This window comes from Manihot esculenta, chromosome 17, assembly GCF_001659605.2.
Source record: "Manihot esculenta cultivar AM560-2 chromosome 17, M.esculenta_v8, whole genome shotgun sequence".
Classification (NCBI taxonomy): domain Eukaryota; kingdom Viridiplantae; phylum Streptophyta; class Magnoliopsida; order Malpighiales; family Euphorbiaceae; genus Manihot; species Manihot esculenta.
Window position 1 is genome coordinate 15,185,015 of NC_035177.2, and position 72,089 is coordinate 15,257,103.

The following is a 72,089-nucleotide window of genomic DNA, read 5'->3' on the forward strand; positions in this document are numbered from 1 at the left end:
CCAAAGCAAAATGCAAGTGCAATAATTTTGAGGGGTGAAAAAATATTGCAAGAAATTTCACGAGGGCAAAGCTCAGTGAGAAATCCATAGAATGCACCTATAGAATTTCAGCATAAAATGTAGAAAATTTTACGCGAGTAGAGACTTGAGCAAGGCTCAATTACTGAATAACAAACAGTACTTGCTTGTAATACCCGGTTAGAATCCGGCACCGGAATTCCTATTGTCTGGTGGAATCCGGGGTGTTGGGATTCTATATAGGGTAGGAGTTATGTTGTCTAAGGGTTATGAATGTTTTAGGGTGTTACAGTTCTCTAGTTTTGAGTTGAAATGAACCAAGGCAGAGGAGCCAAGTTCGGCCGCCGAAGATAAGTTCGGCCGCCGAAGATAAGTTCGGCCGCCGAAAGTGCCCAATGATTGGCTTCCGAAGTTCAGGTTCGGCCCCCGAATGTTGCATGGTTTTGCATGCGATTCGGCAGCCGAAGCTGAGTTGGTCAGCCAGCTTTTGAGCAATCCTGAGTCAGCATTGTGGACAGGTGTTATGTCCAACTTGTTGCCAGAGGCTTGGCCACGTCTTCTATGCTTTATAGCAGCTCATGCAAGAATTTGCTCGTTGTGAAGCTTTGGAGAGTTAGTGAGGGTGAAGAAAAGTTGGTCCGTTTTCCTTCGTTCAGAGTGTTCAGCTTCTTGTTACAGGAGGTAAGTAATGCTCTTGAACCTGTTTATGTGTTTTCTGAAGGTTTTATGGAAGTTAAGGGAGAGAGATGCATGTTTAAGTGAGAAGTAGTGGTTTTGATGAGTTATGCATGTATACATGTTTCTGTGTTATGTTTGATTTGTTGTTTGGGGTTATTAGATAGTTTTGGACCCCTGTGATCATATACGTGAGTATATGTGTGTTGAGGAGTTGGAGTCTATATGGTTTGAGTGGTTGAAGGGAAGGAGAAGATGGTTTGCCATTGAAGCTGAGTTCTGGATGAACTCAGGTTCGGCAGCCGAAGGTTCATTCGGCCGCCGAACCTCTTACATGGTGGCTTAGGCTGCCACAGCTTGCCTCGCGAGTTTTGCATGTTCGGCTCTGTTTGGGGGTTTCGGCCGCCGAATGTACCGCCGAAGGTGCTTGAGTTTCGTCTCTGGAGAGGACATTCGGCCGCCGAACCTGCCGCCGAAAGTGTCCTGTCCAGCTTTCTTTTGCATGCTTTGCATGGATAGTTGAGTGAGTTTAAGGGGATTTTTGGGGAAGTTTAAGAGAGTTATTTCTACGCTTATTTGGTCCCTCATTTGAGTCCATCTGTATAGGTACAGACCAGAGGAACCAGAGAGAGCAGTAGTGAGTACTGCTCCAGAGGTTCAGAGCCTGCAGAGTCAGTCAATCCAGATAGCCAGAGGTGAGTGGAACTAAACTTATGACTTTTAATTGAACCACAAACTGCTTTTAGCATATCTCATGCATCATGTTTATGCCATAGGTTGATTGCATTAGTATTCACGAATATGTTGCATTGCATTATTATGTTGTGATGTGAGTGAATGCTGAATGATCCAATAGTCTCAGACAGGAAGTCCAGGAGCCTTTGACTACGCCCTGGCAGGTATAGTGAAGTCCAGGAGCCTTTGACTACGCCCTGGCAGGTATAGCAAAGTCCAGGAGCCTTTGACTATGCCCTGGCAATGGTAAGTACAGAGGTGTTATATACACATATACATATATGACAGGAAGACCAGGTGCTCGATTCTACGCCCTGGCACAGAGTTACTGGGACTATGTGGTGACAGGTTTACTCTTGATGTGGCTTGTCTGTGATATGGTGCATTCCATGAGATCATATTTTACTGAGATGTTTTACTGTTCTACTCACTGGGCTATAGAGCTCATCCCACTCCCTTAACCCCAGTTTTGCAGGTTCAGTATACAGTGTACAGGGACAGTCCAGTAAAGTACAGGAAAAGTAAAGAGATCTGAAATAGCTTAGAGTGGACATGTAATGTGAAAGAGATGTAATAGTTGTTGCTTGACCTAGTGATGTATGTTTTGTACATGATCTGTATATGTATATATGTTTTCCTGTATGTGAAAACCAGGCTTAACAGGTATGAATTAACCCATCTAGAGCAAGCTCTAGTCAGGGATACAGAGTACAGAGTACATGAGTACAGAGTACAGAGATAGTGCATGCACAGGTTAAGCCTTGGTTCAGAAAAGAGTTTTATTTTCACAGAAAATGTATGATCATGGATGAGGTTTACAGGTACACAGAGAGTATAGCAGGCTTGCTACGGGTTCTGGCGGCCTTAAGCCGACCTGAATCCTAGCGCCGGTGACGGTCCATTTTGGGGTCGTTACAGATTGGTATCAGAGCCCTAGGTTCACATGATCGGACCTATAGAGACAGTGTTGGGCTCAGACAGGTTAGAAGTGGTCAAGCACAATAGGAAATCATGTCCACTAGGATAGGGTCGTGAGTCCTATCTGCTAGGATATGTCATGAGTGTTGTATGTGTATGCTTGATATGTGATGTTTATGTGCTAAAGTGGTATGTTATATGTTGTGTTTCCAGAGTAAAGATGCGAGGAACTCGTCGATCAGCTCGATTGACTGGAGTCCCACCAGAGAATGAGAGACCAGCTGCTCGTCCTCCTGCATTGCCAAGGGCAAGGTCTCAGAGATCTAGCAGGGAAGGTACGTCAATAGACCCTAGAAGGTCTGTCGACGAGAGCAGAAGAGGAACAGCTAGGGGAGGAAGCTCAGAGGAAAGGAGGGAAGCTATGGAGATTGATCCGTCTAGAGATGACAGCATGGGTATAGGCAGTTTTGAGGAAGGTATGGGAGAGTCGCAGGGAGGTGCTCAGACCTCAGGTTTTGGCTATCCAGGGTATCCGATGGGAGGTATGTCGGAGTACTCGAGTTTTGTGCCATATCCTCCTTATATGCCTTATATGTCTTATCCTTATTATCCACCATATCCTATGTATCCCTCTTCCCCTACCCATCCAAGTGCAGCACACCTAGAGCCAAATGAACCAGTACTACCACCAGAACCAGTAGCCCCTGTTGTTGACAGACATGAACCTAGCTCATCTGGAGGTAAAGTCCAAATGACGGAGTACTTGAAATTGGATGCTCCTAAATACAACACGGGAGATGATCCATTTGATTACCTCAGAGCAGTTAGGATGATAACCAGTGAATTGGGAGCAGATGATAGGAGAGCCATTGAGATGGCAGGTTTCACATTAAAATGCAAGAAAGCCAGAGAATGGTTTAAGAATTATGTGGAGCCTCGAATGGACAGCATGTCATGGGGAGAGTTCGCCAATGAGTTTGCAGGGTGGGCTTTTCCTGACAGTTCGAGGGAGATGAAAGTAATTGAATTTGAACAGTTGAGACAGACAGACGAGATGAGTGTTGATGAATTCACAGATAAGTTCCTGGATCTGCTTCAGTACGTGGGTCAAGCCTATGATACTGATCAGAAGAAAGCAAGGAGATATACTATGAGACTGCATCCCAGGTATGCTTCCTTGATTCTTCCAGCAGAAAAGGAGAGTTTCCATACCATTGTAGACACAGCCAGGAAAATGGAAGCTAGTGCCAATATTCAGAAATAGTCAACGGCACAGGCTTCGGGTTCTAAAGCCCCCACACCAAGCAGTAAAAGATGGGATAGAGCAAAAGGAACAAAGAGTAAGTTCTGGAGTAAAGTCAAGTCAGGTCTGGGAATAGGTAGTGGCTCAAGCTCTGGCACAGCTCCAGTCTGCAGACGATGCGGAAAACCACATGGAGGAGTTTGTCAGTTGGGATCTACAGCTTGTTTTCGATGTGGACAGGAAGGGCATATTGCTCGGGATTGTCCGCAGATGACTTTTGCACCATCCCAGCAGATGAGTTCAGGCAGTGTGGTACAGCCAGTTGTACGGCCAGCAGCTCCAGTCATGCCTCAGACTAGTGGCAGAGGTAGAGGGAGAGGGGTAGCCTCTACTTCAGCAGCAGGTTCCCGAGGTGGAAATCCGGTAGCCCCAGCACGGATTTTCACAGTGACACAGGAGGAGGCTAACACGTCGAACACAGTGGTGTCAGGTAATCTCATCATTGGGTGTTCAGATGTGTATGCTTTGATGGACCCCGGTGCTTCTCATTCCTTTATGGCTTCGAGAGCCATAGAGCGATTGGGTTTGATCAGTTCTGAGTTAGAGTATCCTCTCTGGGTCAGTGGACCTAGATGTGACCCATCAGTGGCAGTGTCAGTCTGTCGTTTCAGTCCAGTGTTTATCGAGGGTAGATCCGTTTTCCTTCGTTCAGAGTGTTCAGCTTCTTGTTACAGGAGGTAAGTAATGCTCTTGAACCTGTTTATGTGTTTTCTGAAGGTTTTATGGAAGATAAGGGAGAGAGATGCATGTTTAAGTGAGAAGTAGTGGTTTTGATGAGTTATGCATGTATACATGTTTCTGTGTTATGTTTGATTTGTTGTTTGGGGTTATTAGATAGTTTTGGACCCCTGTGATCATATACGTGAGTATATGTGTGTTGAGGAGTTGGAGTCTATATGGTTTGAGTGGTTGAAGGGAAGGAGAAGATGGTTTGCCGTTGAAGCTGAGTTCTGGATGAACTCAGGTTCGGCAGCCGAAGGTTCATTCGGCCGCCGAACCTCTTACATGGTGGCTTAGGCTGCCACAGCTTGCCCCGCGAGTTTTGCATGTTCGGCTCTGTTTGGGGGTTTCGGCCGCCGAAGGTGCTTGAGTTTCGTCTCTGGAGAGGACATTCGGCCGCCGAACCTGCCGCCGAAAGTGTCCTGTCCAGCTTTCTTTTGCATGCTTTGCATGGATAGTTGAGTGAGTTTAAGGGGATTTTTGGGGAAGTTTAAGAGAGTTATTTCTACGCTTATTTGGTCCCTCATTTGCGTCCATCTGTATAGGTACAGACCAGAGGAACCAGAGAGAGCAGTAGTGAGTACTGCTCCAGAGGTTCAGAGCCTGCAGAGTCAGTCAGTCCAGATAGCCAGAGGTGAGTGGAACTAAACTTATGACTTTTAATTGAACCACAAACTGCTTTTAGCATATCTCATGCATCATGTTTATGCCATAGGTTGATTGCATTAGTATTCACGAATATGTTGCATTGCATTATTATGTTGTTATGTGAGTGAATGCTGAATGATCCAATAGTCTCAGACAGGAAGTCCAGGAGCCTTTGACTACGCCCTGGCAGGTATAGTGAAGTCCAGGAGCCTTTGACTACGCCCTGGCAGGTATAGCAAAGTCCAGGAGCCTTTGACTACGCCCTGGCAATGGTAAGTACAGAGGTGTTATATACACATATACATATATGACAGGAAGACCAGGTGCTCGATTCTACGCCCTAGCACAGAGTTACTGGGACTATGTGGTGACAGGTTTACTCTTGATGTGGCTTGTCTGTGATATGGTGCATTCCATGAGATCATATTTTACTGAGATGTTTTACTGTTCTACTCACTGGGCTATAGAGCTCATCCCACTCCCTTAACCCCAGTTTTGCAGGTTCAGTATACAGTGTACAGGGACAGTCCAGCAAAGTACAGGAAAAGTAAAGAGATCTGAAATAGCTTAGAGTGGACATGTAATATGAAAGAGATGTAATAGTTGTTGCTTGACCTAGTGATGTATGTTTTGTACATGATCTGTATATGTATATATGTTTTCCTGTATGTGAAAACCAGGCTTAACAGGTATGAATTAACCCATCTAGAGCAAGCTCTAGTCAGGGATACAGAGTACAGAGTACATGAGTACAGAGTACAGAGATAGTGCATGCACAGGTTAAGCCTTGGTTCAGAAAAGAGTTTTATTTTCACAGAAAATGTATGATCATGGATGAGGTTTACAGGTACACAGAGAGTATAGCAGGCTTGCTACGGGTTCTGGCGGCCTTAAGCCGACCTGAATCCTAGCGCCGGTGACGGTCCATTTTGGGGTCGTTACATTGCTGAAATTTAGCAGAAAAAGGAGAGAAAACCTACTGCAAAAATAGACCGACCAGCAAGAGGAATTTGTCATTCCACCATTTTTTTCCGAGATATTTGCTAAATCTAAGAAAAAAAAAAGAGGAAAAAGAAATTTTAGAGACCAATATGCAACTATTCTACACAAAATTTGAATGAAAAAAGAGTTATTTAAAAGTATCTTAGCGACTAAAGATTGATCATTGAGTGATCGCAAAATAGCAACAAATTACCAAATGGTAGTTAACAATGGTGGGAATAAGAAACGTGAAATACCTGTAACTAAAATAGCAACCATATGTTGACGATTTCGTGTTGGGATTGTGGTGCCATAGTTTACAACAATTTAGTGATGAACTTGCATTAATTTCGGTGACAAATCAATGACCAAATCAATGGTCGCTAAAGAGTTTATTTACTTGTATATAGATGTTTAAAGCGATTTCATATTCATTTTTGCGACCACATAACGACCATCACTTTGGTCGGTAAATTATAAAGCAAAAAAAATTAATTTTTAGTTTTTAATTAAAAATAAAAGATTGTATTGATTAAAATAAAAAAAGAGGAATGCTTCGTCATTTTGCTATTTTATGTATATATCCAAACCTACTTTCTTCCTTTCTCCGCAATCTCTCCATTCCTTCGAGATTGAGAAATCGATTTGGAGAAAAAATTCCTCCTTCCTATAGCAATTCCTCCAAATTAACCTACGCTCTTCCTTTCTATGCAATCCCTCCATTCCTTTGAGACTGAGAAACCATTTTGGAGAAGAAATTGTTGTTCAGCTTGAGAAATCGTTAATCGAGAGATTGATTTATTCAAATTCTTCACTGCAGAAAGAGGTTCGTTGCTCACCAAGTATCAGTCCATCAATTCTTCACTGTAGCAGATTTGTTATCTAACTTGTTTCTATTAGCTCTTATTAAGAGCAATTTGGGTCTATCCCCAAACTTTAGCAGGTTCGTTGCCCATTTTGCCCAAATAGTCCAAAAAATTTAGTTGTTTTATGATTGGTGTTCTTTAACTTCATAATTTCTTAACAATTAGGTTCATTACTTTGATTTCTAGGTAGGTGTAAGGTTTTTGTATCTGTTTATGTGCATCTATCGAGTTTTCATTACTACTATCATCATTGATAATTTGCTTTTTGTTAGCACCTCATGTAATTAACACAATTTAGATTTTGTAAATTTCTCTTCTTTCTCTTTGCTTTATTATTATTGATGAACTAGTTGAGTTTAGTAATATAATATTCTTTTTTTCATTCGGTTCTATTTTGGGGCAATTTACATCAATTAAATTTCCACCTTATATTGAGTTGTACTAGAGCGAATACTAAAACTTAGTACTTAATCTATTATGAATGACCTTTAAGAAAATATTATTGAAGAAAGTTGCACCTATAATATAATGTGGATTTGCATTTTGACAATTTCAGTGTTCTTTACTATGATTATACTATTTAGCATTCTAATAAAAATGTACATCAAACTACTATTTAGGCTGGCCTTTGAGTTGTTGCATCAATTGATTGGTTTGCAGAGGCTATACCAACTAGGTGGAAGAAAAAAGTAGTTTTCCATGGATTTAGCCCCCTGGGCTGCATTCCTTCTCAAATAGTGAAATCTAAGAAAGGTATATTCTTGAAGTAAGTGAATGAATGCACATTGAAATTCAACTCCAGAGTAAAGAAGCCCTTAACTGTTCTTTGACATGTGATTTTCAGTCTTTTGTTTATATATTATAATCATCTTTTCCTGACCTTATATTGTATTTGATCACAAGGAGAAATTCTAACCTGATCATTTACTAAATTTAATCTTTGTTCATTGAACGACATTAGTGGTAATTGGCTTTAGTTAAATATATAATAGTGTTGGAATGTCTTCAGTATGGCTACACCGCATATTTCTTTGAGCTGGTTGACCCCTTATCCATTGATTGGTAGATCAAGCGGTTGGTTGCTGCTATGAAACTTACAAACTGTGCCAGAATTACTTTAATTAAGAACAAAAACATTATTTGGTAATTCCCTCAAACTATTTTGCTTTCATGACTGCTGGTGCTAGATTGGATAAATTGTGAGATGTATTGGTTATTTGCACTTTTTTTATACTTGCTATGTGTGCCTACTTAAATAAAAGTGTACATAGTTGATATTAATTTATTTGAAAAGAGACAAAACCAAACTAATTTATTATAATTGTGGAAGTTTTCAAATCTATTTGGACTCTGTGGTTCACTTTTGTTCATGAATTTTTTAGGATATTCACAATTTTGATTGGTTGATTAACTTAGATTTTTTAAGGTTTGCAAACTAGTCCCATATTTTAACTTAGATTTTTTAAGGTTTGCAAACTAGTCCCATATTAGGCTATAGTAGTAAACCTGGGTTATTTATACTTTGAACTTAACTAAGGTTGAAGACTAGTGTGTTAATTTTCAGAATCAACTCAGGATTTTTCCTTAAACTTGTGTGATAAAGTATAACTAACCCCATTTTGTGTAGATAATGTGACATCATCGCAATCACCAGAATAGAAAAAAAGTATAATAGTTTGCACAAATTTGTGGAGGACCAAAATTTCATGCTAGCTGAAATACGTGAAGAACTAAAGGCGGTGAAGATGGGACAATATACTTCCTCATTAATGTTGCCATCATCTGATGTCCGTCTAGCCATGGGTCCCCTGGTAATTCATATATAGATTAAGATGAGACCTGCTTCTAGCTAGCTTAATATATTTCATGAAATGAATATGTTATTTAACTATTTTACTTTTTAAATACTATTTAAACCTTGAACTTCTTGACATTGTTTGAATTGATTATATATTTTTAGTATTTATTCTTTTTAATGTTAGATTATATTAGTATTTTTTAGTATTTTAGATTGCAAAATTGTGGATTGAAATATATGTATATATGTTATTATAATAGGTTATGAATATATTAGAAAAAGAAAGAGAAATTAGCATCAGATGGAGCCATTAGTGACCAATCATCAACAATTTAGTGATGAGTTTAGTGACCAATCATCCACATCAGCGACCACATTGTAAATGGCAATTGAAACCTTCTTCTATTTTACTACCAATTCGCGACGACATAGCGACCAAATTAAGCGTTTATCTTTCATATAGCTTATATATTACAATCAAATAGCGACCAATTTGCGATCACTAATCAATTGCCCATTTGCGACTAATTTAGCAATCAAAATTTATAATGTCAAATTTATTTAAGCATTCGATTAGCTATCAATACTTAGTTACAAATTGGTTGCTAATTAGCAATCAAAAGCCATTTGGTTGCTAAATATTTAGCAACTAACTAAACACCAACCATATTATTGTATTCGCCAAACAGTCACTATTTACGAATAGCGACTAATTTATGCCATTTAGTGAACAAAATTTTGGTTGCTATTTTGCTATTTTTTGTAGTGACTTCTATTATTTTGTACTTTTTAATATTATATAATGGTCCAATCAAATAAATATTCAAATTCATATATTTCACAAGCAAACATATCTCGAAATAGGCACTTCAAGTATCCATAATTAGGTCGTTGATCAAATATAAGTGAATAATAGTATCAAATATAAGTGGATAATAGTAATGTAGGTATGAAACAAACTCCACTGGATGAGATTTGCATAGAACCTCAATATACATTGATAATTTTTTTACTCTATTTTCTTATGCTCTTTGTATACTAAAATAAAGTAGGTTGTTTTTTCACAAGTGAACAAACCAATGATAAATAAATGAAAAACAATCAATGAGATTTTCAAAATAATTCATCTGAGGTAAATTATGCTTTCTTTTTTGTAAATCAATCACCAAAACCTAGAAATTACTTGTTGATTAGAAAAGTGAATGTGAAATGAATCAACGTAAATTAGCAAGCCTCATTTTTAAAACTTGCAAGCATTTTTATATCATCCTATTCCTTCACATAGAAGCTTGTTATAGAGAACTTTTATTATGAAGTATACTTCTTGAAAATGAGCAACTATTAGGTTGATTGTGCTACTCCTCTTTCTCCTTCAGTCGAATACCTTAAAAATTAAAATCATACTCTCACTCTCTCCCTATCCCTTATGGACTTAAACTCTTTGATGATGAGATTATTATTGAAGATGACCCATGGAGTTGGCTAATCTTGAGTCCTGAGTGACCCAAGTTTTTGTAATGCAATTTTTGTCGAAGAAGGGATAGATGGACAATTTTATAAACTATTTATTGTACATACAATAAATTATGATTTCTTTCAATTGTTTTAGGCTTTTTCCCAATGCGTGTAGAGCACATGCTATACTCTGAAATTTTCTAAACTAATTTGGATAGATTTTTAAAATTGAACTTATTTGACCCTTGCATAAAAGTAAAAGGAGTGATTTGGACTTATTTCCTCATAAAATTAGCCACCAATATCAGTTCATTTACTTGATGATTCTGTTAATCAAGTTTTTGAAATTAAAAAATTTATTTTGTACCTATTGTAACTCCAAAATGCACTTTATCTACTAAACTTTAAAACTATTTTTTTTTTTTCGCGAGAAAATTACTTAAACTAAAAACTCTTAAACTTTTCTTTTTTCCTTTTTATTACCTATTCAGTAATAGCCTGATTAATTATATAATAATTGTGGTAAGAGAGGCAAATGGACTAAACAAAATAGACAAACTTAGTTTTTCACTTTCCACTATCAATTCTTACTTGATTGACCTTTAAAAACTGTGTTCTTTTATCATATTATGTGAATACCATTCTCTCTAGTAAATGCAATTCTTTGCCTACTTTTGAACGGGATATAGTCTTTGATGTTGATATTCCTATTTTTTATGCTAGGTCATGTCATATTTTTATGGTGTTTATTATTTGGAGAAAATTTGGTTTATCATTTTAATATAGCTGAAAGTTGATAAGCTCTCAAATTAACTAATTTATTTTTTTTAGTAAACTCTTTAAAAAAGACAATTAATAACTTATAGTTGCTCTATTAACCATATTTCAATTATTATGCTTTTAGAACTTTTTTCCTTATTTTATTTATTTTAATAATATTATCTCTTTAATATGTATTCATTATAAAATTTTTGTCTTCAAATTAATTTTTTATATCCATAAATTATTTATAATTATAATATAAATAATATAAAAGTATTAAAAAATAATTAAATTAGTTTTATGGTTAATTCTTATAGATATATATGTATGTGTATATATTTAAAAAAAAACTTATATTTTTATTAAAATTCATATTTATAAATCATATATGTATGTATATATGTACATGTACACTCTTATTTATAATTTTACATTGTCAACAATTATACCCAAATGTCAATAGCAAGAATCGGGTTAGTCTTCTTTCACCATTAAGATGTAAGAGGTGGGTAAAGTCTCAAGTTGGAGCCATTCCATCTACTCATTATAAGATATTCACCTAAGAGTGATAAAATATTGACTATTTATAACTTGCACTCAATAATTAAACTAAATAAACTTTTAGCTAATAATTTTGAAATGAATGTAGTGCTTGTTATTTAGTTAATATTTATGTATAATTTAACATATTTATTTAAATATTTTTTATTTTTAAAAAATTTAAATTTTTTTAAAATTTTATTTTTATTACAATTAACTCCGATCGGATTTAAATTTGAGAATTCTCAACTTTAAAAACAATACTAGTATAAATGAGATAAATCACATTGATTGCTTGAATGTAATTTAACAACTATCAAGTCTCAAACAATCCCATCGTAAATTGCTCATATATATTTTAGTATAACCTATATAATATTATCACAAATATTCACTCCAACATCCTAATTAGAGCATATAAGTTGTTCGAGAACTCATAACATTGCACAATCGGATTATGACAACATAATACAAGCACAATATAGTCACAACCAAATTTAAAGTAATTAATTAATTAATGTTCTTTAAATTATTTTGATTTGTCAATTTACAAGTAATAACCATCGAATTGTCCTTAAAATAACAAAGTTTAAAATAATAATAATAATAATAATAATGTTGTAAATGAATATTAATATATAATATTTCAATAATAACCTTTTATAGATTACAAATAAACTAAATGAATCATATAACATATTAATAGATACTACTGATGCCAAGTCGTATATAATTATATTTGTAATTGAGAATTTAGATAAATATTATTATAGATTATTAATAAATTATAGATTTCAAAGTACACCATTTTAGTTGTTATGAGCTTTTTAGAGTGAATTGGAAATAAAAATATTTTACAAATTATTTTAAATCTACAATTAAAAAATTCTTTCCCTGTTTATTAGAATAAAATATATTCATAATTCTAATCAATTGAATAAAACATATATCTTTATCAAATTCATATCTCATATTTCAAATTTCTCTATATATTTATATATATTTTAAAATATAATCGCACAAATGACTACACTAGAATCCATCAAAGAAATACACTAATTAAACTCTTGATACCTCTTCTCCTTTCATAACTTTACCTTCATCTTTCATATTACCTAGAATATATATTACTTCTTCTTTCTGGTTATTATCCCCAACCTTTGACCATATGCCCAACTGCATAATACAAAATACATCAAATTCACAAAACTCATAGTTGTAAGAAGCCCATAGTACTTATTACAATGACCTTCGTAAATATTATCTGGAACCCATCCATTGTTGCCTCCTTTTGATGTAATTTGATCAACAGTATTCAAAATTACAGTTGCCAATAAGTTTGCCACTGTCGTTCCTAATCTAGATAGAGCTCCAACAATACTTGAGAGGTTCTTGGGAAACTGAGTAAAAGAACTCTTATTAGCCTATGCAGTTGAATGCTTCTGCTAAGCCATTCAAACAAAACTGTGATACGAGCCACAATGCAGATATCTCTAACACAGCTTGAGGATTGTTTAAATGATCTTCCATGATTTCTTTTCTTTGTGGAATATTCTCAACAATTTCTGCAACTACAATGGCCAAGAAAAGAATAAACGAATTCCTATCCTCAGTTTAACACCAAGTCTCACTGGCTCACCCTTGATTTTTGATGCCAAGGGATGGATTACTCTATCATACAGGACAATCTATGCTATTATAGAGATCACTAAGAACATAGCAAAAGGGCCTGTTGGAATTTCGAAATTGGAGGTCAAGTGTCTGTCTATGCTTGAAGCACTTACAATGAGTCTTGGCTAACGTTTATCGAGATCATAATCCCTAAAGGGATAACTCTAATGAAAACTTTGAGTTTTTCTACTCTCTCTACTGTGCAAAGTCTCCATGGGTTTGATGCTGCCATCTAAAGTTAAACATTATTTTGGGTTTCTGATGATGCATGACAATAATTTTTTTTTTATTAATATTAATGTATTGGTTTCTTTAGTTACCACTTTAATAATATAATAATACCCTAGATTCTCAATCGGTACAATGGATTCTGAATTCTTCTCGTAGTAATACTTTCTATCTGAATCTCTTGGAGAGAATGAAACTTTTCTATTCTTGCAAGTAGCCACGAGAACTTGTGCAAAGCCGGTAAGCAAATTGTGCATTCTTTTTGCTTGAAGTAAAGTGAAGAAGCAACAAAGAATAAGAAAATGGACAAGAACATAAGAATTGCAGGAACACCATTTCCCACTTTCCAACAATGATGTTCTTGAATATAAACAACTGTTGTCATAGATATGAGGACAACAATTGTTGTACAGGCATAGCACCATCCAAAGTAGCTCTCCGAAACCCTTTTGTTTTTTGAGTCAAATCTTTTGTCCAACAAATGCTAAGGAACATGACCTAATGTCACCAGCTCCAATGGAGATTAAGGTCATAGAAATAACAAGTATAGCCATTTGGAGTGTTGTTGGAGTTTCACAGATTGATTGTCATTTGGTCATAAGGGGAGGTCTCAAATACGAAATCATGAGCGTTAACCACATGAGGATCATTTTAGACATAAATAGAAAGCTTTTTACGTACTAAACATTGACAGCTGATAAATAAAAAATTATTTTTTTCAAAATAATAGAGCAACAATTAAATCTTGATGTTTTACGATGTAGTTTGTTTTCCTTCCCTTTGGAATATTCATTTATGCCAAACCATGCATATATAAAATATTTTCAGCAGAATAAACCTAGAATGCGTTAAAAGAAAAACAGAACGTAAGATTTAGATTGTTTAAATAATTTGGATAGTGTTTTTTTTTTTTTTTTGTCTGAGTTAATTCCAGAGGTTGGAATTTTTGAGAGACCGAAATTCCAACATTTCTAGGTTCTTTGAAAATATTATCTAAAATGTCAACAACATAATTCATGGGAAGGCTTCTCCATTTCCTTGGAAATGTTTCAAGCTTGCAATTTCTTGATTCCACAATGGTTTTATAATATTAATTAGCAACATTCCAATATCTCGATCTGAGTGAAAGTGAGCAATGTGCTTATATGTTTCTTGAATTCCTTCATTTATATGATAACGGCCTGCGGGATGAAATACTAAAGATATTGATGAATAATTCTTTAAATGGTGAAATCTTTTGCAACTCATCTAGTTGCATCCAGAGTAGTTTAAAGAAAATACATCTTTCTTATAATAATTTATTTCAGATATAGTCGTCCAAATAAATTGAGACAATTTGAGCACCAACAATATCTACATCTTTGTCATAACTGTTTTCTGGGTCCAATTCCACAATCAATGCTATACTTGTCTCCTTTCCTCATGTTTCTTTGGGTCTTACTTTCTTAGTTAATTTCCAGACTATTGTTAATTATACAAAAAATCAATTGATAGAAAATCAAGCTTGAAAGAATTATAGTAATTTTATCCAAAAATAGTTAAATTTTGGTAACTTTTTCACTTTAATTAACTCAAGTTATTTAATAATTTTGAATTAAATATTATATTCTATATATAATTAATGTTGTGGTATATTATTATTGTTGGGAAACTCTTGGAATTGTGGATTTGGAATAGCATACTTCAATTCTAGATTGGTTTACTGTGCGCGTGGAGAGGTTAAATTCCTCACAGCTGCAACACGCTTTTATGTTAATGTGGAAAATATGGAGAAGCCGAAATCTGGTGGGTTGGCAAGATAAATGGATAATGATAGCGCAAGTGATTCAAGTGGCAAATTGTGAATTATCAGCATGGTCTCAAGCACAGCAACAGCTTCCGCAACATGTTGCTCGTTCCTCTGTTTCTCACCCATCTGAGCCCATGCTTAAATGTAATAATATTGATCCATCCTTGCTTAACAATGAGGAAAGGATTGGGTTAGGATGGGTTCTTAGAGACACCACAGGAAAATTCTTGGGTGGTGGTCAACAGTCTGGATTTTGGCTTTTGGATGTGGATTTAGCTGAAGCTCTGGTTCTGTGTGCAGCTCTATATTGGCTTAGACAATATAATTTTTGCAATGTTTTTTTTGGAAATGCATTCTCTCAAAATTTGTTTCATGCTGATCGGTTTTTCTTCTTTTGGATCTTATTTTACTTTAATTTGTGAATAAATGTGAAACTCTAATAAACGAACTTACAAGGTGCTATTGTACTTTTGTTACACGATCAATGAATCAAACTGCTCATTCTATGGCATACAGCGACGAATCCACGGAGGAGTCAAGGGCCATGGCTTTTGAAATTTTTTAAATTATTAAATAATTTTTCTGAGAAAAATTATTATTAAATTTTTAAATTTTTAAAAAATTTATTAATTCTTTTATATTTAAAAATTATACTATTAATTTATATTTTTAATCTATACAATTTTAAATATACATATTATTTAGTATCCATTTACGTGCCTTTAAAATTTTTTTAAATTATTTAGATGTGTTTAACTAATTTTTCTTTAAATTTAAATAAATAAGAGAAAAATTATTATTAAATTCTTATATTTTTAAAAATTTATTAATTTATTCCTATTTAAAAATTATACCATTAATTTATATTAAATATTTATATTTTTATTCATATAATTATATATATATATATATATATATATATATATATATTATTTAGTACTTATAAATTTAAATATTCATACTATTTATTTATTTTATTAAAGTCTAAATAAACTCACTAATAATTTTTTAATAAATTATTAAATAATTTAATTTTATAAAATATAAAAATATTTCTGTAATTTTAATATAAAATTATAAAAATATTTCTACTTATGTAATTTTGATATAAAAACCAACTAATAAATTTGTAAAAACTCAGAAATTTAATAGCCATTCTCTCATAAATAAAATTGCAACTCTAAATATTATTTTTATAGCAATAAATTATTTTGTTCTATTTTAATTTAAAAATTTATTTTTAATTTTTAATATTTCAACTTCTACGTATATTACTATTTTTCCTTTTCAAAAATATTTATAAGCTAAGTTATTTATATTTATTTTTTATAATTACATTTTAATAATAATTAATAATAGTTATTTTTATTTATGTGATTGAAATTATATATTAAATTATTTAAATTTATAAAAAATAAATTTTGAATTTTTAGGAGAAAAAGGAACACTATGAGTAATGGTTTAAATTGTTTAATATTTTTATAAATTAATCAGATATAAAAAATAAATTTAATAAATTATAAATTGGATTAACTTTATTTAAAAAATAAATCATAAATATAGATAAAATTAAATAGTATTTATGTGAGTAATAAATTAAACTATTCAAACTAACAAAAGTTAGATGAAAAAATTCATTCAACTTACAAAATTTTATCTGTGTAAATTTTCTCAGATTACTTTAATTTTCTACTCTTTCACTCTTACGTATGAAAAAAAAAATGTACAGACGTGCCCGCAGCTACAAATTGTACATTCACATACTTTATTAATTATTATATACCATATAAATGATAAGAAAAAAAAAACTCTCTCCTTTATAATTAACTTAATTAAACTTCAATTTTTTCAAAAAAAAATCAAAATTAAAAATATTTAATAGATGAGAAGAGAAATTTAGAAAGAGAACAGAGATGAAATATCTAGAGAGAAAATTCCGAATGAGCGAGTGTTTTCCACAATACGGTTTAGTTGTATATTAAATAGTTTTTTATCAATCAAAATAATTTTTTATTATTTTATTATAAAATGTATGTAAATTTATTAATTAAATAAAACAATGAAAAATATGCCATGTATCCCTAGCAAAACAATACAATGGTTTTGGTAAATTTATAAATAAATTAGTTGTTTATCCGCAGCTTTTTATATTGCTATTATATAAAACAATATAAAATTATTTTATAAAATAATATATTTTTTATATGAATTCATCGTTAAGAGTAGCAAAATATTTTCTTCTATCTAAATTTTAAATTTAAAATTATTGGTTGATGAAAAATAGATTATAATATATTATTTTATTTTTTAAAATTTAAAATAATATAAAAAATTATTGATTAAATATGCATCCTATTTATTGCCATAAAACAAAAAAGATAACAATAAAAAATAATTAGAAATTTAATTAATATGCATGATTTTTAATTTTAGAGTAAAAAATTTAAAAATCTCAAATATTATTAATAAGTATAAGTCATATATCACTAAATTTCATTACATTAAATAAATTAAAAATTTTAGTATTTATTATCATATATTATTAATATTTTAAAAAAACAAAATTTTAATAATGGTGGATAGCCATCGTCATAGTAGTGGTGACTATGGAAAAAGAGAAGTATTTGAATCAAAGAATCCCAACATTTGAATAAAAGAATTCTCAACCAACTTTTATCTATTCAAAAGGATTAAATTGACATTATAGCAATACATTTCATACTTAAATATCAAGAGAATAATAAAAAAAGTCATTTAAAATTGGAAAAAATAAAATTGTATGAAGAAATTGTGCTATACCACAGTTATATTTTTGTAAAGAGTAAAGAGATTAAAAATTATCATAATTATTAATATGATAAATTATAATAATTTAAATTTAATAACTTGATTGTTTAAAATGTGTAATTCTTATTATATTAATTTTTTTTATTATATTTTAATTATTTATATCTATTTATTTTTTATAAATTATTTTTTTTTATTTTTTATTTGATAATATTTTATACAATTAGTTCTATTAATTTTTTAATAGTTTTATGTTTTATCACAATTAATATTTTTTATAATAATTTTAATAAATTATATATATATATTTATTCTATATAATTATTCATATTAAATGAATAAAAATATATAATATTTATATAATATTTATTAATTAGATTATATTAGACATAATTTTAAAAAATTGTCAAATTAATAAACTAACAGTGTTGTAAAATAGTAAAAAAAATTTATAAAATATTTTGTTATGAATTTATATATATATTTATATACTTTTTACAGTAATTTATTTTATTGCCTAAATATTTTTTATATAATAGTTACTCAATTTTTATAAATATATTTTTAACATTTCATTTATTATTAAAATAAAAAATATAATATTTTTTAATAATAAAATACAATAAAACTTTTTTATAATATAATAATGTATTATATTAAAATATAGTAGGAAATCAAAAAATTAATAACAATCAATGTACTTATTATACAACGAGATTAATAGTGATAATAAAAATAATAAATTTTATTTGATATATATAAATATTAATTATTATTTTATATAAAAATAAAATTAAAAATATATAAAAATTATAATAGTAATGATAAAAAATTAAAAAGTCTTAGTAATGTTAGAAAATTAAAAAATTATATATAAATTATAATACTAAACATAATATATTACATTTATTATGAACATATTAATTAGTAACATTATTAAATATAAAAATATAATTTAAAATAAAAATAAAATCTATTAAGTGTGCCACTTACTATAAATAAATAATTTAAAAAGTGTCACTTGGACATAACTACATAAATTTAAGAATATCACTTCTCAATTAACTTATTTTAGACCAACTATATATATATATATATATATATATATATATATATATAAATTGTTCAAATTTAATATTGTATATGCATTTTTTTTAAAACTCATTTTTCAAAGTTTAAAAAATAATAATAAATTATAATATAATTTTTAAAGTTATTAATAAAATAAAAATATTTTATATTTATTACATATAATAATATATTATTAAAAATTTACATTAATTCACATTTGTATCTAAAATTTTAAATATTGGCTAATAAAATTATTTTTTTTAATTTATTATAATTATGATAAAAAACTAAATTAAATTTAAAAAATTAATAATAAATTATAATATAGTAGTCTCTTAATTTAAATTATTTATTCAAAGTAAAAATATTTTATATTTATTATATATAATAAATATTTATTACAAATGAATTTCTATTGCATAAAAATATCACATATAAATATTGTATAGTAAAATATTTCGTTAAATATTTATACAACATTGTGAATTAGGTGCATACTTTTCATATATAGAAAATTTTATTTCATATTAATAATATTAAATAAATTAAAATATTATATATTTTAGTCTATAAAATTTCTTCTAATATTAAACTTTTATTACTTAAATATAAAAGTGAGAATGAAAAGGTAAATAATGGAATTGATGAAAAATAAGATTGTTAAAACAAAAATAAGAGAAAAATAAGATTGTTAAAACAAAAATATGTATATTAAAGATTATTTTATTAATTTAATAAAATTTTAAGAATTATAATATAATTTATTATTAACTTGTAAAAATTTAATTTAACACTGTGATTATAATAGTGATAAAAAAAAATTAATTTTATTATTCAAAATTTAAAATTTTGATTGCATAGCATGTTTTATCTAATAAACTTGAAAATAAAGATTTTTTTAATTAATCAACAAAGAATATTTTGATTTTTTTTGGTTAAAGATAAACATTCAAGAGTGTATAATATAAGAGGTCTCAAGCCTTAAAATAAAAAACATTAAAATACAATTCTAAATCCATAAAAATAACTTTAGCCCAATATAAAAAAATCCTAACTAACAGAATTCGATCCGATTCGACGACTTCAAAGCATCCTTAATTACTGAGAGTACCGATGTCAATATGATGAGAACCACCTAGAAATGATGAAAATAGTGAGCAATCTATGTCAGAAATCACCGGCCAAACTCAAAATCATCAAAGAAAAAATATTAAAAACCAAAATACACCATGGCAACTGAATAGCTCCCATAGATCAAATGCACAACCATCATCAGCACAAAAACTTCAAGCCACCGAAAGGCGAAATGGAACGGAGTTGAACAAGAGCATAGTGAGAGGGAGAGACAATGCTCCTAGTCTTTTCATTAGATCGAATACCAAATTTGTGGCATAATGAGCAAATTTGTGGCATAATAAGCATCTCTAGATGTATCAAACTCAATCCACAGAAGACTCAATCACTTAAATTTATGTCAGGACCATAACAATAACAATAACAACCACATGCATTGGCTTCACGACTTACACTCTCTTACTTAAATCTTAAATTTTCTCACCGATAAACCTCATCTGAAAAAGCAACTAAAGAAATCAAATAAAAAAATAAACGAAATAAATAAATCCACTCAAAAGTGGTGAGGAAGGGATTCACTCTCCAACAACTGACTTGAATAATAGAGAAAAAAGAGAGATTTTCAAGAAAGAAAAATATAAAAAAAACTCTTTCTCAAAAAACGAGAAAAAGAAGATAATGAAATAGGTACAACCGAAAATTTGAATATTTTAATTAAATCGCAAAACAATTTTTGATTAAGTCGCAAAGTAATTTACGACTTAAATTTATATGCATGACAATCATGTGTTTAAAGACTAAAACACCACATTTTTTAGTTTTATACATGTAATTCCTTTAAATATATTATTATTAGTTTAAATATTTAAAATATATTAAATTCTAATTGAAAAATAAAATTATTTAAGATATAAAGAGATAAAAATAATATTTTAATTGAATTAACTTAAAACCTGCATTAGAAGGGTAGATGGAGTTTAAATGATATTTGAAATAAAGAAAAAGAGTTTTAAGACTTAAACTAGATTCAAAATTTCTCTCTGGGCAACAAGCACCAGTTAGCTAGTGGTAGAATAGTACCATGCCACAGTACAGACCCCCGGGTTCGATTCCTGGCTTCATTTGAAATTTCAAGATTTTGAATATCTAGCGCAGCTGAGCTCTAATATGTTTATTTTTTTTAAAAAAAAAAACCCTTATTCCTTTCTTAGATTTAATTTAATTAGATGTCAAATCTATTATTTAATTTTTATATTAAAGAAAAATTTAGTAGTTAGTTTTCAAATTTTAAAATATACGTTAAAATATCTCTTAAATTTTTAAAATATCACTAATTAGTTTTTTCATAAATTTAATTAATAAAATAAATTAAATATTTTATTATTAGTTCTTATAATATAAAAAATTTATTAATAAATTTTTCAATTTTATAAAAATATCTATTAATTAGTTTTTTTATGTATTGATAATTTTTTTAATTTTTTTAATTTTTTTATAATATTTAATAATTAAAATTAATAAAAATATTAATTAATAAATTTTTAAAATTTTAATAATATTTTAATATATTTTATAATACTAAGAAGTTAGCTAATGAGTTTTTTTATGATATAAGCATGGAATAAAAATTATTCAATTCTATTTTGATTCTTCACTACAATTTACTTATTGAGAATATGATTATTTATTATTTACTTATTATAATCAATAGTATAATTGATTATAAGAATTAAGTATTTATTTAGAATATAGTTATGAAAGAAAATAATAGTTATATTTTAAATATTTATTTGATAATAATAGTTTTTTTAATTATTCATAATTATATTTAAATATAAAAGTAGAGAATATTTTTATTTGTTAAATTAATTTTAAGAGTTAATTAGTAATTATTAAAATACATAACTGTATTAATATTTAAAATTTAAAATTGAATAGATGATTATTTATTTTTATTCAAAATCTATTATATTATAAAAAAAATAACATATATATATATATTAATTATTACTTGTCAAAAGGAATTTCAGAGATTGAAATTTTATTTTAATAAATTTTATAAATATAAAATAAGTTATTTATTTTAAAATTTTAAATAAATTGATTAATAAATTATTTGCATTATTAATTATATATACATGTATTTAAAAAATTTTAATAAATGCATGAGAAAATTTTAAATAATTATTTTTTATAAACTAACATTTAATTGTTTAAATTTAAAAATATTTAGAGAGGAAATTGAAATTTAATATGATAATAAATAATTAGTGGCTAATAAAATTATAATTTAAGTGTAATAGAAAAATTCTCATTTTATTTCCTACTTTGTTCATTCGTTTAACTTTTTCTAGAAACTTTTGAAAAAAAAAAAAAAGAAAAAATATTTTATTAGAAACTAACTAACGATGAAGAGACAATTTGCTAACATGTGTTACTGGTTGTCTCAATTGCATTTTTCTCTCAATATATAGGTCCATGGTTGAAAGGCTATGATGAAGATAAATTTTATGTTTTTGCACTTTCACCTATTCTTGAAAAATTTTCTAATTTGATTCCCTATATTATATTGCTGCTTAGTTGATATTTAAGCTAATGAAAATTGTTTAAAAACTTTTTTGGTAGCCTTATCCATTATTTTTTTTAAAAAAAAAAATTATTGTAGTTATAAATAAGTATCCATATCTAAATATTCTAATTATTGTCATTGCATTTATTTTATACTTTTAGTGAAATTTATGAGTAATTTTCTCAATTATTCTATTGAATTTATAGTAAAAATTAATGAATAATTTTCATATGTAAATTTAAATAATATAAGCAGTAATATTAATATAGTTATAAATTAATAATTCTCATAAGCTTTTGTAGATTCTAATACTATCTTTTAATTGTTTACAATTATATTTAAATTTTTAAAAATTAATATAACTAAATTAAAAAATTTTAAATTTATTTTTCTTTATCTCTATTTGGTTGATGCAAAAAAATAACAACTTTAACTTTTTTTAATTTATCATTAATACCAATAAAAATTATAACGGATTTTATATTTATTCCTTTCTTACTTTTTATTTTGTTAAGAATTTATTATAATAAATTTTATTATATTTAAACCATATCAATATAATAAAAAATAGAAATTATAATTTTATTATCTATACTATTAATTTTCTATTATTATTTAATAATATAAGCTGGGACTTGAAGATATAAAGTATATAGCTTACACTAAGAGCATACATAATTAAAACTTAAAAAAATTTAGAGTCAGAATTAAAAATTAAGAAGAAATCTTATTATAATTTTTTGCACTGAGAGTGAAATAAAATAATAAAGTTTTAAAAATAATTTTAAATAAATTTACTAATTTTTAAAATTTTAAATTAAATTATAAAATAGCAAAAATTTTGAATTTTTGATATAAATAGTACAATATATTTCAATATGCGAAAACTTCTATAATCACGTTAATTTCTTTAATAAAGAATGAAAATCAAAGAGAAAAAACACTAAAAAACTATTTTTTTATCATTTAATAATTACATTATTTTATTTTATTTATTTTTCTAATATCAATATTTAGCAAATATTTTTTTATTAGAAAATATTTAAACTATGTTTAATAATGATTGCTTATAATAATTATAATATGGAAATAATAATAATAATATTTAAAAAAACACAATTAAAATTAAAATTAATAATATTTATAGGAATACTTCAAAAAATGATATTATAATTTAGTTATTATTTTTAGTGTAAATATTTAAAATCTATTAAATTGTAATCAGAAAAGGTAAATTTATTTGAAATGTAAGGAGTAAAAAAATACTTTAATTGAATTAAAATCAATCGTTTAATGAATATTTAAATTGAAGTCAGAAGAGTTTCAGAAAAAATTAAAATAGATATAATTTAATGACACCCTAGCACCAGTGGTCTAGTGGTAGAATAGTACCCTGCCACGGTACAGACCCGGGTTCGATTCCCGGCTGGTGCAAAATTTTTGAGCGGTGGCGATGTTTTGGCGCTGGTCCTCCATCAGGCTTCATCTGAATTTTTGAAGATTGATATAAGCGCAGCTGAGCTTTAAATTTTTCTTTTTTCCAAAAACCCTTTATTCCTTTTTCAAATTTAATTTAATTACATAAAAAATTTATTATTTAATATTTATATTAAAGAAAAATTAATTAATTATTTTTTAATTTTATAAAATATATTAATTAATTTTTTTACTAATTTAAGCAATTAAATATTTTTTATTTAGTTTTTATAATATAAAAAACTTATTAGTTAACTTTTTAATTTTATAAAAATCTATATTAATTATTCTCTTTATATTAATAATATTTTAAATTTTTATAATATTAAATAATTAAAATTAATGAAAATACTATTAAATTTTTAAAATATGAATAACATTTTAATTCTTCACCACTGACAGAAAGGGATGTGTATATATACAATTATATGCAATCTAATATTATATATTATTAACTTTATACAAAGTGGGTGCACGTTTTTAATTATATTCATTATAATATGGGTGACTTATTCTCCCCCAATCCCCAATTCCATTTCAAAAAAATATATTTTTTCTATTTTAAATATACTAATTTTTAATAATCAAGTATGTTTATATAATAATTTTTTAAAATATTTTTTATATTAATACGAATATATATATTATTAGTTACCAAAAACAAATTGAAATTTTATTTTAATAAATTGCTTAAATATAAAAATAAGTTATTTATCTTAAAATTTTACATAAATTGATTAATAAATTATTTTACATTATTAATTATATATATGTACTTAAAAATTTTAATAAATGTATAAAAAAATTTAAATAATTATTTTTTATAAACTAAGATTTAATTGTTTAAATTTGAAAATATTTAGATAGGAAATTTAAATTTAAATTTAAATTTTAAAATAGATAATTGTTTTATTATTTAAATAATTTTTTAAAATAACTTTAAATATTTATCACTTAAAATTAATGTATGTTTAAATTTTTTATTTATGAGTTTAATTAATTTTATTTAATTATTATGTAAGATAATTATTAAAAATTAATAATTTTAGTAATATTTAAATTAATTTTTTCTAGATAAGATTATTAAAATAAAGAGTTTAAATATTAATTAAAAATATAAAAAATAATTATCATATAACATATTATTAGATTTACATTTAAATATTAAATAATTATGAAAAATAATATAAAATAAAAGTTTTATTAATATTAAATTATTCGATAATAAATGGTTTTCTAATTATTAATAATTATATCAAAATTAAAATTAAATATTAATTAATTATAAAAAAGAATATAATAGTTTATTAGATAATGTGTTAGGTCTTTTAATTATAACAATTAGATTCTATTTTTAAAGTAAAAAATTATCAAAATTAATTTAAAATTAATAAACAAGTATGTAAATTTTAGGATATATATAAATAATAAAAAAATTTAAATTTTGATGTTAGAAATTATAGGATAATAAATAATGATATAATTCGGATAATAACAAATTATATAATTAATTTTTTATTAATTTTAATATTCTTAATTAAAAAATAATTTATTATTATCTGAGTTATATTATTATTTATTATCTTATAATTTTTAATATTAAAATTTAAATTTTTTTACTATTTATGTATAATCTAAAATTTATATACTTATTTATCAATTTTAAATTAATTTTAATAATAATTATTATTTTTACTTTAAAAATAAAATAAAATTATTATAATTAAAAGATCAACCCATTATTTAATAATTTTATATTATCAAAACTATTATTTTTATGTTCTTTTTTATAATTAATTAATATTTAATTTTAATTTTTATATAATTATTAATAATTAGAATAACTATTTATTATCGAATAATAATATTAATAAAATTTTCGTTTCATAATATTTTTCATAATTATTTAATATTTAAATATAAATCTAATAATACGTTATATGATAGTTATTTTATATTTTTAATTAATATTTAAATTCATTATTTTAATAATCTTATCTAAAAAAATTATTTTAAATATTATTAATTTTTAATAATTATCTTACATAATGATCAAATAAAATTACTTAAACTCATAAGTAAGAAATTTAAACATACATTAATTTTAAATGATAAATATCTAAAATCATTTTAAAAAATTATTTAAATAATAAAATAAATATTATTTCAAAATTTAAAATCAATTATAAATAATTAAATAATATAAGAGTAAAATTGATAATCCTATTATTTTTTCTCTTTTCACTATATATATATATATATATATATAGTATAGATTTGTAGATGATATTATTAGTATGAAAAATTATAATAATAATTAATGCGCAAATTATTTTTATTGATAATTTGTAATTTTGACTTAAAAAATAAAATTATTTAAATTTATTGTTGGTTCGGTTATATAATTAAAAATAAATTCAGTTAATTAAAAAATTAATATTAATTAATTTTAAAATAAATATTATATTTTTTATAAATTTTATTTTCATATATTTTATATTTATTTTATCATTATAAATTTTATACGATTTATTTTTTATAAAAATAAAAACTATTATATTTAAATATTTATTTGTTGAGAACAATCTTACTGTTTATTAAAAAAGTTTGAATTAATTAAAATTTTACATTATTTTATATTAATTTTTATATTTTATCAATTTTTTTATTATTTTTTATAATACTAATAATTATTTAAAAATTATTTTATATAAAAAATATAAATATATAAAAAAAAAATTATGAATACAGTATTAACAGTTGCACGTTAACTAATACTATTTAGTATTAAAAATAGCAGTAAAATGTTTCAAATTATTAGTATAAACCTTTCAATAGACTTTAACTATTGAGATGTTTTAATATATTTTAAAAAATAAATAAATAAATTAGTTAATTTTTTATAATAAAAATATTAAATAATAATTTTTAAAATATTTATTAATTAATAATAATCAATGATGATTGGCTCTGCCACTTTTTTTTATAATACAGATTATAGGTTTATAACTGAAATTTTAAAATTTTAAAATTTATTCGAAATTTAATAAATTATTAATACAATAAATTATTTAAAAATGCAGAAATTAACTTGATGATAATAATAATAATATTTAAAAATTAAATAGTAAATATTTTTAAATATTATAAAAAAAGAACGAATAATAAAATAGATCACGAAATTGCCTGTTTAATAATTTATTGGTAATCTTATCACACTGAAATTTAGACTTTATGATTAAGAGGACAAAAATTTCTACTTTTAGGACTTTAATGTAGAATGACCTTTGGTTAAGCCCGTTTGGATTTTAGTTTAGAATGAGACCCATCCAAGATTTTGAGCATTTTTCTCTCAATATTCCTGTATTAGTATCAACTGTAATAAAAAAAATAATTATTAAAAATATTAAATTAATTAATTTTATAATTATTAAATATCATATATTGTAAAATAAAATTTACAAAAAGCTTACGTGAATTATAATTTGTAACTATATTTGATGATCGCTGGATTTCTTCACCCCGGTCTAAAGGCCAGGCCCATGAAAACAGTTCATGACCCGAAGGCTTCAATATTCCCCTCGAGAGTCAGGTCCAGCCCGATCGGTCACAGGGTCGGACTCCGCCTAAACTCCTCAATCAAGCCGGCCCAAACCTCTCGGCCCAGTAATCAGGCCCTCACCAGGCTCAACTTCAGCCCTACCATTCAACCCAGCCCAGAAAGGGGAAAATGACCAAGATGCCCCGCTGGTAGGTCCTTTCGGATGCGTATCAGAGGAGAATCAATTGCCGTTACGCATGGAGCAGGCGCCTGACACATCCGTACATACGGAGCTAGCTAGACGGCAGAAGACAGCTAGCATTGTGGCAGAGAAACAGATATATATATCACAGTAGAGGCCACGTAGAGGGGGTCTCTCTCTCTTCTTCTTCCTTCTCCTTCCTGGACACCATTTTTATTCTTTCTGCAACTCTTGCCTAAATATACTACTCTGAGCCATAAAATCTGACTTGAGCGTCGGAGGGCCTCCACCGGGGCACCCCCGGTAGGCCCCTGACCATTCTTTCTTATTTTACAGGTCCCTTCACCAAGTAGAACATGGAGAGACCCATCAGAGAGCCCAGCGAGAAGGGACCCAGAAGAAAACCAGATCTATCATGGACCAGGAAGAGAAAAATATTTATCAAATGGCGCCGTCTGTGGGAAACGAAGGAGATCTTTTCATCACCGGAGTTTTCACTTTCAAAACCCACTGAGATCCACAATGGCAAACCACCAAGAAAATAACCTTAACGTCATTCCAAATAATCTGAGCTCTGCCCAAGAGGGGCAGCGGTTCTTATTTTCCAGTCCTACAACTCCAAACAACCAACCACCCATTCCTTTTAACCCCTCGCCGAGCTTGGCCGGGAATGTGCCCTCCACGAAAGAGATTTTACTATCTCAAAAGTTTTCAGATCCACCCTTTGAGATCCACATAAGGTACGAAAGTTTGAGCAGATAACCCAGCTGAAAAGAAAGGTTCATTGTGCTAAAGAATATTTTGATGGTCTTTCAGATAATTTATTTTAATATTTATTAGATTTTATTACGGCTGATTTTTTCTTTGAAGTCTGGTGAATATTTTCTGTAAAAAAAAAAAAAGGGTGAGGAATATATGTATTGTTGAAATTCTGAGGTCCGCTGTATATATATATAAAAAAAAAGAGAGAGAAGAGGAAGGTGAGAGAAAGAGAAGAGGCGTCCGTGAGAAAAAAGGAGGTCGGAGCCGTGTTTAGCAAGACAGAAAGGAACTCAGCAAATCCGACGACCACAGCGATAGATTGCTCGTTCAGGTCGGATCCGTGCTCGAGCTCAGAATTGTGATCGAGCTCAGAGCCGTGTTTGTGGAAAGCTGGCGAAGCACAAAGGTGGCTCTGTCATCGGCAAATTCGACGACCACACTCATTCAGGACCCGTGCGCGAGCTTGGATGTGATCGAGGTCGGAGCGGTGTTTGAGATCGGGTTCACATTTCAGGTCGGACAAAAATGATAGTCGCGTCCAGTTGCCGCTCTCGGCTGTGGTTTGCGTAATACAGGAGGTCAATGGTTTCGCTGGTCGGAGTAGCAGAACTGAAAGGAGCTCGAGCTGCCAAAGACGCGCCGACCTGAGGAGGAAGTCACGGGTCTAGTCGAGCTCCAACCAGTGAGGTCGGTGCGACCATGCAGCAACGCGACCATGTAGGTCAGCGCGAAACTGAACGATGTCGGTGTTGCCGATGTCGTCGCCATCGATCTTGAAAGTGGCCAGCGTCACCAGCGCTCCATGGGGCCAAGTCCTTCGAATTTGACCTATTCGGTGTTTGGTACCTCAAGGCTGAGAAGTTCGCCATTATTCAGTTCAACGTCTGTCCTGTGATGATCACCGCCACTCTTTCATTGCTCATCCGCACATTTTCTTCATATTTCCTTGCCAAGAACTAGCAGGTGGCCCCTCCAATGAGCTTCTGTGCCAGACGACGTCCAGGGATTTCTTAGCTAAGCTAAGGTCCACTTGTAAAGGCATTGGTTTCTGGTTTGGGCTTTGAGCGGACACGTCTTCTGGGATGATCACGTGGCCTAAGATTTGCGTTATTGATTTGGGTTTCTATTTGATTGTACAGTTGCCTTACGGTTATGGGAATACGAGAAAGGTCAACTGATTAAAATTTGGCCTCCCAGGAATTGTTTTGCGAATCACGATGTGGGATTACAAAAGTTGATTGTGGGTCACAATTGCTTTTTGAATATTCCAATAACACGCGCCTCCCAAGGATGAAGAAATCAAGCTCGGCGATGGCACAGAGCTCGGCGATGGCATCGTCATGCACTGCTGGGTTCCCAAAACTCACGTCCGCTCCAAGCCTACACGGCTTCGGAGCCAATGCAATGTTGCGATTCAATTATTTCGTCCCTCAATTGAAGTCCAAGTTCAATGTCTATGTCCCAGACCTCCAATTTTTCGGCAATTCCTACATGACCCGACCTGAGAGGACCAACGCGTTTCAGGCCCAGTGCGTCAGGGCTCTTATGGATGCGCTTAATGTTACCAATATGGATCTTATGAGGATAAGTTACGATGGTTTCGTGGCCTACGGCATGGCGGCACAGTTCAAGGAACGCGTGGGGCGAGTGGTGATGGGATGCGCAGGAGTGTGCTTGGGGAAGAAGGACACAGAGAAAGGGTTGTTTCAGCTGAGTGTGGATGATGCCATTAATATTTTAATGCCTCAGAATCCCGAGAAAGTGAAAGAGTTGGTGGGACCGCCGTTCCACAAACCTCCACCGACCTGCCCGAATTGTTTCCTAAATGATTTTATTAAGGGCAATTGCTTGCTTTATAAGTATGTGATTGGCCAGAAGAAGAAGAAGAAATAACAAGGAATGTGGAGGTTCAAGTGAGTCAGACAAGTCTCCTTCTTCCCCGTTCCGTTTATCCCGTCTGCCCCTTCATTAAATGAGTTGGAGAGAAAGGGTCGGCCGGCCGGTAGGAGTAGCAAGACTGAAAGGAGCTCGGCCCTGTTGGCCAGCTTGAAGATGGGTGCAAATCTCGAATTTGGATTTAGTGGAGCACAACAACCGATCGAGCAGGTCGGCCAAATACCAAAAATATCAATCTTTCAAGATTGAGTTTGATGGGATTGGAGCAAAGTGACGCGCCCACACAACCCATGCCAAAGTGGTCGACTTAGCTCTTGATCATTGAGAGGTAAGTACCCAAATCCTTTACAAATATTACAACGATGCCATCATAAATGATTTATTAGCTTATGCATGATCCACAACTACTGCAAGCAATTGATTATTAATCATCATTACCACCAGACAAACCTCAAGATCAAGAGTCTTTTATACAACTTTCATTTATCATTTTGCAGTTATTATTGATCACAGAATTATAAAGTGCAAGTAATACTTACACTGTTCACAATATTTTACATGTTCGAGAATAGTATTTTATAAATTGAAAACGGAAATATAGAGTTAAAATGTCTTGGGCAACATACTATTTATTGATGAATATTATTGAATTAACAACGAAGTATTCTCGTTATATACGCTCTGTGTAAGCTCTTACTTTGCAGGAAAATAATTCAGAAAAATGAACAAGACCTCAGTTAGGCATAAAACCAGCTGAGATGACGAAGCGACAGTAAGGCCAATGAGCCTGAACCTTGCGCAAGACCTCCTAAGGGAGCAAAGACAGCCGGCGGGGCCCCGAGGTCACCCCGGAACAAAAATGGCCAGGATCCCGTAAGATTTCCTGGTGCACAAACAGCCGACGAGGCCCCGAGGTCATCCCGGAAATACAAAAATAGCCAGGATCCCGTAAGATCTCCTGAGGCACAAACAGCCGGCGGGGCCCCGAGGTCACCCCGGAACAAAAATGGCCAGGATCCCGTAAGATCTCCTGGTGCACAAACAGCCGGCGAGGCCCCGAGGTCATCCCGGAAATACAAAAATAGCCAGGATCCCGTAAGATCTCCTGAGGCACAAACAGCTGGCGGGGCCCCGATGTCACCCTGGAACAAAAATGGCCAGGATCCCGTAAGATCTCCTGGTGCACAAACAGCCGGCGAGGCCCCGAGGTCATCCCGGAAATACAAAAATAGCCAGGATCCCGTAAGATCTCCTGAGGCACAAACAGTCGGCGGGGCCCCGAGGTCACCCCGGAACAAAAATGGCCAGGATCCCGTAAGATCTCCTGGTGCACAAACAGCCGGCGAAGCCCCGAGGTCATCCCGGAAATACAAAAATAGCCAGGATCCCGTAAGATCTCCTGAGGCACAAACAGCCGGCGGGGCCCCGAGGTCACCCCGGAACAAAAATGGCCAGGATCCCGTAAGATCTCCTGGTGCACAAACAGCCGGCGAGGCCCCGAGGTCATCTCGGAGCATGAAGACCGGGATCCCCTAGAACTCCCGGGAAAACAAAACAAAAAGCAACAGCCGGCGGGGCCCCGAGGTCACCCCGGAACGGCCGGTGAGGATCTTAAAAGATCTCCCGGAGCATGAAGACCGGGATCCCCTAGAACTCCCGGGAAAACAAAACAAAAAACAGCTGGAGGGGCCCCGAGGTCACCCCGGAACAAAAATAGCCAAGATCCCGTAAGATCTCTTGGGAACAAGAACGGCCGGCGAAGATCTCCAAGATCTCCCGGAGCAACAAAGACCAGGATCTCCAAGATCTCATGGCAAAAGAAGACCTCAAGGAGGTCCTGATAAAAGAAGACCTCAATGAGGTCCTAGCAAAAGAAGACCTCAATGAGGCCGAAGACCTCAATGAGGCAGAAGACCTCAATAAGGCAGAAGACCTCAGAAGACCTCAGAAGACCTCAATGGGGCAGAAGACCTCACTAAGGTAGAAGACCTCACTGAGGTAGAAGACCGGCGAAGATCTCAAAGATCTCCCGGAGCAAAAATGGCCGGAATCCCCAAGATCATCCGGTGCTACGAGCAAAAACAACTTATAAGAACATAGTTCTGATCTCACATAAAAGATTGGGGCACGAGACCATAATTGAATAGCTAAACTCTGACCTCCCGAAGGAGCTCGAGTCATCAGATAGAGAGATTTTGATCTCATACAACAGCCAAAAGTGCCAAAAGCATCATGCCGATCTCAAGAAAATGAGCTCAGTACTGATAAACCCAATAGGCAGACTGAATTAAGGCAAGGCGAATCTTAAAAAAACTGCATAACAAAATACAAAGCCAAACAGAGAATCAGGGGCAATCATAAGAGGCACCGACCTCGAGAATGGACCGCTCACACTAAACCGACTCAGCTGGCCTAGAGAAAAGTCCAGGCAACAAAGAGCTCGCAAAACGCTCGAGAGAAGACAGCCCATAAATACTCAGGGGCAAAAAAACATACACGAGAGTCCAACGCTCAGACAAAAATAATAAAAAGGCAAGAAAGGGATACTTTCGACAAGAGCAGTTCTCAGACCACACGGTCATGAACAGAATTTAAAAATTTATCCCCTCACCAGTCATGGAATAACTGCTGAGGAGATAAAGGGGCAATTGATGATCGCTGGATTTCTTCACCCCGGTCTAAAGGCCAGGCCCATGAAAACAGTCCATGACCCGAAGGCTTCAATATTCCCCTCGAGAGTCAGGTCCAGCCCGCTCGGTCACAGGGCCGGACTCCGCCTAGACTCCTCAATCAAGCCGGCCCAAACCTCTCGGCCCAGTAATCAGGCCCTCACCAGGCTCAACTTCAGCCCTACCATTCAACCCAGCCCAGAAAGGGGAAAATGACCAAGATGCCCCGCTGGTAGGTCCTTCCGCATGCGTATCAGAGGAGAATCAATTGCCGTTACGCATGGAGCAGGCGCCTGACACATCCGTACATACGGAGCTAGCTAGACGGCAGAAGACAGCTAGCATTGTGGCAGAGAGACAGATATATATATCACAGTAGAGGCCACGCAGAGGGGGTCTCTCTCTCTTCTTCTTCCTTCTCCTTCCTGGACACCATTTTTATTCTTTCTGCAACTCTTGCCTAAATATACTACTCTGAGCCATAAAATCTGACTTGAGCGTCGGAGAGCCTCCACCGGGGCACCCCCGGTAGGCCCCTGACCATTCTTTCTTATTTTACAGGTCCCTTCACCAGGTAGAACATGGAGAGACCCATCAGAGAGCCCAGCGAGAAGGGACCCAGAAGAAAACCAGATCTATCATGGACCAGGAAGAGAAAAATATTTATCAAATGGCGCCGTCTGTGGGAAACGAAGGAGATCTTTTCATCACCGGAGTTTTCACTTTCAAAACCCACTGAGATCCACAATGGCAAACCACCAAGAAAATAACCTTAACGTCATTCCAAATAATCTGAGCTCTGCCCAAGAGGGGCAGCGGTTCTTATTTTCCAGTCCTACAACTCCAAACAACCAACCACCCATTCCTTTTAACCCCTCGCCGAGCTTGGCCGGGAATGTGCCCTCCACGAAAGAGATTTTACTATCTCAAAAGTTTTCAGATCCACCCATTGAGATCCACATATGGTACGAAAGTTTGAGCAGATAACCCAGCTGAAAAGAAAGGTTCATTGTGCTAAAGAATATTTTGATGGTCTTTCAGATAATTTATTTTAATATTTATTAGATTTTATTACGACTGTTTTTTTCTTTGAAGTATGGTGAATATTTTCTTTAAAAAAAAAAAAGGGTGAGGAATATATGTATTGTTGAAATTCTGAGGTCCGCTGTATATATATATAAAAAAAAAAGAGAGAGAAGAGGAAGGTGAGAGAAAGAGAAGAGGCGTCCGTGAGAAAAAAGGAGGTCGGAGTCGTGTTTAGCAAGACAGAAAGGAACTCAGCAAATCCGACGACCACAGCGATAGATTGCTCGTTCAGGTCGGATCCGTGCTCGAGCTCAGAATTGTGATCGAGCTCAGAGCCATGTTTGTGGAAAGCTGGCGAAGCACAAAGGTGGCTCTGTCATCGGCAAATTCGACGACCACACTCGTTCAGGACCCGTGCGCGAGCTTGGATGTGATCGAGGTCGGAGCGGTGTTTGAGATCGGGTTCACATTTCAGGTCGGACAAAAATGATAGTCGCGTCCAGTTGCCGCTCTCGGCTGTGGTTCGCGTAATACAGGAGGTCAATGGTTTCGCTGGTCGGAGTAGCAGAACTGAAAGGAGCTCGAGCTGCCAAAGACGCGCCGACCTGAGGAGGAAGTCACGGGTCTGGTCGAGCTCCAACCAGTGAGGTCGGTGCGACCATGCAGCAACGCGACCATGTAGGTCGGCGCGAAACTGAACGATGTCGGTGTTGCCGATGTCGTCGCCATCGATCTTGAAAGTGGCCAGCGTCACCAGCGCTCCATGGGGCCAAGTCCTTCGAATTTGACCTATTCGGTGTTTGGTACCTCAAGGCCGAGAAGTTCGCCATTATTCAGTTCAACGTCTGTCCTGTGATGATCACCGCCACTCTTTCATTGCTCATCCGCACATTTTCTTCATATTTCCTTGCCAAGAACTAGCAGGTGGCCCCTCCAATGAGCTTCTGTGCCAGACGACGTCCAGGGATTTCTTAGCTAAGCTAAGGTCCACTTGTAAAGGCATTGGTTTCTGGTTTGGGCTTTGAGCGGACACGTCTTCTGGGATGATCACGTGGCCTAAGATTTGCGTTATTGATTTGGGTTTCTATTTGATTGTACAGTTGCCTTACGGTTATGGGAATACGAGAAAGGTCAACTGATTAAAATTTGGCCTCCCAGGAATTGTTTTGCGAATCACGATGTGGGATTACAAAAGTTGATTGTGGGTCACAATTGCTTTTTGAATATTCCAATAACACGCGCCTCCCAAGGATGAAGAAATCAAGCTCGGCGATGGCACAGAGCTCGGCGATGGCATCGTCATGCACTGCTGGGTTCCCAAAACTCATGCCGCTCCAAGCCTACACTGCTTTTAATACACGGCTTCGGAGCCAATGCAATGTTGCGATTCAATTATTTCGTCCCTCAATTGAAGTCCAAGTTCAATGTCTATGTAATACCCGGCTCGAGTCCGGCATCGGAATTCCTGTAGTCCGGTGGAATCGGAACCCTCGAGAAGGGTAATACATATGTTTTCCAAGGTCTTTTCACTTGTTTTCATGTTTTGAAGTGTTAAAAGACTTCAGTTTTGAAAGAAAAGCAACAAGGGAGAAATGCAAAGGTTCGGCCGCCGAAGGTCACTTTCGGCCGCCGAACATTGCATGGTTGCGGCTTCACGTTCGGCTGCCGAAGGTGGTCTGGCCAGCCACCTATAAAAGGGCCAAGGGTCGGTGGAAGGAGGTTATTTCTCCTCCACTTGCAGCCAGAGGTGAGTTTCAGCCTCTCCTACGTTGACTTTCATGTTTTCCATGATTTTCATCAAATCTTTCAAGAGTTTTAAGAGTTTTGGTGACTTTTGAAGGTTTTGAGCAAAAGAACCAAAGTTTGAAGCTTGGAGCTTTGGAAGAGCTTTTCTTCATATCTCCACGTTAGGATCCTTCATCCTCAAGTTGTGTAAGAGGTAAGTGAAGATCCTGAGCTTCTTTGATGCTTTTGAAAGGTTTTATGAAGTTTGTATGGGTAGTATGCATGTTTAGGTTTAGGTGAGGTTTTTGGTGATTTGTGGTGTTCAACATGTTTAAGTGTTATGTGCTATGTTTGTTTGGGGTTTTAGGGTAGTTTTAGACCCCTTTGTGCATATATATGTGTATATGCTAGTTGGGAGTAGTTGATATGCATGTTTGTAGGTTTTTGGGCAAAGTTTGCATGAAACAGAGCAGGGTTCTGTCCTTCGGGCAAAACCAGGTTCGGCCGCCGAAGGAAGGTTCGGCCGCCGAAGGAAGGTTCGGCCGCCGAACCCCTTGTGGAGGCAGTTTCGGCTGCCAAAGGTTGCCCCCGAAAGCTAGGCTTTCGGTTTAGACAGAGACTTTCGGCCGCCGAAAGTGGGAGTTTGGCCGCCGAAAGTGTGTGAGTTTCGTCTCTGGACGAGACCTTCGGCCGCCGAAGGTGCCGCCGAACATGCATGAGTTTCGTCTCTGGAGTGGGGTTTCGGCCGCCGAACCTGCCGCCGAAAGTGCCCTGTCCAGCTTTCTTTTGCATGTTTTCTGTGTTGGTTTTAGGATTGGTTAGAGGGGTTTTGGGGAGTTTCTTAGAGATGTTCTTGAGTGAGTTTAGTCCCTCATTTGAGTCCACCTGTGTAGGTACGGACCAGAGGAATCAGGGAAGTCAGCAGTGAGTCCAGTGTCAGAACCTGCAGAGTCAGTTCAGAGATAACTAAAGGTGAGTGGAATTTAACTTAATGTTTTAATATGAGAACTGATATTTTATCATGCTTCATGCATCATGAATATGCTATAGGGTGAGTGCATTAGTGTACACAAAGATGATGCATTGCATTTATCCTTGTACTTGGCATGGCTCCTTGTACATTGCTTATGTGAGACGGCACGGACTTCGTGAGGATTCATTAGCCCTCAGAGGAAAGACCTGGAACAGCCCTACGGGGACCAGGCACACAAAGACCTGGAACAGCCCTACGGGGACCAGGCAAATGGTACTCAGGTACCCCAGATGAGATAGAGGGAGTTTTGATCCGTCCGGCCGAGGTGATGTGATTATGTGTTGCATTCCATGAGAGCATGTTTTATCACCTGATATTTTATTACTATTCTACTCACTGGGCTATCGTAGCTCATCCCTCTCCCCTAATTCCAGTTGTGCAGGTTCAGAGGTCAGAGAGAACTCAGCAGGGTACAGGAAGAGTACAGAGTGATGTAATAGCTAGTGTGGACATGTAAATGTATAGAGATAGTAGATGTACAGTGTATAGAATGGTGCTTGACTTATAATACTTGTAATCCCTTTGTGGAGTCACATGATCAGTTTATGTATGTTTTTGTATTATTGTATGTTTATGAGCAAAACCAGGCTTAACATGATGAGTTTGATCCGCCTAGAGCCATGAGGAGCTCTAGTAGGGATTGGTAGAGAACAGAGAGAGTGCATGCACAGGTTAAGCCTTGGAATGAAGAAAAGTTTTATGTGTTTTTACAGAACATGTATGATCATGTATGGGATTTCACAGGTATACAGACAGGATAGCAGGCTTACTACGGGTCCCGGCGACCTTAAGTCGATCTGGATCCTAGTGCCGGTGGCAGTTCGGTTTCCGGGCTGTTACAGTCTATGTCCCAGACCTCCAATTTTTCGGCAATTCCTACATGACCCGACCTGAGAGGACCAACGCGTTTCAGGCCCAGTGCGTCAGGGCTCTTATGGATGCGCTTAATGTTACCAATATGGATCTTATGAGGATAAGTTACGATGGTTTCGTGGCCTACGGCATGGCGGCACAGTTCAAGGAACGCGTGGGGCGAGTGGTGATGGGATGCGCAGGAGTGTGCTTGGGGAAGAAGGACACAGAGAAAGGGTTGTTTCAGCTGAGTGTGGATGATGCCATTAATATTTTAATGCCTCAGAATCCCGAGAAAGTGAAAGAGTTGGTGGGACCGCCGTTCCACAAACCTCCACCGACCTGCCCGAATTGTTTCCTAAATGATTTTATTAAGGGCAATTGCTTGCTTTATAAGTATGTGATTGGCCAGAAGAAGAAGAAGAAATAACAAGGAATGTGGAGGTTCAAGTGAGTCAGACAAGTCTCCTTCTTCCCCGTTCCGTTTATCCCGTCTGTCCCTTCATTAAATGAGTTGGAGAGAAAGGGTCGGCCGGCCGGTAGGAGTAGCAAGACTGAAAGGAGCTCGGCCCTGTTGGCCAGCTTGAAGACGGGTGCAAATCTCGAATTTGGATTTAGTGGAGCACAACAACCGATCGAGCAGGTCGGCCAAATACCAAAAATATCAATCTTTCAAGATTGAGTTTGATGGGATTGGAGCAAAGTGACGCGCCCACACAACCCATGCCAAAGTGGTCGACTTAGCTCTTGATCATTGAGAGGTAAGTACCCAAATCCTTTACAAATATTACAACGATGCCATCATAAATGATTTATTAGCTTATGCATGATCCACAACTACTGCAAGCAATTGATTATTAATCATCATTACCACCAGACAAACCTCAAGATCAAGAGTCTTTTATACAACTTTCATTTATCATTTTGCAGTTATTATTGATCAGAGAATTATAAAGTGCAAGTAATACTTACACTGTTCACAATATTTTACATGTTCGAGAATACTATTTTATAAATTGAAAACGGAAATATAGAGTTAAAATGTCTTGGGCAACATACTATTTATTGATGAATATTATTGAATTAACAACGAAGTATTCTCGTTATATACGCTCTGTGTAAGCTCTTACTTTGCAGGAAAATAATTCAGAAAAATGAACAAGACCTCAGTTAGGCATAAAACCAGCTGAGATGACGAAGCGACAGTAAGGCCAATGAGCCTGAACCTTGCGCAAGACCTCCTAAGGGAGCAAAGACAGCCGGCGGGGCCCCGAGGTCACCCCGGAACAAAAATGGCCAGGATCCTGTAAGATTTCCTGGTGCACAAACAGCCGGCGAGGCCCCGAGGTCATCTCGGAAATACAAAAATAGCCAGGATCCCGTAAGATCTCCTGAGGCACAAACAGCCGGCGGGGCCCCGAGGTCACCCCGGAACAAAAATGGCCAGGATCCCGTAAGATCTCCTGGTGCACAAACAGCCGGCGAGGCCCCGAGGTCATCCCGGAAATACAAAAATAGCCAGGATCCCGTAAGATCTCCTGAGGCACAAACAGCCGGCGGGGCCCCGAGGTCACCCCGGAACAAAAATGGCCAGGATCCCGTAAGATCTCCTGGTGCACAAACAGCCGGCGAGGCCCCGAGGTCATCCCGGAAATACAAAAATAGCCAAGATCCCGTAAGATCTCCTGAGGCACAAACAGCTGGCGGGGCCCCGAGGTCACCCCGAAACAAAAATGGCCAGGATCCCGTAAGATCTCCTGGTGCACAAACTGCCGGCGAGGCCCCGAGGTCATCCCGGAAATACAAAAATAGCCAGGATCCCGTAAGATCTCCTGAGGTACAAACAGCCGGCGGGGCCCCGAGGTCACCCCGGAACAAAAATGGCCAGGATCCCGTAAGATCTCCTGGTGCACAAACAGCCGGCGAGGCCCCGAGGTCATCTCGGAGCATGAAGACCGGGATCCCCTAGAACTCCCGGGAAAACAAAACAAAAAGAAACAGCCGGCGGGGCCCCGAGGTCACCCCGGAATGGCCGGTGAGGATCTTAAAAGACCTCCCGGAGCATGAAGACCGGGATCCGCTAGAACTCCCGGGAAAACAAAACAAAAAACAGCTGGAGGGGCCCCAAGGTCACCCCGGAACAAAAATAGCCAAGATCCTGTAAGATCTCTTGGGAACAAGAACGGCCGGCGAAGATCTCCAAGATCTCCCGGAGCAACAAAGACCAGGATCTCCAAGATCTCATGGCAAAAGAAGACCTCAAGGAGGTCCTGATAAAAGAAGACCTCAATGAGGTCCTAGCAAAAGAAGACCTCAATGAGGCCGAAAACCTCAATGAGGCAGAAGACCTCAATAAGGCAGAAGACCTCACTGAGGCAGAAGACCTCAGAAGACCTCAATGGGGCAGAAGACCTCACTAAGGTAGAAGACCTCACTGAGGTAGAAGACCGGCGAAGATCTCAAAGATCTCCCGGAGCAAAAATGGCCGGAATCCCCAAGATCATCCGGTGCTACGAGCAAAAACAACTTATAAGAACATAGTTCTGATCTCACATAAAAGATTGGGGCACGAGACCATAATTGAATAGCTAAACTCTGACCTCCCGAAGGAGCTCGAGTCATCAGATAGAGAGATTTTGATCTCATACAACAGCCAAAAGTGCCAAAAGCATCATGCCGATCTCAAGAAAATGAGCTCAGTACTGATAAACCCAATAGGCAGACTGAATTAAGGCAAGGCGAATCTTAAAAAAATTGCATAACAAAATACAAAGCCAAACAGAGAATCAGGGGCAATCATAAGAGGCACCGACCTCGAGAATGGACCGCTCACACTAAACCGACTCAGCTGGCCTAGAGAAAAGTCCAGGCAACAAAGAGCTCGCAAAACGCTCGAGAGAAGACAACCCATAAATACTCAGGGGCAAAAAAACATACACGAGAGTCCAACGCTCAGACAAAAATAATAAAAAGGCAAAAAAGGGATACTTTCGACAAGAGCAGTTCTCAGACCACACGGTCATGAACAGAATTTAAAAATTTATTCCCTCACCAGTCATGGAATAACTGCTGAGGAGATAAAGGGGCAATTGATGATCGCTGGATTTCTTCACCCCGGTCTAAAGGCCAGGCCCATAAAAACAGTCCATGACCCGAAGGCTTCAATATTCCCCTCGAGAGTCAGGTCCAGCCCGCTCGGTCACAGGGCCGGACTCCGCCTAGACTCCTCAATCAAGCCGGCCCAAACCTCTCGGCCCAGTAATCAGGCCCTCACCAGGCTCAACTTCAGCCCTACCATTCAACCCAGCCCAGAAAGGGGAAAATGACCAAGATGCCCCGCTGGTAGGTCCTTCCGCATGCGTATCAGAGGAGAATCAATTGCCGTTACGCATGGAGCAGGCGCCTGACACATCCGTACATACGGAGCTAGCTAGACGGCAGAAGACAGCTAGCATTGTGGCAGAGAGACAGATATATATATCACAGTAGAGGCCACGCAGAGGGGGTCTCTCTCTCTTCTTCTTCCTTCTCCTTCCTGGACACCATTTTTATTCTTTCTGCAACTCTTGCCTAAATATACTACTCTGAGCCATAAAATCTGACTTGAGCGTCGGAGGGCCTCCACCGGGGCACCCCCGGTAGGCCCCTGACCATTCTTTCTTATTTTACAGGTCCCTTCACCAGGTAGAACATGGAGAGACCCATCAGAGAGCCCAGCGAGAAGGGACCCAGAAGAAAACCAGATCTATCATGGATCAGGAAGAGAAAAATATTTATCAATATTAATACTACTACTTATATTTTTTAAATATACTTATAAAAATTATTTATTAACTTTTTACTGTAAATTCAATAGAATAATAAAGAAAATTACTCTAACATCTATAATCTGGAAAGAGGAGGAAAATAATGAGATTATCAGTTTTACCCTTATATTATTTAATTATTTATAATTGGTTTTAAATTTTAAAATAAATAATTATTTTATTATTTAAATAATTTTAAATTAATAAATTATTTATATATCACCTAAAATAGTTTTAAATATTTATTATTTAAAATTTAATGTATTTTTAAAGTTTTTATTTATGATAATTATAATAATATTTAAATATTAGATAATAAATTTAAATTTAAAAGGTAAAAATTATAAGATATATGAAATGATTATCACAGGTTAATGATTAAAAAAAATAGTAAAGTGATTACCTTAATTTTAAATATTAGTAATTTTATTATTATCTAAATATTTAAAAAATACTTAAAAAATAATCTTTTTTCAAACTATGTTTTTAATCACAAGTAGGAGAAATTTAATAGGACGTTAATCTCGTATATTTTAAAATTTTTAATAAATATATTAAATAATATTTTTCTATAAAAAATATTTGATATTTTAAATTTAAAAATATTTAAATAAAATATTAAAATTTATTATAGTATTGTCTGGCAGCAGTAAATTGGACAAACCGACTCTATTTTTATAGTTACACTTATTTTAATTTTTTATAGTTTTATATTTTTATTATTAAAAAAATATATATTATCGACTGTGTATATATAAATACAATATTTTTATTTAAAATGCGTTTCACTTTATTTTATAATTTTGTTAAAATTTATATGAAAATTTAATTTTTTTCGAGTATAAAAGGAAACTTTTATTTAAAAAAACAGTAATATATTATGTAAATATAATAATTAATCAGTTGTGATTAATTTGAAAGAGATAGTATTTTTAATATTTATTTAAATTTTTTATATTATGTTCATTATAAAGTATTTTTTATAAGTAAATTAAAAATAATATAAAATATTAATGTAGCTATAATTAATAATTACAGTAAATTTTATACATTTTATTTTATAATATATGATATTTGATAATTATAAAATTAATTTACTTAATATTTATAGTAATTTTTATTATAATCTTTATTTAGAGTAAAAAATATTGATAATATTACATAAGTGAATTTAATTTTTAATTTTATTAATTTTAAATTTAGAAAAATTAAATTACTTATTATACTAAAAATAATTTATTAAATTTAATAAATGTTAACATTTAAAGATCTTTTTATATATATTGTAATCTACATTTATCTAATTAGTTATAAATATATAATTTAAATTTAAATAGATAATGATTTTATCATTTAAATTAATTGAAAATTATTAAAATTTAAAATTTATAAGTGAATGGTAATTTTATAATTGAAATTAACTTTTAAAATAGATAATAATTTCATTATTTAAATTAATTTATCATTAATAAAAATCTGAATTTTAAATTATATATAAATAATAAAAAGTTAAATTTATAGCATAAATTATTAAAATAATAAATTTAAATATTAAATAATATTAAAAAATAAAAAGTGATTATAAAATTATTAGATAATTATAATTATATATATATAATTCGCAATATTATAATGAGGAAGGCATGTTGAATAATGCTAATATATATATAAAGGAGTGAATGAGGTGAAAAATTTTTAAATAAATTAAAATATTTTCATAATTTTTAATATATATAAATATTAAATAATAATGCAAAATTTTAATTTAACTTTAGAATTATTTTATATATATTTAATGTAACCCCAATAAATGTAGAATTATTATATTAATAATTCTTAATTAATTAACCATTCCTCATTTAATAAAATGTTAAAAAATTATCCTTAAATCAATGACTAATTTATAAATATTAACTATTTTCAATATAGTTTCATTTTATTTATACTTTTATAGTTAATTTGTAGATGACATTATTAATATGGAAAAATAATAATAATTTATGCATAAATTATTTTTATCAATAATTTATAAATTTGATAAAAAAAAGAAAAATTATTAAATTTTATTATTGGTTTACATAATTTTAAAATTGATTCAGCCAATCAAAAAATTAATATTAGCTAATTTTAAAATAAATATTATATTTTGTTAAATTATATTTTCATATATTTTATATTTATTTCATTATTATAAATTTTATTTTAATTTATTTTTTATAAAAAATAAAAATTGAAAGTATTATATTTAAAGTTGATATATTTAAATATTTATTTGAAAGGAGTAATTCTATTATTTATTTTAATATTCATAAAAGGTTTGAATCAATTAAGATTTTATATTAATACCTATATTTTATCAATTATGTTTTTCTATTATATATAATATCAAAAACTATTTAAAAATTATTTTATATAAAAAATATAATAAATATAGATATATAAAAAATTAGGAGTACCGAATATTAACAACGTGTTTTACTGTTAATTAATATAAGTATATATAAAGGTGTGAATGAGGGAAACACTTTTAAATAAATTAAATATTTTTATATATTTTTAGTATCTATAAATATTAAGTAATAATACAAAATTTAAATTTAAATTTAAAATTATAATATATATATATATATATTTAATAATCCTAATGAAAATAAAATTATTATTTTACATATGAATTCCATAATATTAATAATTCTTACTTAATTAATAAATTAAGCTAATTAAAATGAATTATAAAATTTATTAACCATCAAACAAATTGATATTGAATACCGTTGATTGAAATTTTGTAAGACTATAGTTATAAATATAATCTCATTAAAAATAATTATTTTTTTTGTTGGTTCATATAATATAATATATATAATTATAAAAATATTATCAAATAATAATAATAATAATAACTCTGAGATAAAAAAAATTATAGTATTTAATAATTCTAATTCTATTTTAATATATTTAATAAAATATTAAAAAATTATCCTTAAATCAATAATTTATACTAAAATAATTGAGTATAGTTAATGGATTTTTTTGCTGTAAATAATAATAATTTTATTTAATTTAATTAGAGTGTCCATATTAAGAATATTGAATAGAAGATCTTCTTTATTTATTACTTACAATAGTATCGGCGAACAATATATAATATTTTTCAATTTTTTATAAAAAAAATTAAATTGCTTATATTATTTGTTATTTAAAATTGAAAAGCAAAATAAATTCATATTAATTATTCTATTTTATTGGAAAATATATATTCTTATGTAATGAGATATTTTTAATTAACATTATTCGAAAATAATTATTTTTTTATCTTATTTAAAATAAATTATCAGTCATTAATATAATAGAATTATTTCAAGTTACTCAAAAAAATTGGAGTATTCAAGCAATGGTATGTCAAGAAATTAGCATAAAAGTATATACTAATTTGGATAAAAAAAATAATTTTAACTGGTAATATAGTAAAAAAAATAAAAACTATATAATTTATTATGTGAAGATTATAATCATATATTTATAATGTAAAAGTTTGTTTTTCTTTTTAAAAAGTTTATTAATATTTATTTTATTTTTGAAAAAAAATATTAACAGTAATATTTATTTATTGCAGTAAAAAATTTATATATATATTTTTAAGAAAATCTATGATGTAGTAAAATTATTTAATACTAAATATATTAATATTTATGAAAAATTTAAGTTGATATTAACATGATATATTATTATCAAAGAAAATGAATTTTTTTATATTTAAAAAAATTTATATTATAATTTTATATTGTTTAAATATGTAAATATATTTATTAATAAATAATAAAATAATAGATATGTATAGTTTAAACTTTTTATATTTTATTTTATTTTGAGTGAATTTATGATAATTAATTTTAACGTCAATAAATTCACTTTAAAGATATTTTGTTCATAGTTATTTATGTGAAATCAATATAGATAATAAAAGTATAAAATAATATACCATAATTATAGATGCAAAATAAATATAATTACTAAATTATTTTTATTAAATATATGTTATTATTTAAGAGAAAAATTATTATGAGATTTTTAAATTTTAATGAAATTAATTAATTAGTCTTTATAATTTTTATAACTAATTAAAATATCTCTCATTATTTTAAAATACAATCATATGGTTCTTCCATTAATAATTAATAACAAATTCTGTTAATTTTAAATAAAAAATATTTTTAAGTGAGAAAATTAACTATAGTCTGGCAGTATTTTAATTAAATAAAAAATCAAGCGGATTAAACTGAATTAGGATAAATCTAGCCGATACTATATATATATAATTTTAAAGGAACTTAACTCTTTTTTGCAACTTCTTATCTCTCGCCTTTTCGCGACTTCTTGACTCTCTTTCTTTTTAAATCTTAATCGGTTAATCAATTTTTTTTTTGTTGTCTATTTTTAGTGATCTAAAATAAAGAGATTTATTTATCTAATAGTATGAATTTACAATGGATTTATGAATTTTTTTATTTATGAGGAGTTTGTATAAATGAATTATTATTCGAATGAAATCTGACTAGATTATTATTTGTACTGATATCTGATATTTGATATTGTGGAATGAAATCTGACTATGAATTTTCTGAGTTTTGTTGTTCATCCATGAGATTAATTTTGATGAACCGATTTATCTTTTTGTATAAAATCAAGCCAATTCACCATATAAACTATAGAGTTATGCTGTGGGTTATTTTTGAAATTTATAATTATTCTTCTAATGAAATTTTTTTTTCTTTAACTAAAGAAATTTTTAATAAAAAAATTTAATAGTTGTATTTAAAAATAACGAGAGACATTTTAATTGACTCTAAAAATTATAAAAATTAAATATTTAATTTCATTGAAATTTAAAAATTATATAATAATTTTTTTTATTTAATAATTTTAATATTTTTTATTTTTTAACATAAATTAATAAAATACAAATAATTTTTTATAATTTTTTATATATTATATATTATAAACCTAATTACTCCTATTTTTATACACTAACATTATAATACTTACAAATATTATAATTGTGGATAATTTGCGTACTATTTTTTTATTCATCTATCTTTTCCTTTCTTAATTTATAAATTATCAATTATCAAATCAATTTATCATTCTTAATTATAAACTTATTATAATATTTATGATATATTAAATCATTAATTATATATCTATCAAATAATTAAATATTATATAAAAAGTAAGAGTATTATCTATTGAGAATAAGACTAAACTGTAACTGTATTAGCTGTCTTATCTATATTTTACCATTTGTATTCTGCTAATACCTATCTTTAGTCATTCTATTGTAGGACTCTTAGTTATATAACTCTTGTAAACTGATCGTTCATTAATCAACAAATCTATTCTTCATATGGTATCAGAGCTCTAAAAACACTCTCACGAGTTTTAAATTGATTTATTCTTCCTATCTTCGTTCTTTTGATATGGCTGCTTCTGCTTCGACTGCAGTAGTCCAAATCAATGCACCTACGCATTTTCCTATTCGATTGACGCAAGATAATTTCTCTGTTTGGAGGAAGTAGGTTCAATCCACTCTGCTTGGACTTGATTTGATGGGATTCCTTGATGGTTCGCAACCGGCACCATCGCGATTTCTCAATGACAAAGAGAAAACTCCAAATCCGGCCTATGCAACTTGGTTTCGACAATACCATATGCTTGTTAGTGCCCTTTTAGGTAGTTGTTCAGAAGCTATTCAACCATTAATCTCGTCTGTTGGTTCAGCGAAAGAAGCATGGGATCGCTTGAATCAAAGTTATGCTAATGCATCACGTTCCAGAATTCTTTCTCTTAAAACGAGATTGGCGAAAAACTCTAAAGGCAACAAGGCTGTTGCGACTTATCTCAATGAGATGTGAGCTATTGCTGATGAGTTGGCTCTTACACAAAATCCAATTTGTGATGAAGATTTAATTGTCCATATTATTGCCCAGTTAGGTGATGAATATAAACCTATTGTTGCTGCTATAAAGGTACGAGAATCTGCGATTTCTTTTAATGACTTATTTGAAAAGCTGACTGATTTTGAGAGAGAATTCAAAGAAAAAGAATAGGCAGCTATTCCTGCGATTGCTACTGTGAATCTGCTGATTTTGTCTCCTGATTTCATTCCGGCTGCTCCTATTTTTTCTCAATCTGAATCTGCTCACCAATCTATGCATGAGCAAGTTGGCACACCAACAGACACTGTACCAGCAGAACGGGCTGTTGTATCTACTTCAGCTGATATTGTCCCAGATACTGCTCTAATTGTTTCCGATTCTCAACCAGCTGCTGCACAAAGAACGCAACGGGTTCGCAAGCTGACTACCAAGTATTACAATGATGCTTTCGTTAATATTGTTACTAAATATCCACTGCAAGAAGCAATTGAACCACATACAGTTAAGCAAGCTTTGAAAGATCAGAAGTGGAGACAAGCAATGGACTTAGAATACAGTGCTTTGCTTCGTAATGGTACTTGGAAATTGGTTCCTAAATCTACCCACATGCCCATTGCATGTAAATGGGTTTTTCGAGTCAAGAGAAAGCCAGATGGGTCTATCGATAAGTATAAGGCCCGATTGGTTGCGAAGGGATTTTTGCAGGAACCAGGAAGAGACTATTTTGAAACTTTCAGTCCAGTGACTAAACCTGTAACAATTCGGGTTGTTTTGAGCATTGCAATTACTCATGGTTGGTCTCTAAGGCAGTTGGATGTCAACAATACCTTTTTACATGGCACACTTTATGAAGATGTCTATATGGTTCAACCACCAGAATATGTTCATAACGAATTTCCAGATTATGTTTGCAAGTTGAAGAAGTCACTCTATGGACTCAAACAAGCGCCACGGGCATGGTATAATGAGCTCTCCTCCTTTTTACTTTCTCTTGGTTTTCGAAAATCAATGGCAGATGCATCCTTATTTGTTTACAATTCCAAGGGAATTATTGCTTACTTTCTTATTTATGTTGATGACATTGTCTTGACGGGTAACCATACAGAATTTTTGAATCATTGTGTGCAGCGGTTGTCCATTCGGTTTTCAATCACAGACTTGGGGCAGCTTCATCATTTTTTGGGTGTTGAAGTTATTTTCACACCACATGGTCTCTTTTTATCTCAGCATCGTCATATCTCTGATTTATTAGTCAAATTTAATATGACAGGAGCTAAAGAAGTTCATACACCTATGTCTACTAGTGAGAAATTAATTTTAGATGATGGGTCTTCTTCTGTTGATGTTACTTCCTATTGTCAACTTGTAGGTTCTCTACAATACTTGGCCATTACTAGACCAGATGTTTCTTTTGTAGTAAACCGATTATCTCAATTCATGCATGCTCCAACTCAGCTGCATCTTCAAGCATTGAAGCGAGTATTGCGATATCTAAAAGGTACCATTCATTATGGTCTTTATCTTAATCGGCAATCCAAGCATGTTTTGTCTGCTTTCTCTGATTCTGATTGGGGAGGAGTTTTGGATAAGGGACGATCCACAACAGCTTATGTATTGTATCTTGGTTCGAACATTATTTCTTGGAAGTCTGCTCGACAGAAAACAGTGTCACGATCGTCGACAGAAGCAGAATATAAAGCTTTGGCAAATGTGGCAGCTGAAGTAATTTGGGTGCAAAATTTGTTATCTGATCTTGGTATGCCTATTTCTTCTGTGCCAACACTATATTGTGATAATATAGGTGCTACATATTTCTGTTCGAATCCACTCTATCATATAAAAATGAAGCAATTGGCTTTAGATTATCATTTTGTACGAGAGCGACAAGCCGCTGGTCAGCTACGTGTGTTACACATCAGTAACAAAGATCAGATTGCAGACATGTTGACTAAGCCTCTTGGCAGACCTGCATTTGTTAAGTTTCGATCCAAGATTGGAGTCTCAAATGGATCCTCCATCTTGCGGGGGCGTATTGAGGATAAGACTAAACTGTAACTGTATTAGCTGTCTTATCTATATTTTACCATTTGTATTCTGCTAATACTTATCTTTAGTCATGCTATTGTAGGACTCTTAGTTATATAACTCTTGTAAACTGATCGTTCATTAATCAACAAATCTATTCTTCATATTATCGAATTGAATTAAATTTTAAAGAGTTTAAATTCGTTTAATAAAATTATTTAAAAGCTCAAATTCGAGTTAAATCTCGAATTCAACTCGAGTTTTAAATATCAACTCGAACTCGACTCATAAAAAAATTATTAAGTTTGAACTTAATTTCTACAAAATTTGTTAAAATTCAATTCAGCTTAATTTATAAAAACTTATTTATCACATGAGCTAAATTGAATTCAACTAAAAAAAATTCTAGTTAAAATTTAAATAAATAAATAAATTCAATTTTCTTAAAATTATAGTAAAAATTCACTTGAACTTAATTTATTTAAATTTTAAACAATTAATAAATTAATAAATTTTAAATAACTTTTTTATATTAAAAATTTATTTAAATCTCTTGATATGAAACTCTGAAACGAATCTGTACTTTTTTATAGAAAAGTTAAACTCAACTTTTCTATAAATTTTCTATGTGAGATTGGAGAACAACAGTCAGCACTCACGTTTATCATTTATTTATTATTACGTGAACCTTGGTTCATGAATAAGCTTTTGGTGTAGCGGTGTAGCAATCCATATAATGGCCTTTTGACCTGACTTCAATTTTCAGCTCTATAAAAGTTTTTAAAACTTTTTTCTTTTCAATTTTTTCCTTTTTAATTTTCTTATTAATTAACTAAAAAATTACATAATAATAAATTAAATATTTATATATTTTAAGATTTCATTATTATTTTTTGTTATTATTATTTATAACTTTAACTATTAGTATTTATTGACTCTAATACTCATTATAAAATTTTTAATCAATTATATAAATGTATATAAAATAAGTTTAACATCCTATAATAATGAATTTAATAATCATTTCTAATTAAATTATATAAAATGAAATTTAAATTTATATATAAATATCCAATCTAAGTGAGGAAGTGTTATATTTAAATTTATATTTTATATTTTAATATTTCTTTTTATAAATATATATTATCTAAAATTAAATTATAATTATAAAACTTTTATAAATATAATACACATTGTCTACCTAATTAATCTTTATTAATATACTTTTATAATCATTATTAATATATTTTTATAATTATTCTCATCTTCATCTTGTGTGCTTGGTTATCAATAATTATATAATTTTTTTTTATAATTATACTTTAATTTTAAAAAATATATAATTTTCACCATCTAATTTATTATATAATACTATTTTTATTATAATAATTAATATTAATTATTTGTAATTTTCAATAATGTGATTTTAATACATAGTTTATATTTTATAATTTATAGTTAGTTTTTTTTTAATAATATATGAACTCGTTTATGAGTTTACTTAATAAATTAGTTTACGAGTTTACTTAAACGAGACTATTCACGAGTCTACTGATGAGCCTATTGAACGAGTCTGCTTAATGAAGCAGCTCGCTAGACTTTTTAACGAGCCAGCTCGCGAGCTTGTCAAGAAATCTAAAAACGAGTCAGCTCACGAGTCAGCTCGTAAACTTGCTCATAAACCTGAAAACAAGCTAGTGCGCGATTTTTAACGAGTCGAAAACTATTGAACTCAAATTTCGCTCGTTTAAATGACAAGCCTGAAAATTGAATTCGAACTCAGCTTGTTTAAAAAACGAGTCGAGTCTCGAGTAGTTCACGAATAGTTTGATTCATTTACACCCCAATAAAAAATAAAAAATAATTAAAATGTATAGTAATATATTTATATTATTATTTTAATATATTTATATTATTATTTTAATGGTTAATTTTTATATATATAAACTTTATATAAATTAAAGTATATATAATATAATTTTAAAACTTAAATGATAATTTAAGTATGATTTTTTATGAAAAAATTACATAAATTTACGTTAAGAATAGAATCATATCTAGATTTAATGGTATCAAATCGAATTGAACTGAAATTAAAGAATAAAAAATTATATTAAACCAAATCAAAATAATAAAAAGTTAAATTAAAACTCTACTAAATTTCAATCTAGTTCTGATTCCAATGTAAATCTTAAATTGAAACCATATACCCTTAATTGGAAGATGGTATAGTTAAAAAATAGAAAGAAAACATCAATCCCATTATTTCCACTCTTATATAATATAAAAAGAGAGTGAAAATTTTCTTTTAAAATTATTCTTTCAAAGTTGCTTTTAACACAAATGTGATGATATTTGAAATAGTTCACACTTTTTCACGGCGAAATTGACGAACGAAACATTTAATAAACATTTTAATATATTTTTAAAAATTAAAAGACTAATTAATTAATTTATCTATATTATAAAAATTAAATAATAATTTTTCTATAATTTTAACATATATTATTTTAATGTTTTAATAATTGAATATAATAAATTAATTTAAAATATGTTTGATATTTAAGAATAATTTTACTATCAATATATATGAAGCAAATCTATAATTAATTTTCGCAATATATAAAAATATAAAGACTAAATAACAAAAAAAAAATTAAACTTTGATTTAAAAGAATATTATTTTTTGAAAATAAAAAATTATTTTTTAAATTTTACTGATAATTATTAGTCTAATTTATTAATATTGATACACATACAATTCTAAGCCATTTAATGAATGGAAATAAAAATATACATATAAGTATATATCAATTAACAAAGAAAAAAAGGTTACCTTTTTAACTTATTTGACTGTTAATTATAATGATAAATTTCTTGTAAAAATTATTTTTTTTAATGATTAGAAAAAATAAAAGACATTAATTTTTTATAAAGAAAAAAATGGAAAACGTAATTTTAACAATTGCAAAATACTAAAATATATATATATTTTTTCTCCTTTTTATATGTATATTATAATAAATTAGTAAATGTTTTAAAATTGTTATAATATTAATAATTTGATTAAAATTGTTAAAATTTGAAAAAATAATAAAACTGGAAAACATATAAAGTTAAAACCTTTTTTTTGGGGGGTTACTAAGCCAAATATTTAAAAAATAATTTAATTAGTTTAGCTTGTCCATGGATTATGCGGATGGAAATTCAAAGGCCTTTCCGAAGAAAAAGAGTCGGCAGAAATTACAAAGCTGAAGATTTCTTCACAAGAGTTCATCATTTACTACACGCTTCTTTCGTCTTCTCCTTCTTTCACTGTACACAGGAGGAGAGCGTGCATTCTCCTACTTCCCTTTTTTTTTTTTTTTTCTTTTTTTACTAACCTTCTTGCCATAACTTCTGAAAAAAAAAAAAAAAAAGAAAAAAAAAAAACCTTAACCACAACCATAAATCCAACCGTAACCAAACATCCCATCTAACGGCTTCCCCTCACCACTTTCCATCTGTTGCTCCTGCCAAAACAATACATGTCACACAATTAGCATGTAGGTCCCATTTGTTTCTTTGAAATAAAATTACCAATTACTCCTTATACTTTAACTATTTAATTAACATTTAAACAATATAATTAATTACTCCTTATATTTTTATCTCCAATTAGTTTCATATAATTTGAAAATATAATTATTTAGATCTCTATCATTCCGAAATCATTTGAAAAAAAAATGAATTAGTTATTTTATTTTAAAAAGAACAACAATTTACTTATAACAAATATCCATCAACAATAATTTTATTTTTTAAAAAAATAGATAAAAAAATATCTGCTCGTTTTCCTTATCCATTAGTCTCGCAAACTGTCTATTCACTGCTCGGTAATTCGGTAGGGTTTATCGCAACACAGAATTTTTTTTCTTTACTGAGAAGTTAGCTATCACTTGGAAAACGTTTTTGAGGGAGAATCGGAGAAGATAATGAGGGAACCAATAGAGAACGAGATTGATAAGAATTTCCCGAATTTTATATATTTCGATGGAGTAGTACGATAACAATTCCTTCAAAGGAAATTTTAGGAAAAACTCGTTTATTTTTTGTACTTTGCCTCAATTTCCCTCGGTTTTCTCAGCAACCAAACAAAAAAAAATTGACACGAAAGAAAAAAAGACAAAAAATAGAAGAAAAATTTTCAAGAACTCTACAGTAAGGGGGCCAGAAAAATTTAAACAAGCAAAGAAAGCGAACCTTATCACGGCACGGCTTTGACGGTTGTTTTCCCGCTGAGAGGCGAGCAAGGCAAGATCGGCTTCGAAAAGAAAACAACATCCACCGTCGAAGCCACGCGTCGAAGCTGCGTATTCTGACCAAAACCTGCATTGATAACCTTATCTTTGGTGCTTAATCCTTCAGCGATATCTTCACCGATATGTGAATCCTCCTCTCTAATTCTCAACACCTGGCTATGCACAAACGCTACGTTGCTTATATTCCTTCCCCACTTGCCAACAGATTTCGGTGACTCCTCATTCTCCTCCGATGATCCTGCACTCTCCCTATCCATCTCGACCTCGGTACACTCCTTCACTTCCATTTTCCTGGAGAGATAAGCAGATTCAGTAGCGATGATCTCCGACAAAGAGAAATCCTTGGATTTCTGCTGAATACCAAGATCGGAGACTCGATCTTGAGTCTCATGGAATGAGTTGACAGTCATGTTTATACAAAATATTGGAGAAGCAAATAGTAAAAATATATATCAGAGAAAGGAGCCTGTGGATCAGCTGAGTCTCGTGCAACTGAGTTTGAAATTATGAGATGTGGAAGCGTATTTATACAGGGGGAAGGCCAAAACTGTGCGTTTTACTAGGAGTGGGGCCCTAGGCAGGTGGTTAAGAGAGCGCGTGGATGGATCACAGGTGGAAGAAGAGTGAGGAAAATGAGGGGCATCACGTGTTGAATGAAAGGACATGTGGTGAATATAGAACTGAAGGTTCAGGAGACTAGTCCAAGGCAGAAAACCGTTGCCGTTTAGTTAGCATCAAAATTAGAGTTCATAATTGAATGACACGTCACCAAGGATCTCAACGGAGATTTTTTATAGGGTTATATAAAATTTTTACAGTATTAATAAATTGATATTTATCTTTTAGAAAAATTAACAAAATGCGTTTAAATTTTGATTTTATTAATAGATGTATGTAAACCTTCACATTATTAAATCTATTTATTTTTAAAAAAAATCAATTCACGATAAAAAGTATTTTTATGCTTTTTCACTTTCATAATTTTTATCTATCTTTTTATTTATAATTATTTTTAAATATTATTTGTTTTTTTATATTATAATTAATATATAAATGAATTAATATAATTCTATTTAATTTAATTTAATTTTTAATTTAATCTCATTAATATTTATTTTTACCAAATGAAAATTTAAACCATCTTGTACAATTTAATTTAATATATATGCTTTTAATAATAATTTTTTAACAAAACTTAGTATACTCAATTTATATTAAATATAGGTATAATTACACCATTAATAGAAAAAATTATACTTTAATTTCATCTAAACATTTATATTAATTTATATTTATATTTAAAATTTTAAATTTCACATAATAAAATTAAATATTTTTAATTTATCATAATTGTAGTGAAGAGAATTAAATTCAAGTAATAAAAGTTAATAATAAATTAAAATATAATTCTTAAAGTTTCAAATCTTTTAATTTAAATTTTATATTGAAAATAAATATATTTTATTTTTATTATATATAACATTAAATATATCATATTTATTTAATATTTATTACAAATAAATTTCTATTATATAAAATATCACATATCAATATTATATATTAAAATATTTTATTAAATATTTATACTCAATATTAAAAATTATGTATAGATTTTTATATATAAAAAAATTTATTTCATATCAATAATATTAAATAAAACAAAATATTATATATTTTAGATTTTAATTTTTCTTTTATATTTTAAGTTTTTATCAATTAAGAGTTTGAGGTTGATAAAAATGGATATTTTATTAAAATAAAAATATGTATTTTAAGAACGATTTTACTAGTTAAATAAAATTTTGGTGATTATATTTTAATTTTTTAATTTTTTAAAATTCAATGTAGTATTTTAATTATAGATATGATAAATTAAAAAAAAATAATTTTGTTATATAAAATTTAAAATTTTATATTTTAAATATCAATATAAATTATTGCAACGTCTGAATTTTTTTATTATATAGACTTTAAAATATCTATTATATATATAAAAATAAAATGTATAAAAATTATAACATTGAGAATATTTTATTTACATTAAAAATTAAAATGTTTTTAATAAAATAAAAATTTTGAAATTTTTTTAATGATTTTTTAAAAATATAAGATTAATTTATTAATATTCTGAATTCACGCTTCTTTTACTTGGAATGATGAATCAAGTAATAGAGCAATGTGGAGAGCAAGTATTGGGTAGGAGTCAATTTCAAAAAAATCTGCATGCATGATAAATTATGAGTAATTGAGTATGATATGATTGGGATGGTGGGCCTATTTAATCGGTGAGTGCCACCCACGTGGCAAGATGTGGGGATGAGAGGGATGGGAGTTGTGGGTGTAGATGGATTTTGGGAAACAAGTGGCAACAGCCAAATGGGTGTGATGTTAGATGTTTTTGAGTCAAATTTGTTTGGTTTTGTAAAGGTTAGAAGAGTGGCTTGGCAAGACATCTAATTATTTATTTTTTATACAAGTAAGGAAAGTGGCTAAGAGTCAGATATGGATTGTGGAAACATCAACGTGGTGGACAAACATTTGTTAAGTCGGCGAAACTATGTTACACGTGGCCTCTATCAATCACAATGGAATTAATTTTTCTAGTTTAATTATTATAAATTTTATATGATACTGAGTTTTACAAATCATAAAATTATTATTATTACTATATATATTCATAAATTTAATAATGCTTGATTTTTGACCAAATGCAGCTGATACAGACTAAATATATAATACAACAACCGCCACATTATTTAAGAACTTCTGAATAGGGTCCCTCTAAGTAAATATGAGAGATTTTCGATTTCTTTTCCATAACAAAGTCGAACATGGATTGATTTTATTACTATTATACAGACTCCAAGTGAATCATTCCGAGAACTACACTCCCCAACTGCTGCTCGTATAACTGCTATAGATGTTGCGGCTGTAAGAAAGCATATAGTAGTGTTTGATAAGTTGGGATCGACAAAGGTAAGCTCATGGTGGTTACAGATTCGGATGTACCTAAGAGCAAAAATATCTCCTTAAGATATCCGCATTTGAACAAAGAAAAGAGTTTATTTACTGTTATAGATGAGACTTTTGAATATGGGTTGATTTTTATAGACAGCAGCGATATGAGTTGGTTGAATTTAACGACCAATGAGAAAGATATGAAGTTTTGATTATTGGATGAGTGTGTGCTTTCATAGGCTCTTTGTTGCCTATCTATACAGTAATGAGCTCCTTTAATCTATCTTTGATTACTGAATTGTCTTTTTTTGGAATATTCAGGGGATTAGCAGTAAACACAGTTTGCAATCTATAAAAGATTTTATTTTTAAAAATAAAATACAGTTTTGTGCTATTATGGAACCAAAAGTGAGTGATGAAAGGGTTGATTGGATTTTTTTACAGCTTGGGTTTAGTTGTTGGGTCCGAGTTAAGGCGGTTGGATCCAGTGGTGGTATTTGGCTCTTCTAGTGTAACTTGGATTTCTCTGTCGAGATCTTACATACACATTCTCAATTCATACATTGTAGAGTCTCAACAAATAACAATTGAAACTGGTTTATTATTGTGGTTTATAGTAGTCTAAAAGAATATTTACATAATAGGTTTTTTTTTTTTAGTTATTAGTAGTCTGAATGTCCCATTCTCTATTCCTTGGGTGTTGGGAGGTGATTTTAATTACTTTCTAGAACCTTCAGAAACTACCAGTGTTAGTGCTCAGGCTTCTGCATAGTGTCTGCATTTTAGAAATTGGATCTCAAATATGGGGTTAATTGATTTGGATTTTCTCGGGCCTGCTTTCACCTAGTGGTGAGGGGAATCTGATAATACTGTGAGGGCTGTCCGATTGGATAGAATTTTGTGCAATTCATCTTGGAGACTTCTATATCCAACGGTTGGAGTATGCCACCTCCCACAGATTTGCTCTGACTATTGTCCGCTATTGCTATTACTAGAAACTTCAGTGAATAGTGGGCAAACAACACCATTCCGTTTCCAGGTTGCGTGGCAAAAATATCCTGATTATGATGCTTTTATATTGAATTGTTGGCATGCGGATGTTCCTTTGGTTACTGCTTTAGAATGTATGTAAAATAACTTTAGAAAGTGAAAAACAGAGGTTTTTGGATCTATACATAAATGCAGACGTCGCCTCCTAGCATGCATAAGAGGTGTCCAAAGGGCACTTTGCAATTCACTGTAGTTTGGACTAGTTAGACTAGAGCGGAAGTTAAATGCTGAGTATTAATCACTTTTGGACCACGAAGAACTAATTTGATTTCAGAAAGCTCATGAGAAATGGATTATAGAGGGTAATAGGAATGCATCGTATTATCATACTAGTGCAATCATTAAAGATGCGAAAAAGACAATATTTGCTTTAAGGAATGATTCAGGCAACTGGTATACAGATCCACAAGAGTTGAGTTTGCTTACCTTTAGATTCTATAAAGAGTTGTATACGACTGAGAAATACACTACTTATCTGCCCATTATGGACCATCAGTTTTCAGACCTATCTGACAGTCTATGTTTTAGCTTGGTGTAATACCCGGCTGGACCCCGGCATCGGAATTCCTACCTTCCGGCGGAATCTCCATTGGAATCCGGAATTTCTCGGATGTCGGAGCCTTCTAGAAGGGTAAAATAAAGGTTTTCTAAAATGTTTCTATATGTTTTTATGGTTTTAATGAAGAAAGAAATTGAGTTTTGAAAGAAAAGACCAAGGAGGGAAAAGCTAGGTTCGGCCGCCGAATCTCATGTTCAGCCGCCGAACATTGGGCTCTTGTGGAAGCACCTTTGGCCCCCGAAGGTGGTCTGGCCAGCCACCTATAAAAGGCCCCTTGTCCGAAAATGGGCGAGTTTTCTCTCTCTATTTTCGGGCATAGGTGAGATTTCGCCCTCCCATGGTTGATTTTGTGTTTTCCTTCAATCCCTTCAAGTTTTTGATGAGTTTTACTTTGTTTTGAAGATTTTTGAGCTAAGATCAAAGTTTTTAAGCTTGGAGACCCCCGAAGCTCGATTTCTTCCAATCTCCAAGTTTGGATCACCTCTCCTCTCGATCTTCAAGAGGTAAGCGTAGATCCTCACATTCTTTTATGTTTTAAGTAAGTTTTGAGGGGTTTTAAGGGTTTTAATGCATGTTTAGAGTAGATGTAAAATGTTAGGGTTTATGTTAGTTAAATGATAAATGTATGTTTATGTGATGCTATGTTGATATTTGTTGGGATTTAGGCTAGTTTTATCCCCCTATATGCTTGAATAAGTGTTTATGCATGTTTTAGAATAGTTGAATGCATGTTGGAAAGTTGGGATGGCTGAATGTGAGATGGCAGAATCGGGTTCTGCCACCCAGGAGGATCCAGGTTCGGTCACGGAAGCAAGGTTCGACCGCCGAACCTGCCAGAGGAGGCAGTTTTGGCCGCCTAAGCTCGCCCCCGAAGGTTTGGACTTTCGGCTCTAGAGGGGAGTTTCGGCCGCCGAACCTGCCCCCGAAGGTTTGGACTTTCGGATCTGTGGAGGACTTTCGGTCGCCGAACCTGCCGCCGAAAGTCCCCTGTCCAGCCTTCCTTTGCATGTTTTCTATGCATGTTTTATGGTGTTTTAGGGGGGTTTTTGGGGAGATGTTTAGAGTCATATTAGAGTATGTTTGGTCCCTCATTTGAGTCCACCTGTGTAGGATCAGACCCGAGGAACCGAGGAGGCCAATAGTGCTAGCTGTTTCAGAGTCAGCCAGAGGTGAGTAGAACAAAACTACTTTTTATTTTTAAAAGTAACTAAACTTTTAAGCTTGTCATGCATCACGATTGCCATGTTTATAGGTTGTTGCATTAGAATTCACGAATATGATGCATTGCATAATTTGCTGTTGATGTGGATGGATATTAGATGACCCACTAGCCCTCGATATGATATGCTATGTTATGATGTGGAAGTCCAGGTACGCCCCTAGCAATATGTAAGAGAAAGTCCGGGTGTGGCCTGCACTATGCTCCCGGCACGGTTGGATATGTTATGACATGTATATGTAAGAGAAAGACCAGGTATGGCCTGCACTACGCCCCTGGCACAATTGGACTATGTAGAGGGTTACTGGTGACAAGTCCATCCGTGATGTGAATTGTTTGTGTTGTGATGCATTTCATGAAAGCATATATTTATTAACTGTTTTTATTGTTTTGCTCACTGGGCTTTTGTAACTCACCCCTTTCCCCTAACCCCCAGGGTTGCAGGAGCACAGGTAGCTATGAGAGAGTCATAAGAGTTCTGGTATAGCATGATGTAATAGAGTTTTAGTGGACATGTAATGTAATGTAATGTAATGTAAAGTAATGTAATGAGGATTAGTATTGTGCTTGGCCCTAATGTTTATTGTAAATCCCTGTTGTACATGATCTTTATGTAAATGTTTTAATGATGAGATATGTTGAACCAGGCTTGACATATGAGATGTTGACCCAACTGGAGCATTTGATGAGGGCTTCAGTAAGGGGTTTTATGTATACAGTTTTAGTGCATGCACAGGTCAAGCTTGGTATATGAAAAGTTTAAGTTTTTATGGAAATGTATGATCATGTATAGGATTTTATCATGTGTACAGGATGTTTAGTAGGCTTGCTACGGGTCCCAGCGACTTTAAGTCGATCTGGATCCTAGCGCCGGTAGCGGTCCGGTTTCTGGGTCGTTATAGAGTGGTATCAGAGCCCTAGGTTCATATGGTCGGACCTAGAGTGTGTCAGGCTCATAGATGTTATAGAAGGGCAAGCACAATAGGAAAAATCATGTCCACTAGGATAGGATGTAGAGTCCTGTCTTGATGATGATGTGTAATGCCATGACTATATGCATGTGCATTAATGATATACTATGTGTAATGCGGGTTCATGTGTTTCCACATAAACCATATGATGCTAATGTTTATGTGTTATATGCCGTTTTTCAGAAGCAGGATGAGAGGCTCACGTCGATCCGCTAGATTGACAGGAGCTCCATCGGAAAATGAGGGCATGGATGCCCGTCCCCCTGCTTTGCCAAGGGCAATGTCTTGTAGATCAAGTAGAGAGGGAACGTCAAGGGACCCTATAAGGTCTTTTGATGTAAGCAGGAGGGGAACAGTTTAGGGTGGAATGTCAGCTGATGTGAGGAGATCAAAGGAGGATGAACAGAGAAGAGATGGTAGCTTGGGCATGAGTATGTCAGAAGAGGGCATGAGTATGTCAGAAGAGGGCATGGGAGAGTTGCAAGGAGGCGCTCAGGCCTCGGGGTTGGGTTACCCACCCCAATATCAACCCTTTCCACAGGGCCTAGGGTATCCGATGGGGGGTACATCGGATTACTCCAGCTTTAACCCATATCCCTCTTTCATGCCTTATCCTCCTTTTTATCCACCATACCCACAGTACCCTATGTATCCACCCTCACCCTTCTACCCAAATACAGCAAACCCTAACCCAGGGAATGTTGCACCTCCTCCTCCACCAGCAGAACCTATAGTCCCTGATGTCCAAACACCTAAACCTAGCTCATCTGTGGGGAGTAAGGTAAAGATGACAGATTACCTGAAGCTGGATGCTCCCAAGTTCAAGACAGGTGATGATCCGTTTGAGTACCTCAAAACGGTAAAAATGATAACAGATGAGCTAGGGGCAAATGACAGTAGAGCCATTCAGATGGCGGGGTTCACATTGAAATGCAAGAAAGCATGAGAATGGTTTAAAAATTATGTGGACCCAAAGTTGGACAGCTTATCCTAGGAGGAGTTTGCAAATGAGTTTGCTGGATGGGCGTTTCCAAACAGTTCTAGAGAGCTAAAAGTTGTTGAGTTTGAGTAGCTAAGGCAGACAGAGGATATGAGTGTCGACAAGTACACCGACAAGTTTCTAGAGTTGCTGCAGTATGTGGGTCAGGCATATGACACAGATCAGAAGAAAGCTAGGAGGTATACCATGAGGCTCCACCCTAGGTATTCCTCCCTGATCCTTGCAGCAGAGAGGGAGAGCTTCCACACCATTGTGGATGCAGCACGGAAGATGGAGGCTAGTGCCATCATTGAGGAGTCGGTTAAGCAATCAGTGGCACAGTCTTCGGATTCCAAGACCCCAGGCAGGGGAAAGTTAGATCCCTCTTCTCTGAGTGCAGCAGCTTCAGGCAGTAAAAAGTGGGATAGAGACCTCAGAAAGCCCAAGAAGAACAAGTTCTGGAACCGGTTGAAGTCCGGTCTGAGATTAGGTGGTGGCTCGAGCTTAGGTTCAGATGGTTCAGAATGCTTGAGGTGGTAAGCCACACAAGGGAGTATGTCGGTTTGGGACAACAGCCTGCTTCCGGTGTGGGCAGGAGGGACACATGGCACGGGAGTGTCCTAGGGCAGCTTTTATGGCACCGTCCCAGCAGACGGCTTCAGATAGTGTGGCTCAGCCAGTAGCTCCAGCCATGGCTTAGGGCAGTGGTAGAGGTAGAGGGAGAGAGGCAGCCTCTTCTTCAGTAGGTTCCCAGGGTGAAGGTCCATCAGCTCCAGCTCAGATCTTCACTATGACATAGCAGGAGACAAACACGTCAAACACCATGGTGTCAGGTAATCTCATCATTGGTTGTTTAGATATGTATGCTTTAATGGACCCTGGTGCTTCTCATTCTTTTGTTGCTCCGAGAGCCGTAGAGAGGTTGGGTTTGATAGTCTCTGGGTTAGAGTGTCCCCTCTGGGTTAGTGGACCCAAGTGTGATCCATCAGTGGCAGAGTCAGTCTGCCGGTATAGTCCAGTGTTTGTTGAGGATAGATGCCTTCCAGCCGACCTTGTGGTTCTAGACTTGACGGATTTTGATGTCATTCTAGGGATGGATTGGCTATCTACTCATGGTGCTACATTGGATTGCAGAGACAAGGTAGTCAGGTTCAGAGATCAAGATGGGTCAGAGGTTGTCTTCAGGGGAGATAGGAGGGATATGCCTAGAGGTCTGATATCAGCCCTGCAGGCTCGTAGGTTGCTCAAGAGGGGTTGTCAGGGGTTTCTAGCTCATGTGAGAGAGCTTGATAGCCAGGTCAGGGAGCCCGCATCAGTGCCCGTAGTCAGAGAGTTTCCAGATGTCTTCCCAGACGAGCTTCCAGGACTACCACCTGCTAGGGATATAGAGTTTGAAATAGAAGTGATGCCTGGAACCAGACCAATCTCTATCCCTCCCTACAGGATGGCACCAACAGAGTTGAAGGAGCTAAAGGAGCAGTTGCAAGAGTTGGTAGATAAAGGTTTCATTCGACCAAGTACCTCACCTTGGGGTGCTCCAGTGCTGTTTGTAAAGAAGAAGGATGGATCCTTGAGACTTTGTATCGACTATAGGCAGTTGAACAAAGTCACTACCAAGAACAAGTATCCGTTACCTAGGATCGACGATCTATTTGACCAGCTAGCAGGAGCAGGTTGTTTTTCCAAGATAGATCTGAGATCCGGGTACCACCAGCTGAGAATCAGGGAAGAAGATGTGCCGAAGACGGCGCTCAGGACCAGATATGGGCATTATGATTTCCTAGTGATGCCGTTTGGGCTAACCAATGCCCCCGCAGCATTCATGGACCTCATGAACAGAGTTTTCAACCAATATCTGGATCACTTTGTTATCGTTTTCATTGACGATATCTTAGTGTATTTCAGAAATGCAGAGGAGCATGCCCATCATCTTAGGATAGTTTTGCAGACCCTGAGGAAGCATGGCCTGTATGCCAAGTTCTCCAAGTGTGAATTCTGGTTGAGGAGCATCTCATTCTTGGGGCATGTTGTGTCAGAAAAAGGAATTGAAGTGGACCCCAAGAAGGTGAAAGCTGTAGCTAACTGGCCCAGACCCACTACAGTTACAGAGATTAAAAGTTTTCTGGGTTTGGCAGGTTACTACAAAAGGTTCATCTAGGACTTCTCCAAAATTACCACTCCTATGACCAGATTGACCAAGAAGAACCAAAGGTTTGTGTGGTCTGATAAGTGTGAAGAGAGTTTTGAAGAGCTGAAGAAAAGGTTAACGTCAGCACCAGTGTTAGCTCTGCCTATCAGTAATGAAGGCTTCACAGTGTTTTGTGATGCATCCTGTGTGGGACTAGGTTGTGTGTTGATGCAAAATGAGAGGGTAATTGCTTATACTTCTAGACAGCTGAATAAACATGAGTTGAATTATCCTACACATGATCTAGAGATGGCAGCTGTGATCTTTGCACTCAAGATGTGGAGGCAATACCTGTATGGGGTTAAATGTGAGATATTTACAGATCATAAGAGTTTGCAGTACATCTTGAGTCAGAGAGAGTTGAATTTGAGGCAGAGAAGATGGGTAGAACTGCTTAGTGACTATGATTGCAAAATTCAGTACCATCCAGGTAAGGCAAATGTTGTGGCAGATGCTCTTAGTCGGAAATCACTTGGCAGTCTATCCCATATTATAGTAGAGAGAAGACCGGTGGTGAAAGAATTCTATAAGCTCATTAATGAAGGGCTGCAGTTGGAGTTGTCTGGTACAGGTGCTTTGATAGCCCATATGAGAGTGGCACCCGTGTTTCTGGAGCAGGTGGCCTAGAAACAGTATGAGGACCCTGAGTTGGTGAAGATAGCAAGAGCAGTCCAAGCAGGTAAGAATGAAGAGTTCATATTTAACAATAAAGGGATCCTCCGATATGGGAATAGGTTATGTGTACCAGATGACGTGAGTCTGAAGGGAGACATTATGAGGGGAGCTCATAATGCTAGATACAGCGTTCATCCTAGAGCCACCAAAATGTATCAGGATCTGAAAAGAGTTTATTGGTGGCCAGCTATGAAGAGAGAGGTGGCACAGTTCGTGTCCGCCTGTGAGGCATGTCAAAGGGTGAAGCTGGAACATTAGAAGCCAGCTGGTATGCTCATGTAACGACCCAGAAATCGGACCGCTACCGGCGCTAGGATTCAGATCGACTTAAGGTCGCCGAAACCCGTAGCAAGCCTAACATACATCCTGTATACCCGATAAAATCCCATACACGATCATACATTTTCATAAAAACTTTAAACTTTTCATACACCAAGCTTGACCTGTGCATGCACCAAACTATAAACATAAAACCCCTTACTGGAGCCCTCATCAAATGCTCCAGTTGGGTCAACATCTCATATATCAAGCTTGGTTCATCATATATCATCATTAAAAACATTACATAAAGATCATGTACAACAGGGATTTACAATAAACATTAGGGCCAAGCACAATACTAATCCTCATTACATTACTGTTCAATACCTTACATTACATTACATGTCATTTCATGTCCACTACTAATCTATTACATAGACTATACCATAACCTTGCTAACTTTCCCATAACTACCTATGCTCTTGCAAACCTGGGGGTTAGGGGAAAGGGGTGAGCTACTAAAGCCTAGTGAGCAGAACGGTAAAAAAATTTAATAACATATGCTTTCATGAAATGCATCACAACACAAACAATTCACATCACGGATGGACTTGTCACCAGTAACCCTCTCCATAGTCCAATTGTGCCAGGGGCATAGAATGGGCCTCACTGGTCTTTGACTCGCGGTTGTCGAAACCGGTCAAAAATAACCTCTCTGGTTATCAATAATTTACAACTGCAGATAGTGGTGAAAGGATCGAATCCACAGGGAATTGAGAACTTACCTATTTTCCTTATCAAGACCAATAAAATAAACTGAAACAAAAATAAACTAAAAAAGAAGAAAACTGAAAACGAGATAAACTGAAAGCGAAATAAACTGAAAGCAAAATAAACTGAAAGCAAAATAAACTGAAACGAGATAAAACTGAAAGCAAAATAAACTGAAAGCAAAACAAACTGAAACGAGATAAAACTGAAAATGAGATAAACTGAAAGCAGAATAAAAATAAATTGCAGTAAAAGTAAAATGGGGGTTTGAAATTGATTTGATTAATAAACTACTGAAAGCAATTAAAATAAGCGAATAATAAAATAAAAGAGAAATAAATAATAAGAAATCTCTAGTTGAAGAATTGGATCCACTTCAGTTGTTGGGATTGATCATTGACACTTAGTTTCTTTTGATTGATTCAATAGATTAGTTATGGAGATAGAAGACGCTTCTCACCACCATGTCTCTCCTTATGATTAAACCAATTAGGGAACGTCCTCTAATTAATTACTAATTAACAAATTGCTAAGGAACGTCCTTGGGCCTTAGGCATCAAACAATTGTTAATTGCATGAAGAAAGAGAGAGATCCAATCCTAACTACTCAAACGCATGAGATGTTGCTAGATCATACAATTTCCTTGGTTTTTATACCAAGTGTTCTTATGTTTGAATAATCTAAGCAATTACGAACTTGAATCACCCAAACTAACATATTATTACCTTGCAATCAAGAATCAATTGGCCATATTGATCAAAACAACAAAGCACCAATGGAATTAAGCATGAGATTGTATGAATATTGAATAACAAAAGATAAATAATGTTTGATCAAGTCTCCCAATCCATAAAACAACTAAAGCATCACCTAATCTTTAACTAGAATAAAAGATTTCAGCCTCTCATGGCTGAAACAAAAATCAAAAATAAAAGAAAAGAAGAAAGGTAGAAGAAGAGATGTGAATCCCGTAGGTGCCTCCAAGGGGGGCTTGAAAAAAGTATGGGGAGGCTTCTTATGTGTCTTTTTATACTTGAAAAGTGTTGCCCTAGATGATACTTGCTTCCTAATTAGTGAAGAGGCTACCCAAGGTGTCAAGAGGCTGCCTAAAAGACTTTAAGAGGCTGTCCAAAATGCCCTTGGTCCAAGATGTGCCATCCGTGCATATGTGAGAAGGGAAAAATGTGGGGCATGTGTTCAAGTGCAAGGAGTGGGGCCTTTGGTCTTTGCTTGCTGCCCAAGTGTCTTCAAGATGCTGCCCAAGGTGCCCAAGACTTGCCTTCACACTCTCCTTGCCGCCCATGCACTAATAAGGAAGATGGAGCCTCCTTTACAATTTGAATTTTGAATGTGCAAGGCATGAGGTGGCAAGCATGTGATCTTTGGATTTAGCTTCCTTAATAAGCTGGATTTTGAAATTCAAAATTTGAATATGAATCTTGAAGATTTGAATTTCAAAATACTTTCCTTATTTGGCTCTTCATTTATGGCAACTTGAGACTTGGCTTCTTGAATAAGGAAAAAGGCTACTTGGAGATTTGAAATTTGAATTTCAAATTGCTTTGGCTGAATGTTCTTTCATTCTTTGCCACTTTCCTTATTTAGAACTTTTCTTATTTAGCTTCACTTGATTCCAACTTGGCAGGCTTGCTCTCCTTTGCTCCATTTGAGACAGTTTTAAGGGTATTTTCTCCAAAATGTCCCTTTTCACCATTTTCTGCAAAATAATGTCAAGAGCACTAAATTAAGCAGAAATCATGTAAATAATCATCAATAATATCAAGATAAAATGGACTAAAATATGTTCTATCAAATACCCCCACACCTAGCCTTTTGCTTGTCCTCAAGCAAATAAACATAGTCAAATAAGCTTTCTTTGCTACTTGATCCTTATTTCCACTTAAGCTCTTACTCTAGACACCTATTTTGAATCATTGCAGTGAAGAATATATGCATGAAGATTACTCACCTTCTTTGTAACAGCCCGGACGTGAACCCCGGCACTGTTACCGCTCACAGCCCGTGACCTTCCTCTGGGCCCAGCCACTGTGAGCAGCTCTTAACATCCCTTCACCCTCACGGGTTCCAGGCAGGATTTGTCCCTCGGGGGAGCCATTACGGCCCGCCCTAGCCCGAGTGGATTTGGCCCAATTCCTTCCTCTGGGAATTAGGTCGCCTCCCCCACTGCTCGAACCCTTGACCTCCCACTTTAAGGGAATAGTCTGGTGAGAGTGAGTACCAATTGTGCCATTGCACTTGGGAGACACGGGAGTCTATGCTCCAGCAGTACCCTCATCTCTTTTAAGGTTAGTCTCTATGTGTTTTGTATGTATGTTATGTTGTTTGTTATGCTATGTACTAGTCGAGGAACATTCGGGGACGAATGTTCTTAAGGGGGGGAGAATGTAATACCCGGCTAGACTCCGGTATCGGAATTCCTACCGTCCGGTGGAATCTCGGATGTCGGAGACCTCTAGAAGGGTAGAATCATGTTTTTATAAAATGTTTTCATGTTTTTAATGATTTTGAGTATGAATTGAATGAGTTTTTGCATGAAAAGTCCTTGGAGGAAAACCCAGGTTCGGCCGCCGAAAGTCAAGTTCGGCCGCCGAACATGCATGCGTTTTGGAGGCACGTTAGGCCCCCGAAAGCATGAGTGAGGGAAGTCCAGGTTCGGCCGCCGAACCTCATGTTCGGCCGCCGAACATGGCATGCATGCGGAGGCACATTCGGCCCCCGAACGTGGTCTGGCCAGCCACTATAAAAGGGTCCCTTAGCCGAAAACGGGCGAGCTTTTTCCCATTTTCGGCCAAGGTGAGCTTTCCGCCGCCCCTCACCTATTTTTGATGTTCTTCCTCTAAATCTTTCAAGATTTTCACTTGTTTTCCCTTGGTTTTGAAGATCTAAGCTTTTAAAACAAGTTTTGGAGCTTTGGGAACTCAGGAGCTCATTTTCGTGGATCTCCAAGTTTAGGTCGTCTCCCTCTCGATCTTCAAGAGGTAAGAGCCGATCTTAAGCTCCTTATGTGTTTTAAATAAGTTTTATGCAAGATCTATGGGTAGAAATGCATGTTAGGGTATATGTTGAGTTTATGGGTTTTAATGCTTTGATGAACAATGTAGCTTGTTTATGTGTTGTTGGAAGTGTTGTAGATGGGGTATATGATAGTTTGAGACCCCTAGGTGTAATGTATGTGAAGTATGCATGTTTTAGAACTAGTTTTTGCATGATCTGAGCTTGGGAGGCAAAATGTGCATAGAGGAGCTGAGTTTCTGCCCTTCGGGAGAAGCTCAGGTTCGGCCGCCGAAGTGACTTTCGGCCGCCGAACCCTCTTTTGTGGAGGCAGCATTCGGCTGCCGAAGTTGCCCCCGAAAAGAGACTTTCGTCTCTGTCTGGGACTTTCGGCCGCCGAAGGTGCCGCCGAAAGTGTCTGACTTTCGGATCTGTCCAGGACTTTCGGCCGCCGAAGGTGCCGCCGAAAGTGCCCTGTTCAGCCATTTCATGCATATTTCTATGAGATGTTTCAGGATGTTTTAGGGGGTTTTTGGGGAAGTTTATTAGAGTTATGTTTATATATGTTTGGTCCCTCATTGGAGTCCACCTGTGTAGGTTCGGACCCGAGGAACCGAGGACCTCAGCAGTGAGATAGCTGCTTCAGAGTCTGTAGAGCTTCAGCCAGAGGTGAGTGGAATGAACCTTAAGTTTTTAAATAAATGAAATATAACTTTTTGGAGCATGTTCATGCATCATATATGCCATGATATATTTTAGGTTGTTTACATTAGTATTCACGAATATGTTGCATTGCATAATATGATGTGGATGCGGATTGGCTATTGAATGATCCTCTAGTCCTCCTATGGTATGATGATATGATGATGGCATTACGCCCCTGGTATGTTAAGAGAAAGACCAGTGAGGCCCATTCTACGCCCCTGGCATATTGGAATGTTATGTTATGTTATGTATGTAAGAGAAAGACCAGTGAGGCCCATTCTACGCCCCTGGCACGATTAGACTATGTTGAGGACTTTAGGTGACAATACCATCCTTATGTGATATGTTTGTGATGTGTTGCATTTCATGGAAGCACGAAATATTTAATATATGTTTTTCTCTATTCTGCTCACTGGGCTTTATAGCTCACCCCTCTCCCCTAACCCCAGATGTGCAGGTACAGGGTAGACCAGGAGGTTAGCCAGAGTATGAAGTGATGTTATGTAATAGTTAGATTGTGGACATGAAAATTGTATTATGATGTAATGTAAAAGAGTTTTAAGTTATGTTATGAAATTTTGAATATTGAGGATAGAGTTGTGCTTGACCAATACAGATTGTTAATCCCACTTGTATGTACATGGACTTTATGATATGAGATATGAGGTTATGTTTCAACCAAGCTGATGTATGATGAGATACCCCATTGGAGCATTTGATGAGGGCTCCAGTGGAGGTTTATGTTATGTTTATGTTTATGTACAGGTTGAGCTTGGTTGTTATATGAGAATGTTTACAGGTTTATGAGTATTGTTGATCATGTATGGGATTAAACAGGATTACAGGTTATGTCAGGCTTGCTACGGTTCCCGGCGGCCTTATGCCGATCTGGATCCTAGCGCCGGTAGCGGTCCGGATTTTCGGGCTGTTACATTCTTTCCTTGTTTTCCTTTACTTACCATGGCTAGGATTTGTTTTACTAAGAGAGATATCATACATGCACATATTATTTGTTCAGATAAGACTCTTTTTAGCTTTCGGATTGACTTGCCCTTAACTTGAAGTACTTTATTCAATCTTTTGCACTTAGATCTTGCTTGAAAAAGTCACCAACCTTTTGATGTGAAGGTACATATTGGTGATACCCACCGCCAGTTACTCAGTTGGTCACCTGTCCAAGTGGCTACTAGCTCTGTTCATAGTCTTTCAACCATTGGAACAGTTTTGAATTTGTGCTCATGAGGTCTTTGCCTTTGCTGAATTTTCTTTCTCTCAATGATTTGTGCAAATCAACACCAATTATTAAAACAAGTCATGTTAAGTTCATTCACACAATTTCAATTTATTCTCTCTAATGAGTGTCATCAATATATTTTTCACCATGGCAAGCTCAAAGATTCAATTCAAAAGGCAATTCTTAAACATGAATATAACTCACTGCAATTGATTCAACATAAGTTTAAAGAGTCATTACATCAATGGGGTCATGGAAAGAAAAACTCATCCAACATAGTCTATCAGTTTGAGTAGAGCAAATAAAAAAGAAGAAGATTGTGGTTGTGTGTGTTATTGAAAGCAAAAAATGAAAAAAATTTCAACTGTGGCTATTCAGGACTAAGCAAATCGCAAAAATGGAGTTGAAAAAAAGAAAAATGCAAAAATGGAACTAAAATTGAAAGACTGACTGAAAATAAAAGTTCAGATATGCACCCCCACACCTAAATCATGCATTGTCCTCAATGTATAGGAAATATTAAAATGCAAAAGAAAACTGAGTACTCCCCTGGGTGTGGTGTGCATGGTGCGATCCACTTGATCAAGGCTCAAGTAATTGGGGAAGGGAAAAGAATCCCAACTGAATTGAGTAGAAAGTGTTATGTTAAGTTCATTCACACAATTTCAATTTATTCTCTCTAATGAGTGTCATCAATATATTTTTCACCATGGCAAGCTCAAAGATTCAATTCAAAAGGCAATTCTTAAACATGAATATAACTCACTGCAATTGATTCAACATAAGTTTAAAGAGTCATTACATCAATGGGGTCATGGAAAGAAAAACTCATCCAACATAGTCTATCAGTTTGAGTAGAGCAAATAAAAAAGAAGAAGATTGTGGTTGTGTGTGTTATTGAAAGCAAAAAATGAAAAAAATTTCAACTGTGGCTATTCAGGACTAAGCAAATCGCAAAAATGGAGTTGAAAAAAAGAAAAATGCAAAAATGGAACTAAAATTGAAAGACTGACTGAAAATAAAAGTTCAGATATGCACCCCCACACCTAAATCATGCATTGTCCTCAATGTATAGGAAATATTAAAATGCAAAAGAAAACTGAGTACTCCCCTGGGTGTGGTGTGCATGGTGCGATCCACTTGATCAAGGCTCAAGTAATTGGGGAAGGGAAAAGAATCCCAACTGAATTGAGTAGAAAGTGTTATGTTAAGTTCATTCACACAATTTCAATTTATTCTCTCTAATGAGTGTCATCAATATATTTTTCACCATGGCAAGCTCAAAGATTCAATTCAAAAGGCAATTCTTAAACATGAATATAACTCACTGCAATTGATTCAACATAAGTTTAAAGAGTCATTACATCAATGGGGTCATGGAAAGAAAAACTCATCCAACATAGTCTATCAGTTTGAGTAGAGCAAATAAAAAAGAAGAAGATTGTGGTTGTGTGTGTTATTGAAAGCAAAAAATGAAAAAAATTTCAACTGTGGCTATTCAGGACTAAGCAAATCGCAAAAATGGAGTTGAAAAAAAGAAAAATGCAAAAATGGAACTAAAATTGAAAGACTGACTGAAAATAAAAGTTCAGATATGCACCCCCACACCTAAATCATGCATTGTCCTCAATGTATAGGAAATATTAAA

General features: G+C 33.2%; 2 protein-coding genes, 2 non-coding genes and 2 pseudogenes across 4 annotated transcripts; 4 read left to right on the top strand and 2 right to left on the bottom strand.

The window, feature by feature from the left end:
• Positions 1–12,478: 12,478 nt before the first annotated feature.
• LOC110623182 lies at positions 12,479–13,896 on the bottom strand (annotated as a pseudogene).
• A 1,231-nt stretch (positions 13,897–15,127) lies between these two features.
• LOC122722226 lies at positions 15,128–30,497 on the top strand (annotated as a pseudogene).
• On the top strand, positions 23,972–24,042 carry TRNAG-GCC. Its single transcript has one exon. It is a non-coding gene; the product is annotated as a tRNA-Gly (tRNA).
• A 7,321-nt stretch (positions 30,498–37,818) lies between the features above and the next one.
• On the top strand, positions 37,819–38,220 carry LOC122722227. The gene has a single exon (XM_043952410.1). The coding sequence runs from the start codon at positions 37,819–37,821 to the stop codon at positions 38,218–38,220; it is 402 nt and encodes a 133-aa protein (XP_043808345.1).
• A 9,321-nt stretch (positions 38,221–47,541) lies between these two features.
• LOC122722335 lies at positions 47,542–47,674 on the top strand. The gene has a single exon (XR_006349303.1). It is a non-coding gene; the product is annotated as a small nucleolar RNA Z247 (small nucleolar RNA).
• A 5,099-nt stretch (positions 47,675–52,773) lies between these two features.
• LOC110607994 lies at positions 52,774–54,341 on the bottom strand. Its single transcript, XM_021747188.2, has 2 exons — positions 53,800–54,341; positions 52,774–53,069 (listed from the first exon to the last, which is right to left on the bottom strand). Exon 1 carries the CDS (start codon positions 54,266–54,268, stop codon positions 53,804–53,806), a length of 465 nt encoding a protein of 154 aa, XP_021602880.1. The 5' UTR covers positions 54,269–54,341; the 3' UTR covers positions 52,774–53,069; positions 53,800–53,803.
• Between the last annotated feature and the right edge of the window lie 17,748 nt (positions 54,342–72,089).

Bases quoted from the DNA above. Each gene is read 5' to 3' on its own strand.
- LOC110607994 (XM_021747188.2), bottom strand. From the start codon at position 54,268: ATGACTGTCAACTCATTCCATGAGACTCAAGATCGAGTCTCCGATCTT.
- LOC122722227 (XM_043952410.1), top strand. From the start codon at position 37,819: ATGACCCGACCTGAGAGGACCAACGCGTTTCAGGCCCAGTGCGTCAGG.